Source organism: Danaus plexippus (genome assembly GCF_018135715.1).
Source record: "Danaus plexippus chromosome 22 unlocalized genomic scaffold, MEX_DaPlex mxdp_33, whole genome shotgun sequence".
NCBI classification, from domain to species: domain Eukaryota; kingdom Metazoa; phylum Arthropoda; class Insecta; order Lepidoptera; family Nymphalidae; genus Danaus; species Danaus plexippus.
Genome location: NW_026869856.1, coordinates 25,001 through 91,651, shown reverse-complemented (window position 1 = coordinate 91,651; position 66,651 = coordinate 25,001). Strand labels below are relative to the sequence as shown.

Genomic DNA, 66,651 nt, shown 5'->3' with positions numbered 1-66,651 from the left:
GCCTTCGAAGTACGTTCCAAGAACGAATTGATGTGAGTTCTGGACAGACCCAAGTCTTTTAGTAGGTTATAGAGAGATTTAGCCGTTATACCTCTCGCTCCCACTTCTACCGCGTATGAATCCACGACGAACCTATTTCGAGTGAGTTCGTTTGTGAGCTCGTAATATTTGTTGACCTTTATGGTATGGTCTTTGGGGATGTTGGTTTCCCAAGGAACCGTAAGCTCTATCATCACAACGAGCTTTAAAATTCGCGAATACTTAAATATGTCTGGTCTGGAGGCCGACGCCCAAATATCCTCGGGGATTTTGTATTGTTAATTTATTTTTCCTATATTTACGTAAGTTGTTCAAGTCTTTAAATTTATTTCACATAAATAGGAATTTATATTAAAGTCACCTGCGTGAGTTTTATCTACAACAAATCTAACAAATGTTCCCTCTTTTAAAGTCACAACATTTATAAGTTGTATTGTTATAAAGAGTTTTGTCTCAATTCTTAAATATGCCATAAATCTTGTTTCGTAGCTTTAAAGTTACGACACTTTTAACATGTACATCAATATCAAAGAGTAATTTTTTCAAGTGTCTCTCTTAATGTTACGTCCGCCATAAATATAGTAAATTTTGTTTTCATTGAATCAGGAACGTTTAGAATTATAGAAGTACTTAGATATCATAAAATATTAATATAACAGCCTCACACCTCATGAGACACTGATTATCAACATGTTAAAATGTCAGTTTACTGGATGAATGAATAAAAGTTGGCGACGGAAAAATAATATGGACAAGGATTTATAAATTATATGAAGTAATGTTTCTATGTTTTAAGATTAGTACCGTCGAGGAGGCTTTACTCAAGAATAACCTTCCCATACACACCTACTCTGTGACGCTAATTAACACTGTAACTACTAATATAAATAAAATAAAAAAATCCTTAATAAATATTTTTAATCAAAGCAAATGTTAATGTTAACGTGATACCGAGAACAATAAAAAAATGTGTGTAATTATAGTCTGAATGTTTTAGAACTGATTTCCATACAAACGACACAAACGACTCGCTGCAAACTGTGAGCCGCGCCACGACCTGCGGCCGCCGTACTAATGTTGTAGGACGGGACTTGAACCGATTAATATTACTGTTGGACGTATATAATGTGTTGTATTAAAGAAAAGAGACCAAAACCTTCATTACATTAAGTGTTTTCGTTCAATTAAATTGTCGAATCTTAACAAAAACGGCTCCTATAACTTCTTAATGAGACGATCTGTTGTCATATAAACATTAAGTGTCAAAACAAATAATACATTCCTGCATATTTCTCAGTGTAATATTTTATATTTATATAATATATTCGTGTCCCAGTCCGGGGCGGGTCGCACGAGGCAGGCGGGCGCGACTCTAACGGAGCTCCTCACGGAACGCGCGCATTAGCAGATATTAAGATTGTGTTATTAATGAACTAATTTGTTTGTTTGTTATCACTCTATCAGCCTGAGCTTTATGACTCGACTATTTAAAATAACAAAGTTTCTATGGAGCGGACTCATTACAACACCGGTAACAGTTTGTTATGTAATTTTTACATAATTATAATGAATTCACAGAAGACTAGTACAAGTTAGTTTTGTTTAATAATTGCTATTAAATTAGAAAATGTTGTAACACAAAGACTACTTAAGAATATTTATCATCTCATATTACCTCTCATTGCAAGGTCCTCTTGAGACCAGAATAATTCGTCTTCGAAGGTTCGAGCTGAACTTTTTACTGAAGTTTTGTGTCCTTTTAAGATTACACTAGACAAGTTACATACGATTGTTTTTCTCATTTAAATAGTGCTTTTTAAGTAGCTTTTTAAACAGAGTAGATACAATCATTTAATTTTTGCGATGGCTTAAAAATTTATTTAGGTTTTTACGACCATGTAAATTTAATTCAATTCAAAAAATGTTTGTGCACCGCTGGGTTAATTTAAAATAAACTTTATAATTTTAACAGTTCAAAGATAACGGAAATTATATAAAAACTATATACTACATTCATGTTTTAAGTACGGAAACAGCGACATCTGTTGTTGAGTAGAAAGAAAAAGTACAAAGATTTAGTTTGTATAATGTTTACATTACATTTCTACCATGTTGTTGTGTAATTTAAACTTATTTGTTTTCATAAAAAAATAAAAATATTTATAAAGTTTAGGTTAGATTTAATAAAGCTGTAATGCCTATTAAACAGAGGCCTTTCATTAATTTTTGCTTTTGCCACGGTGGCGCTAGAGTCTCCGCGATTTTTTAATTAGTATGAGGACTGAGGTCTGGCCGGAGGTGCGAGTGCGGGAGGACGCGATGTCCAAAATTTGCAATTCAAAGCCGCTGAAAAAACCCTAAAACAAACGACACACAGCCCTTTGGTATTCGATCTTGGACAGCGCTGTACATGGAATCGCCAGTTTAGAAGTGATACCAAAAATAATTAAATGTTGTTATAAGCTTCTTATAGTGGACAACAAACAAGAGCTTGATGAATAGAATTCAATGTACTTTAAAATAGAAATGAAAAAAATGTTAAGTTAAACGGTTGTTTAAAAAATCATAAAAAAATTGCGTAAATAATGTACTAAAAGCTCCAAATTATTCAGTTCGTCTTAAGGACCAATTTCTAGTATCTCTCAAAATTCTACAACTCTCAAAATTATAAATAGTATTCAAAATTATGTGAGTGGTTGACTGTTGAAATGTCACATGGGCCCTGGCCGACTATGCACTTTTATTATTGTCTGATCAATGCCTTAATATATTATATATTGAATAGGAAAGTGGTGTCAGGACACACAGCTGGTACTTAGGACCAAATGAACTATTTTTGAGTTTATTATCAACATCAGTGTAACTCTTTCCCATTCCAACCGATTCACAAAATATGTCTTTACTTATTTTTTATGTGATGGTTATGAGAATATGGAAGTTAAAACCACAATCAGAACTAAGAAATCTAAATAAATTTAATGATATCTTAAACCAATTATTCGAAGTTTTGAATGCATCCAAAAAATTCTTAAACTAACTCGTTTAATATATCTTTATAATATAACATCAACTCTATAGTTTTCCTGTCCGTTTGGACTCGCTCGGGGGCGAATTTCGTTAGCGTTCATTTGTTTTGTCGTAATTGCAGGATATATAAGTTCTGATCCGCCCGCCGCCTTATTGGATCGCCTTATTGCCTCGTCAAGTCGCTAACCATCTTATTTAAACTGAAGTCTTTTGGAACAACTCTTCATTACATCGTAATAATGACTCAGTTAGCATTCCGAGCTTGATTTAATGAAGCTTCAGTCGCTCTTAGAGATAGAGATAATACACTATACGAAGTAACGGTGTATACAGTGAGAGGATTCATACGGTATTGCTTTTTTTAATGTATACATAAGTTTATATATTATTATTTTTATTCGTATTAAAGACAATCTTCGAAACCACTATATAAATAAAATTTGCTAAACCGATATATTTAAATGTGAATTTCATTTTCATTTCAATTCAAAATTTCACTAAACATAAATCATAAAATAAAAGGTTACTCTGTAAGCATCAGTTAAGTGGAATTTTTAGCGTTAAAAATATTATTGCCATCTATCGTCAGGTAGCAGAACTATTACAAATATAGTACATCACAGAAAAGTGCGCCTTAATAGTGGGAGAATACTACCATCTAGCGGCAGATTTACGTACTGTATAAAACACAACTTGGTGTACAGATGGCATATCTCTAACCAAATCAGTAAAAATAGTGACCGTTTAAAAATGATTATAATTTGTGACTTCAAAAACAATCATCAAACCATTACTTACAATTGTTATTCTCATTACTAAAACTAATATTTGGTACTTAATACAATAAATGAAATTAAATTAACATATTAACTCTTTGAATTAAAATTCAACCCTTAAATTTGCATTTTTTTTAAATTATTTATTGATTATCACTTTTTCATTGCAATTAATCGAATCTAATTCCGGTGTCTTTTCTAAACACAGACTTTTTTAGTAAACACGAGAATACCGACGAGGACTAAAATAACTCACCGCTGGGTTCTGCCACGAATCAATACAATACATTATAATAAAAAAAAAACAATAACTATGATTTGATTGTGTTATTATTTCATATTTTACTGTTCGTTACATAATATAATGACCACATAGCGTTAGACATGTTCCCGGTGAGACTGGTCACAAATAAATAACGGCGAGTGTTTGTATTAAAAGGAAAATTATTTAAAGAAGTCGATACATTACAGTTACTCAATACGTTACTAAGTAATTACTTAGTAATTGTAATGTATGTGGCCGATTAAAGACTTTCTTAAAAGATTTTTGGGGACATTTGCTTAATTTAACAACTCTCACAAATTGTTAAACAGCCACAACACTTAACTTAGGCAAACAATATAAACTTCAAGAAAAGTTTCATAACAAAAATACTGCAAATAAAAATTTGTGAAAATATGGTTGTATGACTCAAAAAAACCCTTTTTTGTTTTATAATATTTAAAAATATACCTTTCAATTTGTATCTGGGAGAACTGAATTATAAAAAAAACAGTCGTTCAGATCATATGATAAAAGCTTGGCGCGATATTTGTTTAAATTATTATTGAAACCCAAGTAGCAATGACAATCATTACCCTAAAGTGATAATAATATGTATAAAGACCTTACACTATACGGTCATCTGATGCAAGCCTTCATACTGCTAAACTGAGGTTTTCTGCCGACGACTTATAATGTACCCCTCCATAACATTCGACTGTAAGGTGTAATGCGACATGCGACAAATGTGAGTGGATGTCATAAAATTTTTGTTTAAACAATGAAATGACAACAAATCTATTTTTGCATGGTTCTACGTAAAAAAACTAGTTAAAAGATTGTTATATCTAAGAATTTCGTGAGTATTCATTTAAATAAAACTAATATTTTCGGATTTAGTACAAAAAAAAATTAATCAACTTTTTAACTCGTCTGCCCGTGACCACAGTTACTGCTAAGTAACTGAAAGTTTGAGAGTGTGAACTTTAAAACTATACAAAAAGTGTAGTTAATTCGAATATATTAGTTTTATTTAGTTAAGAGATTAGTTTATGTAAAATGTATAATTAATAATATTTAGAGCGGCAAGAGGTCCCTATTATAAACAAATGAACGTAAGAGTCTCGAGTTGACGACCGACGAGTCTCAAATTAAACTTCCATCTTTAATTCAAGAACAATTTCAAACTGTGTTATATGTGACGTTCATGGAAATTAAGTAAATCCTTGAAGCGGCGGGTGCAGTCAGTAGACGGAGTTGCGTCATATCAGTGACGTAATGAAATTTCAGCGAATGAGGCTTCACGGGAAGCACTCGCTCAGCACCGAGGCTCTTAAGGCTCGCTCACAATACACGGACACGACACGCTGGCGACAAGTTGTATGACAGAGAGTTGGTAAGTACTGAGAGATTGTTACATACACCTCGGTAGACCCAGAAGATGCTCGATACATGCATGTCCATTTGTTTGTTCCTTATGACTTAACATCCAATGAGTAGGATCGATTCGTGGTGAAGGTTTAAACACGATCGTGTCGGGGCTTCAGGACGGTCTCACTCCTGGACAGCGACGTCAGGTCATGAGACAATTTAATAAAGACAGCTCAGGAATAATAACGTTTGTGAATGTATGTTGACGAGAAGAGCAAAGATATACATAAAGTCGGTGCGTCCCAGAGAACGAGCGGATTGTTCGAACATTACCACATTATAACGACAATATTATTCAAGGTTTATGTCAGGAGTGTCTTTATTATATATTAATGACTTTTGATTTAGTTCATTCTAATAAGTATAATTAATAATAAGAGAAGATACAGTAACTTGTATGTTACATAGAAAACAGATCCAGAGTAAAAATGATTGTTAACCTCTGACGTCGTTAAAGTTACAACGTTCTGTTCTCAAGCTTTACACACGCGAAGTCAACAATAAACAAGAACACAGTCTGCAGGACCCACGAGGAGAGGACTCTCCCTGAACATCATTGTTAAATCATCTGGTCTTAACTATAACTAACTAACTAAATGCGAAAAAATATAAAATAATAATAATACTGTATTTTAGTTGTTCAAATAAAACAAGTCTTTTATAAAATAAAATACTCTAATATAATTATAATTTGATATAATTTATAATTTCTTTTCTTCTTCTGAATATAAACTTCTGGATGTTAGAAGAAGAAATGAAAAAACAAAGTTTAAATTTAAAATTAAATACTTCCTCAGAAATAAACGAGATAAATAGTGATAACTTTTGTTCGCCCGATTTTTACACGCTTTTAATAATGATATTTCTTTACGATCTTATTCATTGCTTGTTTTTTTAAAAGTATTTTGAGAATTTTTGGTTGTAATTAAACACCTTTCGTGTTGTAAAACATTTTAATATCATATCTTTAAAGGACATCTGGGATGGATTATTTTGAAGACATTGATTTTAAGCGAAAAATAAAATTAGAAGCTCACAGTTTCTTAAGAATATATTGATTTAAAAATTGTCGAAAATAAAAAACGGGTTTCCAGTAAACTTAACATATTGAAAGGATGTTGATTGTTAGAATGAATTAAAAAGTAATTAAATTGGATTTGACGGGAGAAGACACAACTAGTTGAATAACCAGCATCTGGACCGTGAGAGGCTTAGGAAAGACTTTTATAAAGCTAGACTTTAGAGCTGATCAAAGTTTCTTCTGTCTAACAGTGATGCTTAACCCTCAACGCTTCATCTGATAGAGGTCTTCGGTAGAAGCTTCAGAAACTGAACCTGTAACTGAAATGACATCGAACTGAGACCATCAGCTCGGAGACCAGCTCACCATACACTGTTTTCACAGACAGACCTTCGAATTCTCTGACACGATAAAGAAGCCGGAGCAGCTCCATATAGATCGTTGCATCTGTATCTTTGTAATAATTATTCAAAAGAGCAATTTTGATAATTTCATAAAACAACAGAACTGTATTCTGAAAGAAAAATTCCGACTGGACTACATAATGAACCTAGATGGAGAGGTAGATCGGTGTCTGAAAAATGGTTTGTAAAAGATTATTTTGAATTGACATGATTTAAATGAGGACAGTATGTTAGGAGCTGGTCCCCTCCTCACTCTTGGTGTGATGTGTAGGACCTCCTTTTTAAACCTTGGTGTTGTTGCTCCATAGCGGAGGCTGGAACAGACGACCTTCACAGAGTAGAACTTTTATTAAAATAACTCTAACAGTAATCTGTTTTGTATAATACAAATCACATATAATGCTGTAGATTAACCCTACCCCCCCCCTAACCCCCTACCCACTGCTTCCCGCACCCCTGTCCCTCACCCTCCTTTGACCTCCACCACTCGATGACCTTTTATAAAACATTATGAAACATAGTTAAATATATTTATTTAACACACAAGTAAGTCTAACTAATGTATTATATTTTACAGGGAAGAGAATTTGTTTTACAATAGATTTTTTTATTTAAATTTTAAAGTTCAATGATATCATAGCGATATAAAATAAAGATTTTGGTCTCAAATAACAGTAATACAGGTGTCTGGAAAAATATTTATGAATTCCCAGATGTATGGGCGTTTGAGACGTTGCCAAACGTTTGTTGAATACCTCGAGTTGTAACCGAGTCGCGAGAAGACAGCGTCATACATTTTCACACAAACAGCTCTCAGTGCGCCGCGCCGTTTGTTCCAAATTAATGAAATCGTCTGAAACAAATCTTATTTTCACTAAATAAGAGCGTCCGAAGTGACAGACGTGTAATATTTATATATTTTCTAGAGCTGAAGCAAAACACATAGCATAGCATAGCAAAACACACGATGAAGACAATGAACATGATTATTTTGGACTCGTGTGTCAAGCTCTGTATTAAAGAATTATGTATATAAATATTTCTGCTTCTTACTTATTGAGTATCTCTTTCATTAACTCAAACCTTTAAGTAAAGATAAAAAAAAACTAAATTAAAAAAAAAAGACACGGATCCTGTCGACGAAAGAATACAAGGCGACTCCATTACACAATGTTATTGTTTCCACACAAAACAAAGCTTTGCTAAACATGACGACCGAAAATAGACTCTAACCGCCTTCACATAGAGGTCATAATTGTGGATCCGGGAACGTTCATCTAAATAGGGAGCGATTACAAGTAATAATTGTAGGGCGAGCACAATGATGTCGACATTTTCAATAGTTTCTTTATTTGAACACGTAATGAGCTTTTAAAATACTTTTATTTGTTACACGTTAAATCGTTTAATATATCACGAACTCTTTCCGCATCAGTAGTCTTCTCTCACGCTACATCCACTCAGTCTGTCATCTATGTGAGATGGTTCAGCCCACCTCCAGATCCTACGACGTGACCTGACTCTCCTCCAGGGAGACTTGAAGTTAGACTAACCATATTTCACTAATTACTTTATAATTTCTCGTTTTTTCTCGTTACTAAGTTGTCTTCTATGCCCTCACACATCTCAGATCATGAGTTTACTTTAGTATAATGAAATAAAGATGTTTTTATATAAAATAAACATACTCTTGTATTATATTATTATTTCAAACTGAATCTACACCTAACAATAACATAAACTAATTATACATCATTTCTTTAAGATTAATATTTTCCTTCTCATCCGTGTTCCAAATACTATTTAAGTCACTTCATTTCATTTAATTTTGTGAAAAACTCATTCTTTTCAACTAATCACTAGTTTCAATGCTTCTTAGAAATATTTCTTTTTATTATTATATAAAAATAAGTCTTCTCAATATACGGAAGTATGTTTTGAACATCATTACTCCGTAACCGATAATACTCTTATTGTTAAAGTGCACGTCACTTGTAAAGCTCACTTTATTTAACAATTGTTATGTAATACGGGGAGCTGGTTGGGTTTTTTAAAAGCAAATGTCTTAAATACTTTACTAACTCACAATAACAAAGAATATTAAGGTTTAGTTACATTTAAGAATAAAAAATTTAAAATGGTTACAAACATACGGTAACAATGTTCATATGAAGATAGCTAGAGGATTATATACAGTGGAATGTTGTGGGAGTTTTAATTAAGTAAATATGTACAAAATCTGTTCGATCCGTGTTACAAGAGACTTACTAGAGTACGAGACACGGTCTAGACACAGTATGGAGTTTAATATCCAATAATATAACTCACTAAGCAACATTTTCATAAACTGTTTATATTCAATATAAGTGAGCAATCCGAGGACACGTGCTGACTTCAGAACTCTCTATTCATTCATTCATTGGTTCGCTCATTCTCTCATTCATTCACTCGCTCACTCACTATTATAAGTGAAGTAATTAAACCCGATTGTGAGATCACCGAATGTATCACCGTTCAGGGCGGCCGATGTTCCTCACCCGTCTACTGTCGATATCAAAGAGCGCCACCGGAGCGGAAAAAATGACAATCCGTATTCAAATCGGAAATCTGCGAAGGTTATTAAGGGCGAAATTAATAAAAAGCTCAAAGCCTGCTACGGTTCGACGGCTTCGAAAGAGCAACACAGCCGGCAGGGGATAAACGCCTTTATTGATTGCGCGACAATTAAATTCATCTGTGCTTTGACGGGACATTCCTACAATCTACACACCACCCGCCGCCTCCACTCCTCTCCCCCGTCACCCCCCGACTCCCCCTCTCACCCCTAAATCCCCGTCACCCCCGGCCACCCCCCGCTCTATATCAGCAGGTTAATAATGATGATTAATATAGTTGATAGTCGTTAGACATAAATGAAGCGACGAGTGAGAACTTGTTTAATATCTGATGTTAGCGGTCGAGAGTGCGGCAGTGAAGAGAAGACACGAAACAAAGCTCACGATAATATTATTATACATTTATAATGATTTAATTTAGTATAAAGTATGTTCTGAATAATAAGAAACACTGATCTCACACACAGTCTCCACACGAGTGTCGACAGGCAAAATGAGTAGGCACCTCTCCGGGTTATATGTTAACGATTGCTTTCAATTTGTATCGAGTCGATGTTCGTGTAGCAGTGTAGTGTGTCCCATCACTAGTGATATAATTCCTATCTCATTATCAAGTACGGTGTCATCTCTTTGCACTCTTCATGTTAGCTGATAACAAACATCTCATATCTAATATGTTCCCGGACTCATCTCTCTCAGCCGCGAGTTCACCAACTAATATCGTTTATCGTGATGTTTCCACATGACGCCCCTACTCCTCGGCCCCTACTGCTCGGTTTCCGCAGAGCGTCTTCATGGTTGACTTCCACTCTTATGAATTAATGAACTTCTAATAATGAACTAAACATTCCCTGAGCGTGCTCGCTGTCAGACACTCCCCTGTTAAGCGATGTTGGAAGCTGTCTGTCGGTCACTGAAGTTATTTTATTAACTAAGTACAAGTTCTGCACCTCGGTCTACTCACACACGTTGCTCTACAGTGACGAGCGAGGAAGTTGAAGGGAAGGAAAGGAATCAATAAAACATTATAATAATGAAGAGTTTGTTTCTTAGTGTATTTATAGATACTAAAGCGATTACATACATTCTTGGGAATAAATGTAGAAGGATTTAATTAGATATGGTTTTATCAATAAATCGCTTTAGTTAATGCTTAATGAGTCAACCAACTAAATTTCTACAAAATACGAAATAACGAACAAAAGTTAAATGTTTAGAAGCGACAAGTTTCGGTAGTAGTCACTAGATAGTTACCGAAGTAGTTCTCTTAGTGACTAATGTATATAAAAACTACAATGATATGATTATATATTGATTAACTAATTTAATAACTCTCATTGAATACTGTAGTTCATACAGCTACTCTTGCTTAACCAGTTGCTTCGAAACTTTCTTTATATAACTTTGCAACCATCTAATGAAATAATTAAAATCATGAAAATTATCTAAATTTTTCAGCTTCCATTTAACTGATTTTTTTTTACTTAACTGTAGAAAATAATAAGCCAATTCTTTTACCCATTTTTATACAAACAAGTATCCGCGTCTTTTATTATTATTATTTGTTACGCGTTCGAATAACAAAGGTTAATGAAACTTTAAAGGAGTTAAGCGAAACATTTTTCTTAAATGTTAAATCTATAAACTATTTAGCTATCAAATAATTAGTTAAATATCTTAAATAAATAATAATTAATTTATTTGGAAACACTAGTAAGAAATATAATTCGTGCTATCTGAATTTGTCAGTTAATACTTGGACCCTGGGAACTGTCCAGAACGTTCCCGGGTGTATTGACCACACATAGTGGAATGCTATAATATGTGTTTCAATATTTCAATATCTAGGAGCGAGCCCGAGCTGACGCCAGACAGATACGACGCGATGTCACTCGTAAACAAACGTCCAAAGACGAACTGAACGACGCATTATATACATGATACAGATGTGGCAGACTGTGGAGGTATATATTAACCTTATAAATATGTCCTCGTCTTTGTATTTCAGTTTTTTTGTTAGTTTACTATTTAGGAAGTTATACTTTTATAACAATCATCAAATAATAGTCTTTAGTGAGTGGTAATAAGGTCCACGGAGCGGCCGTCGTGTGTCGAATATCAAAGAGTCGTCCCAAACGTTGTCTTCAACGTAATTACTTTTCTACTTTCGTTTCTTGAATCAACTCCCATTGATTTGAATGCACGCCCTCAGACACCGATACATACGCACACACACACATACACACACAGACAGTAGGAGACGGGGGACAAACCAGTAGTAGATAAATACAGGTAATAAATAAAACTTCCTTAAATTATACTTAACTACATATATATCAACAGCTTGCAGTTGATAATTTTTTATATTCCCTTTAAATTTAAATTAGATAATATAAATTGGAAAATGGTAAGTTTGTCGACCCACGCAGGCTCTGAACTCTGACCCTGCAAACTTGGTAGGTGGTAGAGCCTAGATGTGGTCAAATAACTAGAGCCCGGACATGGGCTGGCTAGATCGGGGAAGTACCACCCTCTCACAGAAGATGGGCGTGGAGTAGTCTTTAATGGCTCCTTTCGTCCGATGATTGAGAGAGCCGGTTGCCCTTTCCCTGTTCCCTTCTTTTCCTGCCATCTCCTTATTTCCACCCCTCCCTCTCCCTCAACAACCAAGGTTGTCCACGCATCCTCAACAGAGATGTTGCGCTTGTCCATGGACGGCGGTGATTATTTGAAAAGTATAAAATATTATTTCACTTTAATAAATATCTTATATGGTTTGATCATTATATTTCAAATAGATAAACATTACAATATATACATTAGTAATGTATATATATTTTTTTAAGAAAAGTCATGTATGTATATGTTATTGATGAAATATAAACAGAACAACTTAGTTTCACTCTTGAAAATTGAGTCTTGAGCCTACCGGAACGACAACCGTTCTCTTACCCCATGTTAGTGACGTCACACTCCACTCGTCGATACATCATGGAAGAAGATCTATTAATCTCACTCCGCGGACCTTCACTCAGAGTATACACAAATACTGTTATTTACTGAATACTCTTATTTACTGAATTTATGTTATAGGAGTATATTTAAAATTTTCATTTTATTATTTTATTTCTACAACATTTTTATTACCATTAACGTCTCCTACTTTTTTCAATAAACTAAAACTCCTTTAATTTGTGATACGTACCTTCGTAAATGAAACAAACACATGTCATTTCAAAATCAGTCTTCCTAAGTTTGGTAAAGTTAATGATGTTATTTAATTTACTATAATATTAAGGAGAGGGTCATTTTCAATTTTCTGTGAAAAAATATATTTAAACTGTTGTAAAGTGTGCTCCAGTTTCCGAGGTCGATCCGCGGACAGTAATAGAAATAATTCTACTTCTATTAATAGTCGGATGGTTTTTTAGTGAGCGCCATACGAGCGGTCCACGTCACTGCCAGCTGATTCAAAAAACTGGTTATCTGTTATCATTAATTTATTGTTATGAAACGGTTCTGAGCCTTGGACTCCGCGACGTCAGAGCCGCCTTAGCAGATGAGCTGTCGTGCACTCATATAAGACTCACTGAATCAAACATTCAAAATTTCTATTCTTTCATCTACTAACGAAAATGTTATCTTGAAAGCTTTCTTACAACTGGTGACAATCCATAATAGCAGCCTTAACGTTCCTCACTAAATATACAAATTTAATCTCCACATTGACCTCGTGTTATAAACATATTAACAATAAAAATATTTTATTGTTAACACATATTTGAAACAAAGACAGTTACTTTCATACGATATTGATATGTTTTTATAAATTTAATATCTTTATATCATACAGCTCCCACTCGTATAATGTCTCTAGTCCCGTCACTGTTATGACTTATGATATACATCATTCAATATTTTAATGTTAATATTTTTTTAATTTTAACTCTTTATGGGTGATGAATTCTTCCTAATTATAACATAAATTAAAAAAATCTAATTGTTCCAATTTAACTTCCTCATCCAAGCCTCAACTTTATACGCAGACACTGTTCACCACAAACTGTGCCTATCGTGAGATAAGTTTGATACGGCAACGCTAGCACGATGTTCCTATTTTTAATTCAGGAAAAGTATTATTTTCATGTGTCAATGAATATAAATTATAGTTTATCAGAACTTTGGAATCTTGTGGTTGAGAATGTTATATCACCGGTTAATAAATATGTGACGTATCAGTGGATGATCCGCCCGCACATCTACCGCGACCATGTCGCCGTGTAATACAAGATTCCCGAAAATTGTGTCAACGTCTGAAAATAAACTTGAGAAGTCAGTCGATATCAGTGGAGACTATCTTCGGTTCGCGGAACTTTAAAATAGAACTCGCACGTTATAAAAGTAAACAAATGACTTCCTCTTAACCTGAAGCAATTACATCCTTACAGCTTCCTCGGATGTCAGGCGACCACTGACCACTGACATCACCTCAGAAACTGTAACAATACTCTGTTCGTATGAACCGTAGCCACGTCACATTGTTGTCACACACTACACAGCACAGTCCGGGAGACGGACTATTAATAGACGCCGCATGGTGCCTCATGAGCTCACTAAGCTGTATTTAAGGAAACGCGCTGTGTGATCCATATTAACCTTTATAACGACTGCACTAGGATCCTATTCCTATAGCAACTGGCGCCTCCTGATTTTGATAAAAATAGAAAATGGTTTATACGCGGGAGCTGTGTTGACTATTTATGGTGGTGAACGCGGCGACTGACTCCGGCCGCGTGGGGTTGGAAACGGCTATTTTGGACCACCACAGCTACACTACGATGTACCGATAACACACAGTTGAAATATTGTAAAGATTATTACATTTATGTTGCTTGTATTATATGTGATTGGCCTAGTTTCGATCAGTCAAATAATAATTTTGGCAATCGACACCGCTGTAAGATCGTCTAAAAGTAGTCTAAGTGGATCTGTGACGACACTGGGCGTCACATTCGTCATTCTATGATACGGTAAAGTTGCTGGGGAAGGATGAGGGTGTTGGAGTTTATAATTAGAAACAAAAGTCAATGAATGTATAAAAGAAATCATGTTATTTAATTAAATAAATTAACCGTTTATTTATTAATAACATTTCGGCGTGAGATCCACAACGATCCCATGTATAATAAAAATAAAAAAGAAAAATTAAATTTATATAAATTTTACAATAAATTAATTACATAACGATAGATGGCGTATATTAGATGTTCAGTTCTGTCAGGTATCACTACGTTCAACGTACAAAATGCTTGCGTTCCGAACTCAATACAAGAGAAACACAACACACAGCACTCGCTCACGCAGCAGCAGCACAGGCAACGGCAGCGTGAGGGTTAACGAGATGCTTAGAAGCACTTGCGGTGGACGATACCGGGACCGGACTCGTCGTACTCCTCCTTGGAGATCCACATCTGCTGGAAGGTGGACAGGGAAGCGAGGATGGATCCTCCGATCCATACGGAGTACTTCCTCTCGGGGGGAGCGATGATCTTGATCTTGATGGTGGAGGGCGCCAGGGCGGTGATCTCCTTCTGCATCCTGTCGGCGATACCGGGGTACATGGTGGTACCACCAGACATGACGGTGTTGGCGTACAGGTCCTTACGGATGTCCACGTCACACTTCATGATGGAGTTGTACACGGTCTCGTGGATGCCGCAGGATTCCATACCCAAGAAGGAAGGCTGGAACAGGGCTTCGGGGCAACGGAATCTCTCGTTACCGATGGTGATGACCTGACCGTCGGGAAGCTCGTAGGACTTCTCGAGGGAGGTGGAGGCGGCAGCGGTGGCCATCTCCTGCTCGAAGTCGAGAGCGACATAGCACAGCTTCTCCTTGATGTCACGGACGATTTCCCTCTCAGCGGTGGTGGTGAAAGAGTAACCCCTCTCGGTGAGGATCTTCATGAGGTAGTCGGTCAAGTCACGGCCGGCCAAGTCCAGACGGAGGATGGCGTGGGGGAGGGCGTAACCTTCATAGATGGGCACGGTGTGGGAGACACCATCTCCGGAGTCCAGGACGATACCGGTGGTACGACCTGAGGCGTACAGAGAGAGCACGGCCTGAATGGCGACGTACATGGCGGGGGAGTTGAAGGTCTCAAACATGATCTGGGTCATCTTCTCTCTGTTGGCCTTGGGGTTGAGGGGAGCCTCAGTCAAGAGCACGGGGTGCTCCTCGGGGGCGACGCGCAGCTCGTTGTAGAAGGTGTGGTGCCAGATCTTCTCCATGTCATCCCAGTTGGTGATAATGCCGTGCTCGATGGGGTACTTCAGGGTGAGGATACCTCTCTTGCTCTGGGCCTCGTCACCGACGTAGGAGTCCTTTTGGCCCATACCGACCATCACACCCTGGTGACGGGGGCGACCCACGATGGATGGGAAGACGGCGCGGGGAGCGTCGTCACCGGCGAAACCGGCCTTGCACATGCCGGAGCCATTGTCTACTACGAGCGCAGCAACATCGTCGTCGCACATTTTGAAGTTTGTGTGTTTGTTTCGGGACGCGCTGGAAGTTGACTCTACGGCAGCGAGACTGCGAGTGCGGCGGACAGCGGTGCGGGATGCTTATATACTGGTCCCGGGAGTGCTCGCCGCGCTCCATACAAGGCGCGCGCGAGTCGCCCGCCCGCCGACTCGCGTCTCCTCAGCCTACTACTACTACTACTACTACAACCCTGCTTCGGACGATACTGGGTTTATGATACACACCCTTCATAATGATGCTCTGTGCTCGGAGTACGGAGGCTCCTCTCAGACCTTTTCTTGAAGCAGCGTATGCCGCTCTTGTCCATTTCGGGAGTTAGCCCTCGCACGGCGCCTCTGTGATTTATATATATAATTATAGCTTAATAAATCTACGTTAAAGTTCCTTACCTTATTAGAGAAAATTTTAAAAATAACAGAAGTATTAAAACATTATGAATAAAATTATATGAATAAATAAATTTACAGGAAGAAGATGAAACCTAAGTCGTAATATACATACGTTATTAAACTATTACAAACTAAACAATTTTACTATAAAATATTTCGCATAAGTAAATAAATTTTGTTAAATTTAACATTTATTTAACATAATCCGTATTTAAAGCGAATCAAACAGTCTGATTCTTTCGTAGTTGAAAATTAGTTTTGTTAATAAAGATATGTTTCAGAAGCAAATATATTTAGTTTCGGTAACAGTTTATAAAAATTAATTTATATTACATTGTTAATTTAAACGAAAATATTTGACTTAAAAATTTGTTTAAATTAACGATTCCTATTAAATCGACACACAGACGATAGTGATAGTAGTTATTAAATGAATTCCTTCGATAAAACATCAATTAATACATGGACGGTTTATTTTAATGTACTCGTAAAGTTGCTGAAAGTCTTCTTTATCCTGTATACTTATTTCAATACTTTTTTTTCATTAACAATATTGAAACAAAAAATTCCACTTGAGATTCGCGCCTTGCATTATTAACTTGTAGCTATACTAATATTATTATTTTATGTTCCTTCGACAGTTTTTCTTTCGTCTTGTGTATCATATGTGTGTAACGAGATCAATACAAATCAAGTAGTTACTTTACAGAAAACAGAAAATTCAATAGACGAGAGATATTGGGATCGTAAGAGTCCCGAGGCATGAACTAGAATACATAAATCATAAAAATATGCCAAAGTTCATAATTATAATATTATTGGTCAATACTTAATATGCAATTTATTTTATAAGATTTTCTTGAAACTATTTCCTCTATATTGTGAAATGATTCCTCTAAAGCTTCAGTGATTCTGAAAGAGGATGGTGGAAGAGACGGTTATAAAATCAGCGATGTATTTGGTAATTATATTAATAGACTTGAGTGTGTTTGAATGCATCAAAGTGCAACGGCCGGGATATTCCTGGAGACAGGTGGGACAGACTTCAGACCAGAGACTGCTGTTCACTACATTACAGACTTACTACTGCAAACGAGACACGAACACATACAACTATAACTTAGATTTTAATAATATTTATATAACGTATAACTTACATGACCTATTTAACGGACGCAAACTGTTGGATTGAAAATTAAGAGAGAGTTCCGTTATGAATGGCGTACCCTCGATAAGAATGAGTAAAACATTGCTTTGAACGCAGGTTCATCTTTTGTCTACTTCATGTTAACATAATCATTCGCTGCCTTAAAGTCGGATATTATATTGAAATACTGTTTGACGAATGAATCGTGTTCAGCAGCTCGTGACTACAAACTGAACGTGTTACGTTATAACTATTATAACATGACTAAACTCTCACTGGCGATCTGAGTTTTGATGTCAGACGTGCAATAACGATATGATAGTTGGTGTAGGTACGTATACACAGAGCAACTATCTGCTGTTCAAGATGTCGATGCTGATCTGTCTTCAAGGAGTTTATGACTTATATAAAGGAACTCTCTGTTGTCAAATGTTTTTACTGACTCAAGGAAGATATAATATACTATAAAAGTCCACATAACATTATTATATGTTTCACGCTCCTGAGTGTTTTGTACAATCCTGTTCTCTTGTAAACGTTCATAAAATGGAATCCGACCAGTGCCATTCACTTTTTACTTCATGTGTTCCGAGATCGTTACCTTTCTTTATGTATTATTACATTTGTGTTAACAGAAATATATAAAGTATATTTGTATAATATCGGTTTTCCATAATCCAAGTCCTCGTAAGAACAGTGAGCTGCTAATTATTAAATACAATTTTAATGTATCGTTCAGTTTTGTTTAATTATTTTAATGATATCTGAATGAGTTATGTGTTGAGCTCGAATGTGAAGAACAACGTGCCAATACACCTGTCCCGCACGTTACTGGGAGACTTGGGAGGTGGTCACTGGTGGTAACAAAACACAATTGAAATAATGAATATAAAATTAAAATCTATTTAATTTGTGAAACAAATTTATATAATGAAGTTAGTAAGACCAACACTGAACCGAACATACATTCATATATAATCATAATACAGCGATCAGTTTGTCTGTTTATGTGCTCTTGTATAAGATATGTTCCTGAACACGAGCGAGCGGTGCAACGCGGTATAAATAGATAACAAGTTCAGTGCCGGGTGAGACACGCCGACTACAGACACATATACATACACATGTACATACAGTTACCGAACATGTAGTTAAGTAAGATATACATGAGAAATAAATATATATAATATTGTGCCTCGGTCATATAATATGTAATGACATTCCTTATAATAGCCTCCAGCCTCCGGAGACATCTCTAACAAAGAGAGAACCTTGAGAACGACAGGACTGAAATCGCGATAGGATTACATCCAGTATTACCGTAGTTATGTATATATGTACATGTATATGTACATATATACATAACATATACAAAAAATATAAAAACAAAGGAGTGTCTTCATAACAAGCTAACATTAAATAGGACAATTATTTTCAGGACAACGTGTTTGATATGTTGATATTTCATAATTGATCGCCGACACGGAGACGAGCTGGTGAAGTGAACCGGCGCCGAGGGTTTAGGACATATAATGAATGAGTTAACGAGTCGTCATGTTAGTATCATTAAAGCGTGCGTCTGTAATCTCATTGAACCGATAAATTGATACAGCTCCGACATTATACCGTGTAATTGGTGCAAATCGACTTGAAAAGAATAATCCCCATACACACTTTTTAATGGACACGGACAGCCGAGGGCGCACGAATGTGAACTCTTTTTGCTTACGAGAAGGCAGGGTTTGGTTTGTGTGTCTGTAGCGCGGTGGTGTAGTGGTGGAGGGTTCTCTGTGCTATCAGTTCCATGCGATATGAAACATCCCGATCAGGCGCTTGTGGTCATTGTGTTGTCCCACAGGTATCAGATGTTATAGGAGATTACAGAAACAAAAGAGATCTATTATATTTAAATGAAACTAGGCTTTTCTGATACTACGAGAAGTATAATTTAATTCGTAAGTTTCTGTTTATGTGTGTGTTTCTCTATGTTTGTTTGTGTGTGTGTGTTTTAAATGATAATAATAAATCAATCAGTATGTATTCCGACTCGTCGACTCGTACTGACTCAGTGACTCTCTCCATACTACTATATCTTCGAAGGTGCGGAGATTTAGACAGAGAATAACAAGTGTACAGAAGTCACAAACGAAGAGTTTGTGGTCGGTCAACTCACTAAAATAATTTGATTATTTCATGTAACCTCAGATTGACACTCGCGAGACGAGGTACGAGCCGAAGCACGAGGTGACAGTTTAAATATTCGCTCGAGAGTGCAAATTACAAACGATTCCAGTCTCAATACACTCGCAATAATAAGGCTTTAAATTGTATGCATATTAATTTTATTAGAACTTGTCTTTTTTAATGTGAATATCTTTTTAAAAATAAAATCACTATGACCGAGAAAATAACCATCAAAATATTGAAATAATGTCCTCACTCCCTCCCTACTTGTTGTTAGCTTAAAGATTTAATTTAGTTTATTATCGAAGATCTTCATTTTATTCTTCTAAATTAAATCTGTTTCGAAAACAACAAATTCATATAAAATCCTTAATTTTTGATTTAAAGTTTAATACTTACGAACACAACGACTTTTATATTATTTGAGGAGCAGACTGTTGTCTGGTATAGTGATGTACATAATATATATAAACAAGTCATATTAAATATATTTTCGTATGTATATTTCAATACGTATGTATAAAACTCGCCGTGTCGTGAGGTCCCTCTACGCGGAGATGATCTGTGTCGTGTGAGCCGGGCGGTGGACGCGTGCCTCCTCTAATTTGACAATCGTTTACAAAACGAGACATTCAATAAATCAATTAAAACCAAGCGAGTTTCTAATCACATCATATATCATCATCAAACTTCGTACAAACTATGATATTACCCTAGAGTGTGAAATCAAATTGAGTTGATTATATTAACAGCTTGTTCTCAGTATATACTTAGTCTCAAACTACAAATTAGACAATACAGAGTAACATAATACACATAGGTAGACCTGAACCAGCAGTAACAAGAACAGGACTTCTCATGTGCTGAATGTTGGAGTCACAGGTAGTAGATGTGCAATGTATTGAGGAAGTCACCCGATATAATATAACCTGAATACTCTGTGTATTATCATGACTACATCCTACCACATATAACAACCAGCGGTATATAGTTTCTTGGTCCTCGCGTGTAGTCACCCCTACGATAATATCTATCGCGGCTCGTTTGCTCTATTAATTGTCCATTGTTGTGTTCGGTGCCGCTCGTTGCTGCTCGCCGCCGCCCGTTGCCGCTCGTTGCCGCTGGTTGCCAATTGTTGCTCTTTTGGGACCCGCCACGTGCCTCTACGTCCTTATTAAGTTGACAGATTTTATTAGCTTTACCCTATTTGGATTCGAAATTTCTGTCAATTAAGCAATTGTCCGCAAATCGGGTGGAAGATTTCATTTGGACGGCTTTATTAAGTCAATGTGACAAAATTTATTGTGTGATGTTGTATGTGTGTGTGCCGATGTATTAAACATTTATAATAGCATTGAACAAATTATGATGAGACCAAGTAACAGCTTACAATCAGTCGAAGATCACTCTACGATGACATCCGCTCAGAATATATATTGGTGTCTGTCTATAATGAGTGTTAATTTTGTTTAACAATGATTGGCTCCACATACAGCTCCGGATCCAGGGTTCCCAATTCCCACGCCCGTGACTCTCCTTTCATCTTTATTTATGTTTACTGACTAAATAAATATAGTAAACAGAACGGGGTCCAGTGATTCTATCGTAGCATTGTAACTTATTATACGACTGTTCTATACATACGTCATATTAGGTATGTACCCACATACATAATATAAAAGTTATCTCTGTACCCGTGAGCGCGGACACACACACTCCTGACCTGTCGGCGAGTGACGCCCCTTGTACTGTTTTAATAACTTTTAAGTGCGACGTCACATGATAGATGTCAGGCCGAGGCGAGAGAGGTCTTTTTAAATCGATTCTTAACTAATGTTACATTTACAATACTGACAATTCGTCTCCCTCGTTCCATCATCGCTAGCAGAGTCGCGGTATAGTACATGTTATATTTCTCGTACAATATAATAATACAACGCGTGTCGTTTTTGTGTTTATTTCTTAAAGAGTTTATTTTTAAACGTGAGAGTGTTCATTAATATAACCAGCCGGGTGTATTAAGTATCATGAGTCTCATATAAACTATGAATATTCCTGCATGTATGGTTCATTAGCAACCTTCTTTATTATAACGTCTGTGCGTGTGTGTGTGTGTATCGCCTCACTGACACACTGACACTCTTTATAGATCACTAAATATAAGACGTTACCGACCGACACATACACGCGCTTATGTGTGGATGCAACAACACGAATGAAACGAAACTTCTCAGCATTCCATGGATTCATTGTGCGGGTGCCGGGTCCATCGCGTTGCAGGGAGGGGACCTCCAACAGTACCTGGGACTTGTGGCCCAGGTGTTAAACGCTCACTTCCACCGTCCAAGCTGCTCTCTTTACCTAACCAAATTTGGAACCAACCTACTAGGGCCGCCTTCGAAGTACGTTCTAAGAATGAGTTGATGTTAGTTCTGGACAGCCCAAGCTTTTAGTGGGTTGTAGAGAGGTTTAGCTGTTATGCCTCTCGCTCCCACCTTTACCGCGTACAAATTAACGCCGAACCTATTCTTAGTGAAATCGTTTAGTGAGCTCGTAATACATGTTGACCTTGATGGCATGGTCTTTGTGGATGTTGGTTTCCCAAGAAACTGTAAGCTCTGTTAACACAACGCAATTATTATTTAAAATTCGCCAATACTGAAATGCGTCTCGTCTGCACACTGACGTATAAATATCCTCTGAGAGTTTAAATTGTTTCTCAAACGTTTAATAAAAAATATAAAATTGACCACTATCCAAGTGTGCCTTACATCCCAACACCAATTGCTTAGAAGTTCCAACTGTCTCCCTTCAGATATAGCAAGTTCGTTTGGTACTCTTATCTGGGAGATTCATCATTGATTTCCCCAGGATATGTGTCTTGAAAACTCTCAGGTGTTTATAGAGTTCCGATGGCCTTTTTAGATTCATCCAATAACTATTGCGATCCCTGAATAAAGTTGATGAATCAGCCGATAGCGCGAGCTCGAACCACAACTTCGACATCATTATGACGTTTGCACCTAACTTTGACAAAAGGGTTTTATTAAAATCATAAAGGAGGAAAGGTGAATTGGAAAAGGGGATGTGTTTAGTATGTAATAGTGAAGTCATATGATATTCTGTTGATTCGCTTGTTGTGTATAAGTTGGGTTAACATTCAAAGATCAGGATGATGATGGCGTTGATAAACTTAACCACACTGGTCATCAGGTCTGGTCGCGGGGGGTGTTCGACAAAGTATTATTTTCAACGTTAAAAAAAGGATGATGGTATCTGTATTAACAGTGTATACAAAATATTTAAGAGTATGATGTTTACTACAAAAAATACGGGAATGCGTCACCTGGAACTTACCGTCACTTCCGTATTAGAAGTTAAAAAATATTGAATACATGAATAAAAATCACTCAAACAGACGTACAGCATGAGTCAATTGATTGATTGACATTAGATGTTTTATACAAGATACTACATAGGAATTCTAATAAATCTCGGGTCATCTTCTATGGAAGTCCACTAACAGTCAATGTTACTGCAAATCAATAGTTAGTACAATAGTTTAATATAAACGTCATATCGGACATTGAGGTAAACACACACATTGAGGGATCATCACACACACACGTATTATATGTTATGTGTGTGTGTATTTGTATAAATGTGTGAGGTTTATTTTCCATAATTTAATATATTTCTAATACTCTCTGTATAATATTTATCTCAGTGCATTTCCTCTCCATATAAACTATGTTCCTGTTAAATGCCACATTTATTGTTTCTCGCAACTCTCATAACAAGTGATTCAAAGGTTTCGCTTCATGTATTATATATTATTGTCAATATATATTAATTCTACTTATTTAAAATACGAAAACTTTTCAATTACATTATAGTTATGCTATAGGGTTTTCCATTAAGGGCGCTTGATCTTTCTTTCTTCCATCGTAGCGTGTGCTGTGTGGCACGTAGCGCCGTCCTGTTGAAACCACATGTTGTCCAGATCCATATTCTCGATTTCAGGCCAAAAGAAGTTGGTTATCATCGACCGGTATCGCTCACCATTGACGGTGACGGCCACACCATTATCGTTTTCGAAAAAATACGGACCAATCACGCCTCCGGCCCAAAATCCGCACCAAACAGTCACTTTCTGCGGGTGCATTGCCACTTGGTGAACCTCGTGTGGATTGGTCTCGTCCCAAATACGGCAATTTTGCTTGTTGACATAGCCATTCATTCAAAAATGCGCCTCGTCGCTGAAGATGATTTTTTTGCCAAAATCGGCGTCAACTTCCAACTGCTCTAATGCCCAGTCAGCGAACACACGGCGCTGTCTATGGTCATTAACCTTGAGCTCTTGGATCAGCTGGATCTTGTACGGGTGCAGGCTCAAGTCACAACGCAAAATTCGCCAAGTTGTCGTCTGCGAAAGGCCGAGTTCCTGTGCGCGACGCGGAATTGACTGCCGCGGGTTTTCGAGGACACTGTCGCGCACAGCGGCGATATTCTCGGCAGATCTCGCGTTACGTTGACGCACGGGAACCGGCTGATTGTTAACTGACCCGGTTGACTCGAATTTGTCCACCAATCGACGGATAGTCGACTCGGCAGGACGATCATCGCGACCGTAAAACGGGCGAAGTGCGTGGAACGTTGCTCGAACTGAAGACCCATTTTCATAAAACAATTTTATGATTTGCACGTGCTGCTCGACACTGTAACCTGCCATGGTGGTTTGGGAGGACGGAATGAATATAACACACTGCATTTGACAGCTGTCACTCAAACAACATGGCCGCAATCAGCTGTCAAAGTTCAAGCGTCCCTATTGGAAAACCCCATATATTGCTTGTTTAATGTCATACAATTTTTTGATTAAATATTAACCTTACGAGTATATGAACCAGGTATAAAGGAAACACTGCTGAGTACATTAAAAATACGAGTACATGGACGTTCTTCTGAAGCTGGCAGTAGGAGGAGGATTGCCATGTCTTCATTAAAACAGCTCCTGCTGTAACCGCTATCTCATGAATGTTTTATTGAACATTGTAAATTTAACCAACTTACAACGTTATTTCTAAGTACCCATTACAATCACTAATAAATAGTTTTCAGAACAATTATAACAACGTAAAGTGTTAAGTGTCGTTGGTTTAGCATCGAGATAATTATCATCGAGCTAAACAAAATGAAACTCAAGTAAAGAGATGTCCGTAGAAATATAGGAGAGAGTTGACGACGCCTTGGTTTAGACTAAAGCTGGTAGTACGAGCTTTATTACTAATACTATAGTTTACACTCAAACACTTGAAAACAGCTCTGTTATATTGCTGTTACAGTTTTTAATAGATGTAATAATACTTTTTATATTCATAAATCACTTTCTTAATATTTTTTAATTATTTTTTCTATTTTAAGCTCGTGTTCGTCATTGCGCCATTTAAGGCAATGCATGTCGTGTTGAGATCGCGCGATGTAAACACGCCCGTCACTATGCGCGTCGACACGTGCCTCTGTCGTAATGAGTGACAGAGACAGAAGAACAATTCCCCGGCCGGGCCACGAGAGTGACGAAGACGGGAGACCTGCATCACGACACCATTTCAGGAGAAACTCGCAGTGATGCAATTGGTAGGAGGTCTTATGTCATTAAATCTGGTCATTCGGATTTGTATTCTGTATCGTGCTGTTATGGTTTGTTTCTGTCTGCATTGAAGTGATTAGTTATTTCTGGATTTACACAGCACGGAACAAATTTCATTTCAACCGCTAAAAGTTTAAAGTGCAATTTAAATATTGTGGGCGCAGCGGGGGCCTGTATTCACAATTTAGCTCCCAACTTTAGGCATGACCGGGAGACTGACACGGAGCGACACAGAGCGACACGGTGCGACACAGAGGCGAACTCGCGCTATAAACGGTAACGGAACGATACACTGTGTCACGTTTTGTATTTGTTGGAAAGCTCCCAACGACCTACGAGATACAACTTATAATAACAGGGCAGGTGGAGCACGATTTTGGGCAATACGTTTAACTGAATTTAGACCCTTCCGTCCGACGATAGAGTACAATATAGTATGGCATGGACATTGACAAGATATTAATAGAACGTTGCAGAATGTGCAGGCTTTATTTGGTGAGAGCGCTTAAAAGGCTCGCAGTGAAGTTGGTTAAAAGGAAAATGAAAAACAAATAGAAGAACAGTATTGTTGTGGAGAGACTTAGTCTCTTACCTTTATATAAGGAGAGAGGGAGACAGACATACTGTATATATATAACCGGTTAGTGGTTAATAATGTTTGTATATAACGTTACAAGGTTCAGTTCATTCATTCGTTAATCGCGAGGCGGGAGTCCGTCAGTTGCAGCCTGGAGGGAGTCATCATTCACATCACGAGTGTTTAATGACGTCTACACTTATTTCTAAAAAAATATATAATAATAAAAAGTTCATAGTTCACAATATCGTATGCGATTCATCGCATTCTGCCGGCATCCAGAGCGGTACGCCAGAAAATTAAGAAATCGATGGCGGTAGGTGATAAATAACAGGACCAACTGACAGACACTCACATCTCGTCTGCCCGTGATCACGGTTGCTGAAACGTAACCGAAACGTAACCGAAACTGTATGTTTTAATATATACCGAATATGATATTGGTACGTTTATTGATACATTATATTTTTGTCGTTCAACTCGACTAACTTTCTAGATGTTCATTCATACAGACTTGTTCTTGATACAGACAGACACCCTCTCACAGCAGACAGGACCTGGACATCTGGACATCTTATGAAATTCACAATGACTATAGAAAGATAGTCCATAAAATATGTATACATTATCCACAACAGTACAGGATGCAGTCGTATGGTTTGTTACATCTCGAAATCGGTTTTCTGAAAATGCTTTGAGACGATCTTTTCCCACGATTTTAACATTTATCTTCAAAGATCAAATAATTTAAACAAAAACTCTACACACAGCACACCTAAACTATCCTCTTCAGGCCTTCTCCGACTAGCAAAAAATTAAAACAGCATCGCAAGTTGTTTAATAGTCGTTGAGAGATAATGATTGAGCCTGGAATCGGCTTTGTTCTGTAAAATATACAAAGAGAAGAAATACTCCCCGCCGGAGACACGATGAGCCGAGGTGGGGCCCTTTATAGGAATGTACTTCAAAAGAACAACATAATACAAACTAATAAAATGATGTATTTTACAAAAAAAAACTAATATGTATTCTATAATAGAACAGCCTCATTGAAGGTTCTATTGTACATTTCCGCTAAATAAGAGATCACGGCGGGTGTTACAGTCGCTCTACATTTGTACGTTCCTGTGAGAATGCGGTTTTTGGGACACTTTTTTCTAACAAACTGTTTCATATAAAAGACTCGGCGACGCGTGAATCAATAAATACTATTTAATTTTGTTCAAAAGACATCATCCACCATTTGTCCGGCCGCAGGATGTGCCTTTGATATAATTTACATTATTTTTTGTAAATTCTCTCGTATTACCAAAAGCATTTTATTAAAATTAATGCCACAGAAAAAATATATCTGGGTATTCAAGTAGAATAGTATAACTCTTTGCATGCTGTAGGTGTGCGAGGGAAATTAAAATTACAAATGTCTAGCAGCGGTTACAACAGGGAAAGATTAAAAAAACACCTTTCACATAAAACGAGTTATATTCTACTGTGAGGATGTAATGAGCGTCTGTTATTACTAACAATGTTGGAAAAATTAATCTTACAGAACAAAATGTTGTAACAAAACATTATGGGAGGGGACTGTTGATATTTATTTTGCGGTTATTACGACGATAGGGATGGGCCTCGCGTGTTATATCGATAAATATTGAATAAAAAAATTAAAATGGCATCCAGACGACCGCATCGATTGGTATCACAGTTTGTTATCAAAAAAATGACTTATACAGAACCAGCCGTCACAGACTTCCAAATTGAAAATCAATGGAGTAATAATAGATATTTTCAAATTGTTACTTTACAAAACATATTCATGTGTAATCCCTACGACAGCAGTTTAACGAAACCGAATAGTACTTTTTTTTTGCAAAAGACATAAATTTATAAAAAAATGGTCTTTGAGTCTATTAAATTTAAATAATCTATAAAAATATGAACATGAAATGAAATTCGCTTCCCTATAATGAGTGTGAGTACAAAGTCACAGTGGGGCGTCCTGCGCGCGCGCAATTCTATTCACAAGGAGTTATAATGAGCCGCAAAAAATATATAAATATTGGTTCATATTAAAATAGAATACGCTCCGGCTCACTCGGATAATTAACTCACAGGAGAGTTTACTGTAAAGAAACATGTCGCCTTATGAATATGCTCACTGAGTTGCTATCATCATTACGACGTTACATTTGTTTAATACGGTAATGTTCCAAAATCAACCTCAATTACAATACACATGTTATCATTCCACGGTAGGAACGTCTTTGACCCGGTGTATCTCAATCTATCCCGATGTGTATCTTTGCCTCTCTCTGTGTGTCCTAGTTTGGCCCGGTGTATCCCGGTGTATCCTACGCGGGTCGCCCTACTTCCATACAAGTATCTCGCTCCATGAGCCGGTACTGTGAACGTTTCCGTCACATCCATCGCCTTCCATTGTCCACGACCACATTTGTGACACTTTATGAAACTATTAACTTCTTTGAAAAGAAAATATATCTTATTGTAATGTACTAAAGTACAAATTATGCGAAATGTGGTAAGTTGTAGTTATTTATTTTTTGCCAAAAAAATTAAGATGAACTCCGAGAGATCTTCAGCTGTATCGCTTTGTAATAAGGTTTAAAATCCAGTCAGTGAATAATTGTCAGGAGGTGTGTTTGAGCGGTTATGAGGATTTGGTTACTAGTGTGTAATCGATACCTTGCATTTCTTTATATTTCTTTATATATTTAAGTTCGTCATTACAACAACTATAACAACAACGCTCGGTTTCATTTCCGTTCCGCGGCTCCTTTTGACTTTTCAAGTAGAAATATTATCGTGTACATAAACATTTGGATTGAAAATTATTATTTATTTTAATATTTTTTATAAAATTTTCTTTATTTTAGATTCACCAAATTATTTTAATGTTTAAAAGAAGATATCTTATTGACTGAAATTATTATTTTTTATTTTATTTGTGAATATTATGATGAGTTTAGTATTAGGCTAACAAACACTGTTTAAGCCGGAACACAAACGTTCTGAAACGATACTCACATAATAATGAATTTAACAAGAAAATTAAAATCTCTTAAGTTGTTCTGTCGGTGTGAGTAATCGGAGATTAACGTTTCGCTGATAGTAGTGTGAACGAATTGAGCTGACACTGAGGACGGGACGGTGGCCAGTGACCAGTGAGCAGTCGCCACCCACAGAGACTGTAACGCACACTTTTTTAGACGATTCTCGACCTTATTGATATGACGGTAGCAGTCCTGTAAGTCCGGATATAAGATTAAACGCTCGGTTAACTCGGTTTGTGTAAATATTTGTGTCAATTAGTCAAAATGTGGTGGCACATTGTAATTCTCAAATGCAATTTTATTGCCCATCTTTATAAATCCATAGGTTTTGGAACCTTATTATACAGTAATAGTCATAGTTATCGATTGCATGTTCTGCATACCAACCCGAGTGGTCGGTTGTACATCCTATTACACGTACTTCCTCTATCCTTAATCCTGATTCTCAAAGATACCATTGAAATATTAAAACGAAGAAAAACACAACAGAAAGTAACTTCCGACGTTACAACATAATGTAATGATCGTTAGTTAGTCCACAAAGGAGTTACTTTTCGTGACTGTTGTACTCCTTACGTTAATACAAAGTACATTTCTTGTGTGCGACTCAACTGTTATATGAGGAACAATTCATTCTGCTCATTTTTGTTGAATGAAAATTTAATAAGAAAACATTTTTTGCGATTATTATTATTTATTTTTTGGAATTCAAGAATTTAAGACATTAAAAATGTTTCCAAGCAACTCTTTGTACGATGATGTAAAGCACCGACGTATAAAAAGAGAAAGAGCAGTAATTAATTACTACTTAAAGTAGTCATAGCCTCAGGATCTCTAACGTAGTCTTTGTGAAGTAACAAATTGTATCAATGAATAATTTAAATTTGTATAAATACCATGAGTAAAAGTAAATAGTTCATGAAGAAAATATATCGGTAAAGACCGAAAACTATTGAAACAAAGACAAAAGGAACAGATGATAAGGAAGAAGTTATAGTATAGAAGAAGAGAGAATCAGTAGAACTCTCCGTCTGAGAGTTTCAAAGCGTAGATGTGTAACGATCTGAACTCGCAGAACTGGTTGGTGCACCATCCGCCGTGACCATCTGTGCACCGGCAGGAGTCACACTCGTCCATGTACTTCTCTCCAGGAACACACTTGAAGAACGGATTCTTTATCACTGGAACAACAACAGTCATAAGACTCCCCCCGCGGTTCGGTGACGTGTCTCTCAGCCTCTCGAACTCTCAGATGTGATGATGTGATCGTGTGTTCTAAGTAACTCTTCCACTAACCGGTACATCGCAAGCATGGTGTGCTCCGTTCACAAAGGGCAGTGACAGTGGGCTCGCAGTATACACACGAGGGCATCGCACGACAGGCTCCGGAGTCCTGAGACTCACACAGGAGACAGTTCCTGTTTTCGGGGACTAGAGACTGTGAGGTCTCCTCCTCCCAGTACTGGTGAGGGGGCTTAGGCTTCACGAACTGAGATACCACGTACCTTAGGATATAAATAAGTTTGCAGCTTAACATGCAGTCGTTTTGTGTCTATGTTGTCTCTTCTGAGCTTTATTTATTTAATGAAATACATTTAATACAAATGAATTCACTACATCAGATCCGTCCGTGATCCTCAAGACTAAATTAATAAAAACTGTCCCTATATTCCCTTAACAAGAAACATCTTCAAACACAATCGAGACCGCCGCTTTCATAGTATTATAAATATTTGATGAAAATAAATAAATTACCGTCAACAATTATTATCCTTTATATTGTTTACAAAATATTTCTCCATACGAGATTTGTCGGTCTATAAAATTAAGTGATTTTAAAACAATACGAATCATGAAACAAGAAGAGAAATCATTGGATTTGAAACTAATTTAAAACGTTTAACTCAATATTAAAAGCATTAAGTAGGTAATATAATGTGAGATCTCGGAGGGTAGCCTACATTGTACATGAAGGGTGTACTCACGCCTGACTCCCTGGTCTGTACACGGGAGGAGCTTGTTCTCCGCCGGCTCCCACCGAGCTGAGCGTCCCCGCCAGTGGACCGCCGCGGCGACCTTCTGACCGCCACATGTTTAATGTATATATATATATATATACACACACACACACATAAACATACACACACATAAACATACACACACATACAACCTCAGCCACTTAACTCCTACTTGGTGATGAAGGAGCTGATAGTTTACCTGATCCAATCTACCCAGCCCCGTCCACGTCCTCTCGCTGGTGACAGTTAAAGACAAAAAAGATTGGAAAAGCTTGAGTGATAAATAAGAAAAGGAGGAGAGGATTGGAGTATCAGACTCCCTTAGTCTTATTCTTAGCGAGAATATTATTCCGCGAATTGTAGTGGCGTAGTGTGGTTTATTCAAAATACCCCCAGGAGATTAGGTCAGAGAAGTTCTTCATCATGCACCAGGAGGAGCATATGATACAGTCATGTATCAGTCAGTGAGCTGTGTCCTGAGGTAATCCGATTATTTCATATTCATGTTATTATTATTTTAACAAACGTTAAATTTGTTTGTTTTTAAAACATCATCTGCATTGAAAAGAATAATTAAATCATTTTATATTTTTTGAATTTCTAGGAAAGGAACTAAAGAGGCGGAATATTTTCAAAATAGATGTACATATTTAAGTAAAATCAATCCATTACTGCAGTCCCTTTTAAAATATTATTATAAATGTTTATAAAAAATCTGTTTACTAGTCTTATAATTAGGTTTTTAACATTAAAACAATATTATCGTCGCGTCCCTAATCCCCGGAGGCTGAAGGTTCGTTCGTGTACTGATCGCGTCATTTCAAATATTTATAAAACACACCGTATACTCTTTCTACAGTCTAATTGAATCTCTTTAAAGTACGTCTGTTACCTCCCTCTCCGTAAGCGGCCGCCGTCACCAGGAAACCTCCGACAAGAAACAATTCAATCATATTTTGATTGTGTGTTTGTCCGTTCGTTGAGTTTAGAACCGAGTGTTGGCTTCAGTAATAAGGACTTCGACCAATTACTCACTATACCTTTAACTGTTTTATACAGATGTTTATAAAACTTTAACTTATTTTAACCTTTCGTCAGAGGTTCGGTTCGATATGAATTTATCATCCTTTCTTTAACTCATACTACTATCAATTTAAAAATATTTCCAAAGTTCTATTTATGGCATTGAATGTTCCGGTTACTACGTCATATTATGTGGCGTTGTTTCTCTGTGAGCCCGCAGCAGCCTGTATCACGGCCATCAATTAGTGGCCGCTCGTTAGCTGGCGATATTTTCGCGATACGCCACTGATTACAAGTTACATACAAAAAGAAAAATATAGTGCTGATATCCTCTAAAGAGCAACACTCGCCGCTGGCCGGTGCCACATCACACACTTCGTTGAGATAATAATGGAGCAATTAATCAAAGGATTATTGACTTGCCAAAATATCAAATTACATCAAATCTATCGGATGTATCATTATAATGTATAGAGTGTGATAACAATGATAAAGGTTGTAATTAGGTTCGTTATCACAATATAATAAAGCCGGCCCCGGGGAGAGCACTTCATGTATTTCACTCGTTCTGTTCAACATTACATATCTAATTCAATAAAGCCGGTCTCTATCATTGATCATTTCGTCACAATGATCAAGCGTCCATGTTATATTCAGCTTTTTGTTTTCATTTCATACAACTATTTAGTTATTTCTTTGTATCTTAAAATATGTTAATTTTTTTTATTTATTTCATAATAATGTATATAATGTAGGGTGAGCGTGTCGTGTCGCGGGGCCGTATGAGATGACAGCTGACAGGTTATCATAGACGAGACGTCACAGGACGACCAAGTCGACCAGGGCGGGCTACCAGGAGAACAGATGTTACTGACAATGATAACGACTATATATTAAGGAAAACCAAAACGATCTGATCCAAACACACACACACACACACACACACACATACACACTTCCCTAGTGACCGATACAGACAGTTTAGCTTCTAGTTGGAAAATAAATATTAAGTTTGTAAAATTTGTAAAGTAATATTTTGAGAACGAGGCGTGAGAAATTAAAAAGTACCTTAGTACCAAAGCATCCATATTAACAACAAATCATTATATACAGAGAGTAGGTATACATGTGTGTATATAATGTATTGTAACTCAACAGTCGTCGGAGCAGTTTCAGTATGTGGGTGTGGAACACGTGCGTGTTGTTTACTGAACAGTCGGTTCATGATGCCGCCACCTTCCGACCCTCCGTCCATCGAAGGCAGGTGCTGCTGAGAGCGCTAAGGGGCCGCGGTGTCATGTGCACGTTCTCATGATAACGGAGACCTGATAGCGCTGATACGACGCTCGCACCGCACCAGTAATAACAATAACAATAATAATAATATCGATTCCCACCGACACCGACTCGCCTTCGTTGAGAGTTAATCGAATTAATACATGACTCTATTGAAGTCCTCTTACTAACATTTCTCACGCATATTCCTGCTCGTTCCCTGCTCGCTGAGGTCGTCTCATTTACAAAAGACGAAAACGTTTGTTTGTTTTGACCTCTGTGAAGGGGTGGCTTTATTTTTTCCTCTCCGTCGACCGCGACGCGTCCGAACGACTCGCGCCTTTCAAAAAACGAATCGACGTCTGTTGTGACTTTGCGTAATTACCGAAGCTTTTGTCGAATAAAAACAGAAAGAAATACAAATGGTCCGATGTTGTAAAGATAATGACAAAACAAAACGTCTCGGTGGATGTGAGCGAGAGGTATTGTTAAGATTTAATTGAGTGTTTTAATAAAGTTTCACTTGTTTACTGATGATTGTTTATTTCAATAATAAAACCACTGAGCACAGAAGGCTCCGTGTGAAGTGATCGACGCGAGACGAAACGACCGCCACCAACACCGCGACGTACACAGAGACGAGTATAATATACGTAACACTGTGTTATATGAGAATGTTGACATATAGGAAGAACATACTGACGACATGAAGGGAGGGGGAGGGGCCGATCAGGTTTTGACTCGGTATTTTATAACACTCCATACTATTCTAATGCTCACTACCACCACCACTCGCTACTCTATGTTTGTATCTCTTTAAAACCGAAATATTCGTTTATTATAATATATTAATGTCATATGTCGATATGTTCCGGTGTGTCATCGTATCAATGTAAGTTGTTCCTCTCGCCCGGTGTAAAGAAGGGAACAAATCGCTGTATAAACTTAATATCGGGCAAATTGTCGACGCCGGGGGGCGAGGGCGGGGGTGAGGGACGGTCGGGGCTCGGGGGTGGTGAGGGAGGAGGGGGTGGTCGACAAACATCTACAGCTTTTATTGCGATGATCGCGTATTGATTCCACTCATAAGCGGCTGTCGCAAGATAATTTCATCTGCGGGCGACCGGCGACCGGCTTCGACATTTATTAGTTTATTCAGAGCGATTTGTGAGTTTATTGTAGGAGGAGAGTGTGGACTTTAAAGTCTTAGACATAGAGGTCACATTCAGAACACGACCCAACCGAAGGTACCGAGATGGAGTTTATTAAAAGGGTAGAAAAACTCCGTGTGTTTGTTGGCGGGCTCCGGAAACAAATTAGTTTTATGAGGGTGTGATTATCCGCATTAGATCGCTACATCGTATATATTATTAATTCTATATATTCTTACTTATGACGATTCTTCGTTGATATTTAGTAGAGCTTCAATGTTTGTACTGTGATGTCAGCGGTGACTGTTCACTCGTATTATATGTAAGGTTATAATTAACGTCACCTCTAGTTGACTGTCGCTACTATTATAATATATGTATATTCAACTCAATACAATCGCCTTTATTATATTTAGTATGAAAATAAATACAAATCAAACTAACTATTATAATTTTCAGTCGTAGTTCATTAGCGGGTTGCGGAGTCTGTAATTAAGATCTACAACAATGATCGTGTCAGAGTCAGTTCATGATGCCTCCACCTCCCACCATCACCCTCTCTCCCCACCCCCTCACCCTCTCCCAGACCCGAACAGATCCAACGCAGATAAATAGATTGATAGGACGAATACACACTTGGTTAGAGCGGAATGATATCTACAGACGATTATAAAATATGTAATAATAATAAATGTCGGAAATTTAGACGTTGAGAGAGTTTTATAATAATATATGTAGCTTGTCTCCAAAACACTTCACTGGATGGACGAGAGATGATAATTCAGTACATAGGAATAAAATACGTAAGAGTAGTGTATCAGTTACAGACGTACGTCTTCACCTGTCATCATGAGAAAATGCTTTGATAGAAATATAATACAATGTAATGTGATGTAACGACAGCAGAAAGGAAAAATAAAATCATCATGTCACTTGCGTTTCACGTGTGAATTTCAAATGTAACCTACTCCTTGGTCTCCATATAATAATGTGTGTGTGTGTGAGTGTGTGTGGGTGTGCATGTAAGAATCCTTATAAGTATGTAGTTGGTGAAGTAATTAATTTTTTTGTTCACAACGAGTCCTGTTACTGACGGACTGACATACGACACAAAGAAATGTGATGGTAGTGGGAAAGGGAAGAGGGGGAGGAGGGAGAAGTGACACCATCACACTACCAAGACGATAGGAAAGATTAGATTATCAGCTTAAAATGAATATAATTAGTGAAGGTAATATCGACAGTTAACCAATTGTAGTTTTTTAATTTATATATTTTAAAACTAAAGTATCACTAAATGTCCCAAAATTTTTTCGTATATCTGTCTCTGTCGCAATACAGCCGGCCATGGAGTAGGGGCCAGGAGAGTCGACTTACATCAGCTGACTGGCACTAACTCATATTATCATTTATTCATGCCAGAGCTCCGCGGTATAACATGAACACTGTCCTCAGTTGCAATGAACATAGAATGAAAATCCCACTAAGATTTCCGTTTGATCAATACTAGATAATGATATACATTTAATATCGTTAATTGAGTAACAGTTTTGATAACAGTTTTGATTCTTATTTCTGTTAGGTATATGTTGTGTACTCGCTGACTGACCTCTCGCAGTGTGTTTTAAAAATAATCAATGTTAGTATGAGTGTGAGACAGCGAGCTCCTACCTGCGACTATCATACTCCGGCTGTCATCATGATGTCACTGTTCTTTGTTGTTGTTAATTTGTTGCAAATATTTCGAATTTAAAGGAATTACATATATTTTATTTAACCAATACTAACTGACAAATTAGGTATCCAAAGGTTAGCTCAGTGATTAGTCGTCTTTGATCATATCTTAGCAAACTTTTCTCTGTGTAAGATTTAATTCATCTTCGGCTCGTATCAATCGCTTGAAAATGGAGATATTTTTATGAAGCTGATAAATGCTAATACATAAACACGAACCGGACTCACTCCGCCTTGTATCGAATCCTTGTAAATGGTTTAATAAAGAATGTAATCCTTCTGGAAGTAACTTTCATAAATCCTTTTTATTATAATAATACCCTCGATAAGTAAAAAGGTACATCGAAAGTTGAGTACGTATTGGAACTTGTACTTTTATAAAGTCCGATAGTTAAAAATGACGAGCTCGTTCTTTGTATGCATCGAGTACTTACGGAGCGGGAACAGTCAACCCCGCGTGTAATCCGTTAACTATGATCCCGGCTCTTATTGACATAGGAATTAGGGTGTTTATTGTATATCGTACGTTAAACACTGCGGTCGGGTGTTCGCGAGTAAGTGGGCTTAGCCCCGTCCAATTTTTCCCAAATTAATCTTTCTTCAAACACTTAGTCTTTGTTGCGAGACGCAAATTTAATCTTTTGCTGATCGGAACGGAGGAGGGGGGACGGGGGTTTGAAGGAGAACAGAACAATAGATCCCACAGAGGAGAGTAATGAACTGTATGATGTATTATAATAGAGCTGTTGGTGGTATATACAGTTAGCAATTTGACGATGTTAGGATCGGTGCGACACAGACTGTTGTTCTTTCGTTAAGGACAAGTATCAGATGAGTCGAAGGTAGTTTTTAAACATGTTCAGCTGAAAGTAAATGAAACAAGTCAGTAAGTCTCATCTAGTTTATTGGCAGACAATATTGCAAAACTCACTACATTTCAATAAATAACTTCTACATGTTACACACGAGCGGCGTTCGTCCCCAGGAACATCTCCCCCAGAGATCAGGTTCGGATGTTGACAGACCGACGCGCTACAACTTAATTCACTATTAATTCCGAGGAGTTCATTATTTTACACTATTTACATTTACAAGACTTACATATTTTTACAGAAAATATATTTTACAACAGCTACCGACGGCCTATTTACAGAGTCATATTACTATTGTAGCGACACTACAGGTCATGAGAAAGTTCAAATGAAAAAGTTTAACGGTAAGGCACGCGAACGACTATACTTCACAGTTAACAATTATTTTAACTACCAATACAAAGTCATGAAATAATTACAAGTCGTTTTGGAAAAACATTCGGTTTCAGAGAACATTACGACATATCTTACAATCAATTCTGTAGCTCGAGCTTCACTAACACTAAAATGATACATTCACATAACATCTGACGCACGGCCCTCAGTCCCTGATAGAGTTCGTTTGTGATGTCGGTGACCACTTCACATCTAGTGCTCCGTCTTATAGACGGCAACGTAGACCATCCCGTAGACCGTCTCGTAGCAACATTTACATGTAGAAGGGCTACGTGTGTACGCGGCTGTAGCGGTCGTGTAGTAGGCGTAGTGGCTCCGAGAGCGGCGCGGGCGCCATTGGGGCTACCGGCCGGGGAGGAGAGCTACGAGCTGGGGATGGCGGGGGAGACCGAGCAGGGGGGGAGATCGCGGCCGGCGGAGGCAGCGCCAGCACGTACCTGGGGGAGATCATTAACATATGACAGATAAGACTATTTGGACAAATATTGGTTGAAACTTAACTATATCTCATCTTAAGATGTAATATTTGTATAGCTTCCTTAAGTCAACGATCAGTGTTCATCGTTACATTAACGCTACAATAACATAAATGGAAACAAGTGAGCATTTGTATACAATATTTATCTTGTTTCGTTGTCGTCACTATACCTGTGAAGTAAAGCTCTGAAGGCTGCGGCGGGAGGCGCGTCGTGCCACAGTGGAGCGCCCAGACCGAGCCACCATTCCCCGCCGCCTACACCGACACCCACGCCCACACCACCCACGCCCATACCGCCGCCCCACTCCCCCACACCTGTACACGAAATATAAATATGATTCTCCTTCATTTATTTAATAACAGTTAAGAGCCTGGCTTGGTCTCCATCCAGCTAGAAACATGAAACACTTAGAGAAGATGAGACGAGCGTGATGATGACACCGTGGAGATGGAGACTGCACAATGAGTGAGAGATAAAATATGGACTGGATACTTTACACTTGTGAGGGATATAAAACATGTTGATCCTGTATACTATCATCAAATGTATACACACAGACACACACACACGCACGGGCATACACACACACGGCCACCGCTCTATCGTGGACGTGTTATTATAGTCATCAATTATGGAAATCACTGTTGAAATAATAACAACGTCCGGTGAGACGTGTGTCTGACACCCGACACCCGACACCGGACACCTGACACCTTCCCTTACATCGGCGATACATTTAGATGATAGAGTAAACTGACGAATAATACGATTATAATAATAGGTTACTTTGATAAAAACCATTAACGGGACTTCCCCTCCGGCTGTTAATGACTTGTGACAAACTAAACGAACCTCAAATATACACATTAAAGTTCAATTAAAACTGTTAAAACTGTTGCAAGATATTTATCGGCGACACTTACTAATAGTGTCAGCGTCGCTCTCAGAGTTCACTGAACCTTCACATTACACTTGTATTGTTTGTTCATATCAATTTTTTGTAAAATTAATTTTTATCTTTTACTAATTTTAAAAAAGACACTCCTCTAAGTTTCGAATGATCTTTATATTAACATACGCACGTCGTAGAGACATCCAAGAATGTTTTGTCTATAAAGTATATATTTTTTTTAGCTGTAGATCGTGTGAGTCTGACTGTACATGTGTATTTCCTCACCATGTTCGTGATGCAGGAAAGGCGCGTGTTCTCTCCCCAGTGCCTTCTCTCTTTTACGCCACTTGGCGCGTCTGTTCTGGAACCACACCTGTTGAACAGACATACATACAGTGTAACGACCACATGACCTTACGACACATCGACTGCCATGAGGCCGTGAGCCAAGAGTCGTCTACAAGTAATTAGGAATATTAACGGAGGAGAGGAGGAGAAGTCTCCACTCCAGATTTAATTTTTTTCATGTCGTAATTGTCGCCAATTTGTCGCCGGCTCTCCGCTACAATGGGGCCGTAATGAAAAGCAATTACGCATACGTGGTTTTCGCGCGCCGTCCGCGACAATCAGCTTTAGACCTTAAAACCTCCACTGAAATAATAAATTCCAGCGACGCTAGTCGGAGAATAGAAACAAATTGAGCTAGTCGAGCATCGCGCTAATAAAAAGACATTGTAACGAGCGAAAGGCAAAAATGTGTCATTTCATAATTTTCGAATGAGCGCATGTCGTGCGATTCGGAACCCGGCAATTACTGGCCCGAGCGATTATATAGAAGTAATTAAATTAAATATATTTCAAAGAAGGGTGTCAGAGTAGAGAGGCAATGCTGTTACGCTTTACGTTATGTTGTGTATATGTATATATTATGCAAGTGTTGTAATTTTTATTAAAATTAAAAAAAAAACATTAAGATCCTAAAGTGTGCAAAATATGATGACATCCACAAAAAATAAATATCCTAAAAAGGTGGTAGACTTGTGATAAAATTCAACAGGTAATAGTATCCGAACATATACCTACGACTATACTAATATTTCTTCTGGAAACTCATTTTTACCGTCGTCTATAAATACATTAACTAGTTATTGAGTGACAAAATAACTATAAGAAATAAAATATGGTAAAAGTAGAAGAGAAAATAATAAAAAAAATGATCCTTAATAACATTGCAATTACTTTAAAGATCCTTAACGCAGTTCAATTAATTCGAGCTCAAATTTTAAAACAGTCGATTGAAAATGCTCTCAATTCCCGTCGAGTCCTCGACGCGTGATTGTTCATGGTATGAGAGTCGCTCCTCGCTCAGTAACGCGTCGATTCTTTGCTCAATTGCATCCTAAACCTGAATCGTGACGTCATCATGCCAATGGTTTATAACGTGGCGTCGTTTGTTTGTTACAGCGCCCTCTGTGGAGATTAAAAGCAATTTACACTCGTTGGAGTGCGATTCAAGAACGGCTCCCTGCTCGATCGACAACAGGGCTGTTACCGAACTCATATTATATACTATATAGTTCAATGAAATAACATTCTACAGCGATATTAATATTATCGGTTAAAATATACATATGTTACAATTATTACTTGTCTGTGATAACACGATCAAAATTTAAAGACCCTTTATTGTTGGTCTATAGAAGAGCAAATTTCACTGTGGACAATTTGAAACTTAAGAAAAACCTAAAGAAATCTTGGGAACGCTCTAATGCCACGTTAAAACATAGCAATTAGGAATTCGTCTTAAAGTTTTCAGGCTCACGACTCACAAGGGCCAATCTTAAAACTGCAACTAAACTGCAATTAAAGAAATACGACGGTAAGAGCATCTAATGACCGAAATGAATTCCTCATTAGCAGTATACAGCCCTGCGAAATATTAAAGTGTTTTATTGTCTGTGCATTGCCGACTGCCTCTCGAGGCCGCGAGATTACCCTCTCCCCCCTCCGACCATCCCTCGCCACAGCCACGGAGTCGGTAATTACCAAATTGCAGCGGCGCTCACTTTAACTGCAGTTTGAGAGCTCTCTCGCTCAAACCGTGCTTAATTAAACCATTGTTAGACGACCGGCCGACGACCGCCGGGAGCCGCCGCCAGCCTCCAGCCCCAACTCTTCAGGGATAAGATCTATCGCGTGATTGTTCACCCGAGCTTTGAAAATTTAATAATCTCTAGAAAAGTTACAAACTATGAGCGAGACAACACAGTCCAACGAGTAAAGGAACGTTTATCCGTTCCAAGGAAAAAAATGAGAATCATAATTGTAAAAACTATGAAGAACGTTGACTAACTTGAGGTGACCTGAACATTTGTAGTCGCATTCGGTTTAAACATTCTTAGAGTCGGTAGTAAGCACAGCTCTCGAAGTCGAGCGATAGTTCGAGGTCGTTGGCTCCAATAGTTGTAATCCAAATGTGACAAGTGACTTGCCGTCACTTCTTCTTTTGCCAAATCTTTTTTTTTAATACATTCGAAACAATTTGACATATAAGTAAATATAAATTACTTATTTTTTTATTTGAAGTAATAACCTAGCTTCTGCTGAAACGATCTCTGATTTAGAGCAATGATGACAAACATGTCATCGAACTGCGGTTTGCTCTAAGCGTTTCAATCTGTGCGATTGTGTGAGGACAATGAAGCTAATGTTAATTACAGAGGGCGCCTGTGACGCCATCGACGAGGCCTGGACCTCCGACCAGAGACAGGTGCTGTGTGATCAGACACAATATTACTACTATTATCACAACTGATTATCGCACATGTGTGTACACGTGTACAGAGTAGCAGTAAGTTTAACACAAGTTCACACCTAGCACATTGTAGTAGGATTACATTATACACTGAACAGTTTTAATAAACAAGATAACAAGGAGACGATCGATTCAGGAAGTAACATGTGACACGTCGCGCGTACCCAAGAGCACACCACAGAGTTCACAGCGATCAAATTAATATCACTATTAGAAATACCCTCGTGGTTTGAGAAGTAATGGAACGTTCGTGTTTTATAAATTGGCGTACTTTGATATTATGTTATTAGCTTATAATTGAAATTGTTGAGTTTACTTTCTTTCATTTTGACAAATTTGAGACTAAAATGTCACGACCTGAGTGTAGGTTGTGGACCGATTTCCGCCAAAGACGTACGATATATTCGAGAAGGTCCTCTAAATATGACCCTGAACACGCCTCATATATCATGATCAATTAATTTATAACTAATTTTATAACAATTATTTTTAAATTGGTTACTGACCAGGGAATTGACCTAATCTGACCGAAATTATTTCAGATACACTATTACACAATATAATATTGTAAAATGTGGCCTCACAGGCATCACAATTTTTCTTAATATTTTCACATTCCTAGATAATCCTCCATTGTAAAGCAAAATTAAACGTTTTGTTTCTTTCATATTTACGATTTTTGATGTATATCAAAAGGATCACGAAACACTCAACACGAGACTTGTGATTGTCAGTTAGTTTAATTTAAGGCCAAGTCACTTGTAAGTTAATTAATGGTATCCCTACAGAGATCCACGTAACAGAAGTTCTAAATTACTCTAATATTTTTATATATTCCAAACATAAACAGTGCAGCGGCTAATCTTCGCTTATGTGACTTTTAAAATAATAGTAATAGTTTTTTGTACTGTATCCACCTTCGTATTAAATACGCAACGTTATGTACAAAACATGAAAATAAAAAGGTAACCGATAATAATAGTTTATAACACTTAATATTAAAAATAAAAATTCCGTATCCTTTGACAGATATAAGTGAATCATAATGTTATAAATACACGTCGATTATTATCGGCTTTACCGGGAAGTTAAAATTAAAATTTTAACAAATTATAAAACAGATTGAGCCTTCGAGTAGATTTGAATCAGCTCCGCCAACAATAAATGTATTTACTATATTTCTTGTGTTGGACGATGTCATTACTGTAGCTTTACTTTAATTTTATCCTTACCTTCAGATATTTCTTTTAACGATTACTAAAATTTTAGAAAGAGATCTTTATTATCAACATCGGGGAAGGCTAGAGTGGAGGAAGTTAGTTATTTATGATGTGGGACAACAAGCGACAGAAGGTGGTGAGAGTCACTGAGCATCGCGTCGGTCAGCTATAGAACTTCAAAGACTTTCAACGTTCTGATGAATATCGTTTAAGAAGGAGAGTCTCCTCCGACTCGCTCACTCAACATCAACTCAAGATGGTTTACATTTTTTGACTGCTTAGTATCATCGTCTTCGTTTCCAATCGTCCTACTAACCTGAACCCTCGCCTCGCTGAGGTCCAGACGTAGTGCGAGCTCCTCTCTAGTGAACACGTCCGGGTACTGCGTCTTGTCGAAGGCTCTCTCCAGCTCGTGAAGCTGGTAGGTGGTGAAGGTGGTCCGACTGCGGCGCACCTGCTTTCACATACACATGGTACGATACAGAACGATGAAAGACACACGGCTAATAAACATAGTCCTAGGAGTTGCCTAGAGGAATGGCTGGTTATCCTTTATTTTACTAAGACCCATTAAATATATTAATAGTGTGTTTTTAATTTACTAATTTATGGAATCTCTAGAACACAAGAAACGCTTAAAGTACATGTTGTGGTCGACAAAAGTAGCAAATTACCTTGCGTGGTCTCCCGGCGTCAAGTGCTTCTAGCGGCTCGTGGTCTGCTCGCCCCGGCTCGACGTTCGGCTCGTGTTCGTGCTCGTGTTCGTGCTCGTGCTCGTGTTCGTGTTCATGTTCGTGTTCCTGTTCGTGTTCGTGATCCGAGTCAGAGTGCACGCCTTCGCTTTTCAACTCGACGCCTTCTAAGAAAACATATTCTTTATAAAAATATGATCCAAACAGAAACGTGTTCAGTGATCAAAGTCGATACTGACTCTGTTGACGCTAAAGTAGTTATGAAAATATAACAGACTATTTAAATATTTGAGTGGCTCTAATATTATAGTGCTATTATCTGATTGCATATTGAACGTGCAGCTGTAAACGACAACTGCATCTTCTCCAAGGAGATGTATTTGACGCCTTGGGTACCTTCCCACAGCACCACTTACTTCTATGCTTGTATAAATATCAATACAATTAATTAAAAGATTCAAAATCGCATATAATATTAGATGTCATGTGTGTTACTAGAGCAGCATCATAAACATTCCTCCGTCATAGCTTGGCCGACTCATTCCGAAGCCATTACTAGCTCGTTCCCAGCTCGTTCCCAGCTCGTTCCATGTCATGACATCGATCTCTTAATCCGCATACACGCAGCCCTCGATAATACCGAATTACCACCCTTCTGCTCTTTAAACTCGCTAATTACGTACCGACGTCCCTTAACTTGAACCCTACTGCGATGCAAATAGAGACGAATTTCGTGCGAGCGAGTCGTCGCCGATTTATGAACCGGGGGATATCGGAGGTCGAGTCCTACCGACGACTGCAAACAAAATACGCTTTTTGTTAAGCACTTAACGTCACTCGACGTTACTCGCACTATTTATTTATAGTAATACTATTTTGTTACAATTGTTACGAGGAATTACCGGTACCTCGCAGATTACAACAACATTTAGTTTGAACATTATTATAATGTGAGTCGGTTCGTAACAATTAGGGTCCCTGTCAAAGGGAGCGCGACGTCTCAATGAAAAAACTCACAAACACGGATTAAAATATATTAATAACATTATAAGGAGATGTAAACTGCTCAATGTGCGTTCGGTTCGAGGTAGCTTTAACTTCAAACTGGTTTATTTTATTGTTTTTCTTATATTTGAGCAGTGATATGAAGTCCTGCGACCACTGGCCTTACTCCATGGCTATCATTTAAATTCATATCCATATTTTTTAAAGACCTGTGACGTCATCAACCTCCTATATATACAGTACAGTAGGAAGACCGTCTGCGAGTCTCCGTGAGTGTCCTCGTGTGTGTCACGTCTCTGTATATTCAGTCAGTTGTCTGTTAACAAGCTCGCTCGCCTGGAACTCTACTAATGCTGTCAAATTGCCACTTCAAATATCTTTCGTAACGAAAGCGCTCTTGCTCTTGGCTCGATGTTTCTTCAGCGGACTTTATTTAGAAGAGGACAAGTCTATTTTTCTTTGACAGTTGAACATTTTAAATATTTAAAAAGCTCATATGTTGTTCGAATGCTGGAAGCTCGGTGAGCGTTTCTCATATAGATATACAGACATACACATTCAATAGATGTTTAGCGTTACGTCTCCCTGCGATCCGTCGCGAATATAAATTCTTTACAAACGAACCTTTCTGTTTTGAACTCAAACTGTTTCAAACTGTGAAAAGTAACAGTTTTTTGTTTTCTGTTCCTGTATCAAGAAAAACATGAGAAAGATCATCAGCAATGTAATAAGATATATTTTAAAATTATAACCAATGACTTAATATGATTCAAAATATAACTTCATTACGACGACGACACGTAAAGGCCTTTATGTATATCGGGCTCCGACTCCTTCATACCGTTTATATATTACTAATAGCGTCAAAACTTCTCATAACTTTACATTCTACGGTGTCACATGTGGTATTTTTATAATTGCTCATTTTCCTTAACATCGTATTGTTGTCGTTTTTTTATCTATCAAGATGCGTGTCATTGGTCACTGACCGACCATCGGCGACCGCCCACTACCAACCTCCGACCATAAACTTCCCACCACCAGGTAAATCGTCCTCCTACATAATCACATATCGACATGATTAAAATTACCTAACAATTAACATTTTCCCCGCACCTTCCCCTGAGATGACGTCAAACCCATCTCGGTCTCTTCGTGTATTACTCTAGTGTCATTTATAATTTTAATTTACCAATCCAATGATAAAACCATGTCTAGTGCATGCTTCAGGAGCAGACCGTTACACAGAGGAACTAATGAAAACGCCTTTGTTAAAGATTCAATAGATCTCTCTATGAGTCGTTCTTCTAAATATTCTATTGTCAATAAACATTCTTCTAGCTGACGGCACGCTGTATTGAAACGTTAAAATATCCGTGTAGCGAGTGTCTGTGAGAGGCTTATTAAAAATATTATAACAATATGTAACAAGTCCACTAGAGAAGGACGCCTCGTGTCTTCTAACAACAGCGGCATCCATTCAGAGTCGGTGAGGCGTCATGATGAACGGATCCTCTGACGACCCAGAGCACACCAGATCGCTCCGGAGCCAGGCCGATCTGACCCTTGTCCCGCGGTGTGAGGGACCGTTCTAGTGTGGGGTGTCGCTCCTCGTTGTGTGTTATTGTTTGCTCGCTGTACCGGCGGGGGTCGCCTCGCCTCGTCTCATATTAGTTCTGCGGCTCGTTTGTTTAATATTTAATATTAATATCTGTTTGACTTGAATCTAATAACTGCAGACCTTGTGGCGGCTACTATACAGAGTGTTACTATACGGAACGTGTTCAACCTACACAACATTATAAGAGAACGAGCGCGTCCTGTTCATTACAGCCGGAGAGCGCATTGAAGTCTTTTACAGGATGTCTCGCAGCGTCTGGTGTGCGAGAGATGTTTGTCTCAGATGATGTACTTCTATTATCGTTCCGGTGTTTTTAAATCTATTGTGACATTATTAACGATATGAATACTTCATAAATTAAATATATATTATATTATAATTTTTAATTACGTCAAGTGGTAATTCAAGTGTTTTAAGATTGCTAATTAAGGCAATTAAATTCAAATTATTCATTACAATAACAATTTAGGAAATATCTGAAATATATGTAATTTATACAATTAATTAATTATAAAGCGTTAAACTATTCATTATTTACATATTTTTTTATTATATTATTACTATACGTAACAGAACCGTGTTCCGTGTAACAGAATCATTTTTCCTAATATTTAATTCATCGCAGCTGTGGGTCTGGAGGTCTTGTTCAGTATACTTAATCTATCTTCTGTACATTAACGATTTTTATATTCACTTCACAGATTTAAACAGATCAGGTATATTTTTATGATCTGGTTATGACGACGATGATCACATCGGTATGTGTTTATGTGTGTGTGTGTGTATGAGAGTCTGTATCACATAAAAATATGTTTTGACTCATTTTTCAGATTTAAGTGGCAACTTTTGTGTTTTAAGTATAAACGGATTATTATTTTTTTATTTAACTATGAGACTAACTAATAAGAGAAATCTATGTAATGCTAAATAATGTGTATGTGTGTACATAGCGTCGTGTTGTGTCGTATGTGTCGTGTCGTGTGTGTGTGTCGTATCGTGTGCGTCGTACCGGTCGTCTGTCGTCCGAGGATGCTGTCTATGGTGTAGGCTGTGCGGCGCGAGCTGGACATGGTGCAGCTTCTCCGGAGCTCACTGTCACTCACTCCGCGTATAACACTCTTACAACACAATCTATTATAATATTACAATCACTTGAATGTTAACGTTCCACATCGATGATATAAGTCAGTATGTTTTCTGTGACCGTGACTGTGCTGTGTGTCCGTCTGTCCCTGTGCCGGGCGGTCGACCTCACAAACCTATAACCGATTTACGACTGAGGTCCCCGGCTCGGCTCGACCGGTCGACCCGCCCTCCTCTAGAGCCTTCCCGCCGAGGCTCGGTCTCTCACAGGCTCGCAGGCCGCTCATATCTCCGTCTCTACATCAAACCACGCCTCTCTAACATCATTGGTTGACGTAGAGCTGTAGAGCTCCTACGACACCCCACTGTCAAAGAGGCGAGCGACACCACAGAGAGCGCACGTGCCTTGTAGAGCTGATGATACAATACGAGGTGGAAATTAAAATATATCGAAATGATCACAACATAACAACAATGACATCCCATAGACAATCATACCTCTCGTAATCTAGAAACCGAGCAGCGAGATGTCGGGATTTAAATACACTCATCTTTTTATAAAACGAAAGAAACCCATTAGGAGATTTAATTCCAGTCTTAAGTCTGTGTCATTGTTCTGGGAAGTCCGAGTTGTAGTACCTACGGGAGCGTCATTCCCTACATTGAACACTGTTTTAATATTCATTAACAATAATCTCACAAGTCACCAGTTAGTAGTAATCCCTCGCCATCCGATTAAAATAAAACAATACTTTTTTTTAACTTCATATGTAAGTTCATTGTGAGTATTATCACGATTAAAGCTAAGAGTCTACTTGAAATTATATTTGTAAAGTACAAATAAACTACTTAGACGTCATCATTAAACTATTATCTTTTGTTAAACACATTAATATACTCGTACAGTTTCGAGTTTCTTAAAAAAAAAAACTTTAAAGAAGTACATTTCACAAGGCTGATTGATGCATCGTAGTGATAGTAACGTACCTAGAAACCAATAGTGAAATGATCTTATAATATATTTGTATGAACCAGATTCCACCGCGACCTTCCCGTAGCTAAAGGTCACCAGTTGTCATCAGAGTGGATTCGACATCATGGAACAGTAATATTTACAGTAACAGTAATACACGGACGGTATTACACTTATGAGCCTATCGTGACTCGATATTAGGCTAAGTATACAGCAGACATCGAGCAGAGGAGAAACTCCGAGAAAAAGCGAGAGCGGGAGCGGGAGCGCAGGTTGAACTAAGAACTTGTAAATGACGACTGAGCGTATCCTAAAAGTTGTACCAGAACTATGAAACAAAACGAACATTATTACAATAATAATTAAATTTATCAGAAAAACACCTAAAGGAGTAACTCATAGTACGAAACACTCTTAAAAATGTTATCTATGTTGGAAAATAAAGACTTAAAGAATTAATTGAGTACGTTACAGGGGCTTAGATGAGACGGTTATACTGGTAGTACAGAAAGGACTAGTACCGGGGACCCGGTGAGGAGTCCGGGGTGATTAAATTATAAAAAAACAGTGCATTTTAAATATTACGTGCTTTAAACGCTACACGCAACAACAAATGCATCGCTAAGTGTATTGGTAGAAGTGCATTGGTGGCTCTCACGGTGAACACTACATGCTGTATGAAACAGGCCTTAAAAATTACAATAACATACATACGTATTCCAATTTGCTCGTTATATGTATAATGGTACAATGTAAGTGAAATACTTCTCTGACATATCTAACAAGCGGATCTTATACAATCCTCTTCCTATAATTTCGATGAAAAGCTAATAAGTTTGAACGTGCCAAGACCCAAAATGTATTTACAAAAATATATTCAAGTTTATCAATCCTTCTCTTGAGAGATATAAAAGGGTATCTTAACAAGTCCTACTCACAACACGTTAGTCTAACTATGAAGTGACCAGCAGTCTGTGGAGCACTTCCTGGAGACCGGACTACAGAACCACTCACACTATGAGAGTTTAAATTTTGTAACAACATCGAGACAGCAGCTAAAAATAATATCTACAAAACGTTGCATGTTTTACAGAGTTAGGTTTTAATGAATACATCGACAAAGTAAACCTCAAATAGTGCAGCTCCGAATTTAATCAAATATTATACACTATGGAAGTCAAACAGATTGAACAAAAGCTTTAAGGGACGCGAAAGACCTCGAGAGAAACAGAGAATATAGAAAGAGAACAACATAGTTAAATACCAAATATTATTTACAACAGAATGACCGGCGTGACTCCACATACATAGTTATTAAATGTTTCATAATATCACTGAAATGTATGCAATGTCTATGTGTGTGTGCGTGTGTGTGTATGCGTGTGTGTGTTTGTATGTGTGTGTGCGTGTGTGTATGTATGTGTGTCTGTGTGTGTGTGTGTGTGTGTGTGTGTGTGTGTGTGTGTGGCATCATAGCTCACAAAGGGATGGACCGATTTCGAAGCGTTTTAATCATCTGAAAGCCGTTTCCGTGCCGTGGTTCTCATCACGTTTGTTTAGTATTGGTCCAGGTATGTAATAGTATGTAAGGCATTTTTCTATGATTACTCTATTAAGTGCTTCACGAGCATTATTCATTCAAAACTCAATATAAGAGGGGGTGGGGTTATTCAAGTTTAATAAAATGTATTTGTTCTCTCACACTTACAATAGGAAGTCCAACAAGTGTTGATAACATCCCAGTAGAAAAAAAGAATGAGTAAGTCTTTACGTGTGAAGATTTATGTCAGCGTTCCATTAGATGAATTACAAATTTGAACATTTTTTATCGACCATCATAACACAGCTTAATTGAATAAATTTTTGTACAATTGTGTAAATTGTAGTTCAGTAAAATCGGATGATTATATTGAAAACCGCTCCGTGTGCCGTGTGATTATGCAAACTTGAAGTGACTGTCTGTCTGTTTGTCTGTGTGAGACTGACTCCCTGACTCGTCAACGGATAATTGTAGACTAGTGGGGACCATTGTCACCCCACACTCGACACTCGACACACATTAGACACAACTGCGACCGCTATTAGTTCGCCTTATTTAACGTAACGCCGACATTCACTGAACCTCCTGGCTCCTGTCAAACGTCATGACTAAGGTGCCCTACATGATACGGCCGAGACATAACATATCTCTTAAATGATTTCGCCACTACAGAAAGATAGGTATTGTTGAAGGAGGCAAGAAGTGTTGACCAATTAGGTTTTAATATGATTCAACGTCAGAATTTTATTAATGTTTTCTTCTTAAGCAATAAAAGTTTCTATCGATAGCTAAAGTGATTCATGTTATGACGTCAGGGATCCACATTATTTACAGCTACATATCGTCAGCTGTGTGTGGTCTCAAGTCCCCTGTGTGTATGTCGTCTGTATGCGGCTCGATGCGTGCGCGACGTTAAATGACGCGGAACGACTCTCGCTCCAGTCAAAGCGCGCGGAGAAACGTCAAATTCATTTCCGACGATTAGCGAGCGCCGCCGACTCACTGCGGGGGAGCGGGAGGTAGCGTGAGGGGGAGGGGCCGCTAATGGGAAGGCTATTATTTTATTTTCCGGCGTTCAGAAAATTGCCTTAATTCGCGACAAAGAGACTGAGTAGCGGAACTGCGTCTTTTATGACTGTTATATAGATATAGCTATTGTCTTGCCACCTACGTCAAGAACTAAATAGCATTAGCCTGTTTTTAATTTTATATTATTACTTTTAAGTGTCATTTTGTTATTAAAAAATATTCGAACACGTCGAAAACACTTCTTTTACATTTTAGATATTTTAAATTTTATTAATTACAAATTTGTACATTATTTATGCACTAAAACATCCAAAGTTATCATGAGTAGGTACTTACATCATGTCAGTTTACTTTATTTTTGTAGGTTTATTTTTTATGACAAAGCTTTTCACCAAAAGAATTAAATAAAAATTATAAATTCAACTAATATAATAAAATACATTCTGATTTATGTAACACTTCACAAAATAAAAGAAAATAAAATAACAACTCCTACAAAATATTAAGAGCAATGTACGCCGAATAAAGATTATGCTATTTTTTCCCAAAAAGAAATAATTATAAACCCAAATATTTTGTGATAAATAAGTATATTCTATAATTAAATAAAATTTACTTTTTGGTGTTAATGTTAGATTGTTAGTTATTATTAGGTTAATTTGTTAATTCCGAGTTGTCTAAGTTTTGTACAGAGATAAACTCTAATACAAAGAATTAAAGGGATAAACTCTTCAATACTAAAGAGATTAGTAAATTAAAGTCCAATGTTTACTCATAATATATGGTCCAACGCCATGGACCCGGCACCCGCACGGTGAATCCATTGAATGCTAAGAGGTTTCGTCTCCCAGATAACTTTTTAGTTTTTTTTTAACAGTCGCGAAAATACCGTCGCAGAAAGATAATCATTATAACAATTGCAATTGTAATAAATCACACATACATTACAGGAGATCTTCGTGGAGCGGCACATGCATGTACATTGAACATAATATATATAAGTATACAAAATAAAATACTGAAAAACATTTCTTCCTTTAAAACAAGCCTCAAAAGTAACATTAAAGATCTAATTGAAGAAAGTGTCGGAAACTCACGATTAGATCGAGCAGCAGGAAGGAAGGAACCGCCAAATTAGATCCTCTCTCTCCCCTCCCCTCCCCCTCTCCTCCTTCCCTCCCCGCTCCTCGTCTCCGCACCCCGCATTACTGACGACGATTGTTTGCACCCATTACTGATCACTTGGTCTGAAAGCCTATTTAATGTATAAGTCGATTGGTTGATAGATCGTAACGAGGATTGAATCGTTGAAAAAAACGAGAGCGTGTTATAAAATAACTTGACACGATTATTAATATTACAATATTATTGTCATTTAGAATAAAAATGTGGGATTCTAACAGAATTCTTCAATTCATAAAGACTTTTCATAACTTATGTAGTATGTACTTTAAATCGAAGGTTCAATATTCTGTTTCTAACGAGCGAGTCGTGTCGTAGGTATCTCGTATCGCGAGGTGTGAGAGGACACCAGTTAATGCATGTTTTATGGCATTTCTTGACGTCTTTGTTTAAAGATCGAAGCTTAAAGATCGCTCGCGCCTCGAGAGTCTCCGGGGAGCTGTGTTCACGTTCGATGGCTTACGACGGGACACGGCTCTACAACAAAGCATACTTACTATACTATACTTTACAACAATACTCTACTCGACGGAAAGTCAGTGCGTGTTGTGAAGTTTGTGTAACATTCATATCAAAACATCGGATGAAATTATGTTAACTATAGACATAATATTCAACAGTATGCCCACAGTTTATTGTTACTATTTTAACATAGGTAATGTTTTCCACTGTGCTGCAACGCGTTCTTCTAAAACGCTCGTCTAAACCGCTCGTGTAAAACGCCACGTCTCGGACGCTGGGAGCGGTAATGGAGCGACCATTAACCACTCATCGCTAAATGCTCATGTTATCCGCTTATCGACGCATTGTTCGACTCCGATACCTGTACTTGTGTACTTGTGCACTTGTGTTCTTGTGTACTGGCTCTGTTTTAAACACTTTTACGGTAAAGAAGTAGGCACATCAGTCAGAACTCAAAATCAATGATTAATGAGTGAGGTTATTGAGAACAGTTTTTACGTACACCCATATTTCATGAAACAATTACATTTTTTTTTAATTATATTAAAATTAAATTGCTACATCTTTAAAACAATTTTCATTTATCTGTCGCATGTCATGTTACAAAGTACAAGGATCGTGAGGGCCTGTCTTCAAAACAGCCAAATCCAATCGTAAAATTGATTCTTACTAAGATATTTATTTGAGAATTTGTAATAATATAGCATGTATAAGAAAATATTATATCACACATTCATATAAATAAATCATTAACAGAAATATTAGACCTTTATAGTTGCAAACATTAGATATCAAGGGTATAATTTATGATCATTAAAAAGAACTTTAATATATTAATATACGTAATATATAAACATGTGGTATGTGTAGTGTGTACACGGCCTTATCAAGAGGTACATTTGGGAGTGAATTTAAAGCATGTACTCGTTGATAGCATTAATCGATTGATTTCCGTTGCCTTTTTGGTTCTTAAGTTAAAAATTCTTTTAGCGGTTCACAATAGAAGATTATTGTAATGACGCAATTTAAACGACGCGATTCGTACAACGACTGTCGAGACTGGTTGTAGGTTACTTCAGACCTTTAAACGTTGTATTTGATACACATTATTTACAAGGAAGTTGTTAATCGACGCTGTTACGTAAGCTTTAAGAAGTATATAATATGTGAACTACGTGAAGTGTATTGTCTTATTACTTTTACATATATAGAAACAACCGGACGATTGAAAGTATCAAATATGTAAGGGGACAAGGCTATTTAGCTTAATATATATATTAAACGAAACACACTTCCATAAGATCAATACCCACAAATCTTTAAACCCGATATAACTCAGTGTGTATTTAAAGACTTTATCCCATCATCAATAATTATTTCAAGGAACTATTGCCCCTTCGTTGATAGTAATTCTGTTATCGAACATACACACCTACACGTCAAGAAAATAAATAGAAACTAATGAAAGGATGACCCGACTCCTGCAGACTTCTTCCATCCAGTATCCAACATGAAAAATACCGCTCTAAGGCAATGGATTCACACTTCACATTAAACTGACACCGATATAAACGTGAGGGAGGTTACGATTCGTGTTGTTGTTTATTGTTAAATTTTGCAAGCATCTTCTTCTTCATTTTTTATATTCACTAACTATGGAATAAGAATAGAAAAAACTAGCAACATCAAAAGTTTAATTATATTCCGTAAACAATGCATCGCTCCTTGATGGCAGAAAAAATAAGACTCCGCTGAAACGAGCCAGCATTGTTCAACCCGAATATGCTTTATTGTTGTGTGTGAGTCCATTTTATTTGTATTCTGGTAACTATATTAATGTTTATTTTCGATTTGTTCAATTTCAGCTGTCAACGTAGATTTAAAAATGTAGTAGATACCTAGGTTCTTAGAAGTTATTTATTACATTCTTTGTGTGATGTTTAGTGTCGTGTAGAATATGCGGCCAAATTGAGATTTTCTTAAACTAATTTTTTTCTTATTCTTTCTTAAAATTACGAAATTTATATATATTTTTTCGTATTTTTCTCAATTATGTTTCTGCAAATAATTACTGTGTAATATGCGTGCGTAATAATTAATTTAAATTTCAGCTATGTTGTCGATACGTTTAACCAAACTATAACTGTCGGATGAGCGGCTTGGCTTTAAGTAGGTTCATATGAAATAAAACATTACTGTAATGAGATATACTTCATATTGCGTGGCCAAGGCTTAAATTATTAGATTCGTTATCGTAAGACAATTCCTCGTAACAGTTTACTTAGCCGTATGGTGCTAAAGGAGGGCGAACTCTTTGTCTCTACAAATGTTTGCATTAAGAGCGGGTATTGTCATATTTTCACAATAAAACTGTTGATGCATATTTTTCTACGTTCTGTTCCTCTTTTACTCAAAAAAATATTTTTAATATAATTTCCATATTACTTAAACGATTATCGTAGCAGACATAGCGCGTACAAATATTTAAAGTTGATGTTTTTTTATGACTTTTATGAAAACTTTGAAACGTTCCATGAATGATGAACAAGAGATTCACGCTTAAAGTAATTAAAAAAAAAAACTGAAATACGAAGATTATTCTCTTTTTTTGACAGTATTATACAAATTCGTTGTTCTTACATCCACGATAGTGTTTTAGTGATTGTGGTTTTTTTTAATTAGCTTCACATGTATGTTTGTATGTTTGTTTGTATAATGTTGTAGTGTTTAATAAATTTAAATTAAGAAAATAGTGTTAAAAATATCAATAAATATAATTTAATAATAGTGTGACTAAAAAAAATGTATTTTATTAAAAAAAAAAGCGTGGGGTGCTTTTTAAGATATTATCGAAATGATAATCACTCTACTCATATCTGTCAATAAGATATTTATAACTTTTGACACGATGCACCCCACGGTTTTCTATAAAAAGCGTGTTTTTTAGTTTTTTAAATTAATATTTATTATACAATAAATTTTAGTATTACCAGTCTTGCGTGTTCTCGTCAGTGTTTGTTTCACACGCCTGTGTTGTAACCTACCATCTACTTCCACTCCTTCCAATATTCCATTTATCTACACACATTATTGTCTATCTTTTTTTCGTATCTCATGGCACATGGATTCGAGTTCTCTACATTCTTTTGCAAATCATTACTGCTGGTCTCAATCGGGTAACTCTGTCAGTTGTCTCCCTGTACACCATTAGCAATGTAAGTAGTTTCTCATATAATAATTATCCATCTCAACATATCATTTTGATCTTGTTTCTTACCGTTTGAGTGCATCTGTCGGATTATCTATTCATGATTTTCTTTTTCAAAAAATCCACTTCTTTTCATCTGAATTGTATTCCATGGACTAAACTTCTGTTGAATAAATAAACGAGGACTTCCTCCTTACTATATCTGTAATTGGAGTAGTTGGTGTGACTTTTACCTCATAAAATATGATCATGAAAGGTCCGCCATAACCGATATCTTTTTGTGTATTCTTTGTTCTTAGGCGGTTTTTTTTACTATTATTTTGCTCAAAAAACATGCATTGCATTAATTGACTATACTTTCTATGTTCCCATATTTTCCATCACACATATTCTGTCTCTGCCTTCATCTTCACTATACCGATATTAGCAGTACGTAACTCTTTTTAAAATGTTGGATTGTAATATCTTGGGTAGAGTTGAACGAACTCTTGAACTTCTGTCGGATTATCCAGTTCTAATGGTATATCTAAATAAAAATGTTGTACGATCTGTTTGTTCCACACAATACTTCATACGCTATTACAATTTGTGTAATAAGGAGTCTATTGTGATATTACAAGAGTTCTCTCCTAACAGTTTAGCTGTCTAAACAAAATTTAAACAGAAATAGCCAAATTAGAAAAACATAGAATTAGGAACTGATTTAGAATCAAAACATGATATCAAATCAAAAAATATATTTTGATTTATATTTAGATAATAATATATTTTAATGGTTGGAAAGGAATCTTAGGACTAGGAGATGGCATAGGCAATTAAAGTTTTTTTTTAAATATGAAATAACCACAAACCGACGGTCCCTACGTATATAAAGACAGGTCGAAAATGGACTTTATTTTATTTCATCATTGGTTTTAAATTATCTATGTGCACATACTGATATACACATTTTTATTTTATCTTAATTAGTAACCTCGTTTTACAAATCGTATAAAAGGACAAGTATTGGGAATATAAGGAATAAGTGCCGTATTTGCGGACATCTATACGTATCAGACTTGTCAGACTTAGCTCTATTTACGGGGGTTTCCCGAACAATAAAAGTCGACGCTTGTTTTTCTAATGAAACAATAGGTATATTGTGGTGCAGCTTAGATTAAGTGATATAAGTACAGTTTAGTTATAAGTACTCATATTACTTCCAACAATAGTATAAAATATGAAGAACAGTACATCAAATTTATAAGTGGATATTGTCAATTGGAGAAATATTGTTTTATGCGTTTCTGAGGCACAAGATTTAGTTAATGACATCGATAAAGACAGTTATTAATCCAAATATCGCTACTTTAGACGATTAATAATACCTAAAATCATTATAATAAATCTTGGTAGTTTTATAAACTAGAATCGTTGATTATCAGCTTAGAAACGGTCATATCACACATGCCCTTATCAGCATCAAATTATGGAAGCAATACAAAGATCGAAAACGCCTGCAGATTATTTGCCGCAAACAACACAGCTATCAAGACGTATGGCGAAAAAACGTTAAGATTGGATTTTGGTTTGCGACGAAACTTTCTATGGACATTCATCATCGCTGACGTCAAAACATCGATCTTGGGAGCTGACTTTCTACGACACTTCAAACTATTAGTAGACCTGTATAAGAAGAAACTAATAGATAAAGTCACCGAACTTTCCGTCGATGCTATTGAAATTTCTACAGGCGCTGAAACAGAAACAGAAACGGTACACGTAATCGGCACAAACCAAGCCTATTACCACGTACTGAAGCAATATCCAGATGTACTTCGACCCATGTCACTCAAACAACCTTCGAAGCATAACGTCGTCCACCATATCGAGACAACTGGCCCGCCACTCTACGCCCGTCCACGTCCGCTTCCACCGGACAAGTATAAAGCTGCAAAGACTGAGTTCGAGAATATGCTGGAAATGGGCATCTGCAAACCGTCAAACAGTCCCTGGGCGAGCCCGCTACACGTTGTGAAGAAGAAGGACGGCGGTTTACGAGTTTACGGCATGCGAGCTGTCTACCGCGACGCCGCGACCGTACCTACCGAGCATTTATCGCTACGCAGCATTCAAAGCGCAACACGATCTATGCCACCCGAGCGTGCGGACATCAAGAAAACAAATAAGTTCGAAATACTTTTGGCCGAACATGAACACAGACATCGGTACATGGACTAAGGCGTGTATTAATTGTCAACGAGCAAAAATACATCGACACAGCGCTTCGAACATATACACATCGACATAGTCGGACCGCTAAGACCGTCGAAGGATTGTCGATATCTAGTGACTATGATCGATCGCTGTACGAAGTGGCCCGAAGCAGTACCGATACAAGATATAACAGCTGAAAACGTCGCAAAAGCCTTATACGAACAATGGATCGCACGTTTCGGTTGCCCGCTGCGTATATCAACGGATCAAGGACGTCAGTTCGAATCCGAGCTATTCAATTCTCTCATGAAAAGATTCGGAATTACGAGAATTCGAACTACTGCATACCACCCGCAATCGAATGGCCAAATTGAGCGATGGCACCGAACCCTGAAAGCTGCACTGATAGCGCGCGAAGCTACAATTCAATGGACGGACGAGTTACCCACCGTGCTACTCGGTTTACGCACGGCGTTACGCAGCGATAACAACTTTAGTCCGGCAATTATGACCTACGGTACTACTCTGCGCATACCTGCGGATTTCTTCGTACCCACACAGTCGAAGATTGACGACGCCGAGTATGTACGCCGCCTCACCGAGACCATGGCAACGCTACAACCAACGCCGCGCTCGCACACGTCGCAAAACAAACCATTTGTTAATAAAGACCTAGCGACGTGTACGCATGTATTCGTTACAGTTCGAGCTCCACTAACTCCGTCGTACGATGGGCCTTACGAAGTTTTGAAACGCTACGACAAGTACTTCCAGATACAACTGCCAACACGCACGACAGTTGTCACATTGGACCGACTCAAGCCAGCATATACATACAACGAGTCGCCATCGTCTGAGGACCCACCGGTCAGCAGCAGATGCCAGGACAACTCTCCGACCTACACGACGAGATCTGGAAGAAAAGTCAAGCCAACCGTACGATTTTCTCGAGGGGGAGTGATGTGGGACCTACATTACCTACCACACGCAGCGTCCATACAAAACATCAAGCATATGACCGTCGCGAGCCGAAGGCGCGCGGTTACTAAAACGTAGGAGCGCATACGCCGAGTTTTGTATGGACCCAGATAGGCGCGTATTTGTATGGTGCCCGCCGCGGCGACGGTGCGCCCCTCACCTCTCGTACAATTCGTAAGAACTCACATTATAATCCAATTTCATTGGTTGTAATGTGAGGCTTTTTATTGGAGACGAATTTCTGCGAATATTGTCTATTGTCATTTTTGTATATATATCGGCTTAAATTTCCAATAATTCCATTCCACCTGAAGCATCAACAAGTTCATCACTATACTCAAGAAACCTTCGAAATAGTTAGGGAAGCAAGCCCCTACACCCTCTTATACTATGACTTCGTAAATTCGACAATTCCTTTTTACAAATTAAAATTGAAATTGCATTCTTCTTTTAAATATGATATCGTAACTAATTGTAACAAAGAAAAGAGCTTCTTATTATTGTCAAAGTAACTGAAGTTATGTCCTATATATTCGTTTTTACGTAACTCTGAACATTTTTTATGGATTTATTATTATTTACGCTTACTTACTACTTTTTTTTCGAGAAAATATGAATGATCGATGGTGTAAATGATTACACCTTGAAATTTGTTGCTAAGGCGCCCGGCGTATTTATAACGAAAACAGTGTTTTGATTGATCTTAAGCAGTTTCTAACAATGAATATCAAGTTGTTCAAGCAGGTAGTGACAGAGAGTAAAGTCATATAGCAGTTAATATACTATCGCAAAGTGATTTCGATTATATAAATGATATGGTAGGGGATATCTCAAATGACAGAATTGAAAATTGCTTTCCGGGCATCCCAGTTTGTGAAAATAAAACTCCACAACAGACACCTGAGACTGATGATGACATATCTATTATTTAAAATAAAACATTACAATAAGTACATAAAAATTATTACAATTCTTTGGTTCTTTGTTAACAACACCAATGCCAAGTCCATGCATGATCTTTGGGGACACCGTAAGTGAGTTTAACTATTTGAAGGTGTTTGAGTAGTGCTATTCTTTCCAAAGCCACCTTATAATCAAGCCCGTTAGGATTCAGCGAAATTTTTAGTCCATCAACGTCGCACCATTGAAAAAAAACGTTAGTATTTGGAGAAAGCAATAACAAGAAAAAGAATTACTAACAAATTAAACTGGCTACATGATAATAGGAAGGTGCTCGTTAATCTAGGTAAAGCCCGTACACCTCATTCTGGCAAACGACAAAAAAAACCAGATTATACAAAATAGATTAATATGTTTTGAAAAGTTTGATAGTCTATCTCTAAATTTTATATATCTCGAATCTAGGTGATAAAATGGTCTTGATTGCAAATGCATAGTGTGCCTTACTATGAAAGAAAATTATCACTGTATATGTAATTTCAACGTTTTTGATGCCGGATTAAAGGCAGCTACGTGTTACATGTGGGATGAAACAGTTGCTCAACGTAGCGCTAATGAAGTGGCTTCCTATTTGTTTTCTTTCATCCTACTACTATTATAAAGGCGAAAGTTTGTAAGTATGGATGTATGGATGTTTGTTACTCTTTCACGTAAAAACTACTGAATGCATTTGAATGAAACTTTACCACAATATAGCTTATACATCAGAATAACACATAGGCTAAAATTTTTGAGGTTTTTAATGTGAGGTCGTAAAAAAAACACATTTTTTGCGCTTACATTGCAAACGCTGACTGAATCCTACAAGATAGATCAAAACAATTTACTACAGTATTGTACAACTTAAAAAGGTCTACAAAAATGTCCGTGATGGTATATGTTTATCTCTTAGGAATAACCCACAATAACCATTTTTTATCCTTTACTTTGTACGAGAAATAATGGCTTATTTACGAAGCGATTTTAAGCAATACAGTATTAATCCTTATCCAATTAAGTATCTTAAATACATTGTGCATTTAATAAAGATCAATATGGCTTTTTACAGCATGTAAATTAAATAAATATTTTCGAAGATATCACAGATTTAAAATGCAGAGTCATAGCAATTTCGGCGATAAATACCGTTTCGGTGATAAATACCGGCAGCGGCGCCAGGCGAACGGGGCGTGGGGGGAGCGGGGTAGGTGCGGTGGGGAAGAAGTGGCTCATCGCTGAGTGCGCGACCCGAACGCGGGCAGACGCGTGAGGGCAGACGTCGTTGACGGTTGTGTCCGTTTTGCGAATTTTCAAGGCACTAGCGATTTGATAAAAACGTATGGTCGCCTACTTTAAGTAATATAGGCCTAAGGTTAGTTATTGCCAGGTTTCTTTTTGGTTAGGAGTTACACGTAGAAAAAGATACTTCATTTTTACGAATTACTTCATTGATAATTCAATTACTATATAGATAGGTTATTTACCGTTAATTATAACAAATTATATAAATAGGTTAATTATAACGAATTACTTCATTGATAATTGAATTACTATATAGATAGGTTAATTAAATAGGCAAGGATTGCATTAAAGTACAATCATAACAATAACTACCGTACTGTATTTTTTGGAAGTATAGAAACAACACGTACTTAAGAATTATGCCGCGAAAGCGTAAGTCTAATCTTTCCCAAAGCTCCAATAAAGCTCGAACTATGAAAGTAGCTAGACTTAACGAGACGTTTCCATAAGCCGAACTGCGAAGGCTTAAACAAGCAGAGCGTGAGGCAGCTCAAAGAGCTGCTGAGACACCAGAGCAGTCCCAAGATAGACGTCGACAGCATGCTGAGTATCTAGCATCTCAACGGGCTGCAGAGACACCCGAACAGTCTCAAGCTCGACGTCAACAGAACGCTGAATATCTGGCATCTCAACGGGCTTCTGAGACACCCGAACAGTCCCAGGATCGACGTCGACAGCATGCTGAGTATCTAGCATCTCAACGGGCTGCGGAGACACCCGAAGTCCACGCGAACGAAGTCGCGGGCAAAAGCTAGTTGACAATAAAGTTAAAGTCAGAGTCAAATATTTCAGATTCTGCTCAGACAACTGTGCTGGTCGGAACCGCACTCACATTATATTTTTTATATAACTGTATGCGAGCGATAGATTTAAGGTAAATGTTTCCCATCGTTTCCTAAAAAAAAGGCTATCCAAAATGAGGTTGATAGCGTTCACTCATTAAAAAAGAGAACATCAAAAATCAATAAATTTACACGGGAGGAGAATGGTATACATTGGTTGATTGAGCTAAACAGAATAGTCCTCCATAATCGGTTGTAGAAGTAGATCAAGTAGATCTTAGATTTTAAATTTGACTGCATACTAAAAGCTAGAAAAAATTAGCTAGCTAAAATTCATTAGAATAAGGTAAGAGAAGTAAAAATGCAAGGAAATAATCAAGACACAATAGAATAGTACGTCTTTTTTTTTGAAAAAAAAAAATAGAAAACTTAACTGTAGCAATTATTTTAAATTGACTGGAGGGAGGAAAAAGAAGGAACAAGAATTAGTTCTAGAGAAAGGTGTACAATAATTATATTCCTATTGCTGAAGATAAAATATAAGGACTTGATTTGTCTGTGCGATACGTTGATTATTAAAATTAAGTCTCATGACTTCTATAAAAACCTTAAGCATAGTGAAGCAAAACAGGGCAACTACGAAGAAGATTGCTAAATTTATCTTAAGTGTTTTTATATATTTTGTTTTGTTATTTGACTACTAAGTGAACTTTATTAGTAATAAGTCAATAGTCTGTATAAATTTGTGGGGTTGATTATACAATTTTTTTTAACTAAGTAGATAAGTAGTTTATTAAGCTGAATTACCTTCTTAATAAAACTGTGATGATTGTTAAATACTAAGTTCATTGTCAGACAGATGTTTAGGCTGAAGCACATGCTTTAATTAAAGCTAATATAGCACAGCAGAGATTGTTTATTTTTAGTTCCTACTTCTGTGAGACAATATTTTAGACCTATTATTTATTGCTAAGAAGTAATCTTCTTTAAAAAAAAAGATTTATTAACCTCGTTTAATTAATAAAACACAAACCGGATCTTTTGTTTAAAGACATGACTTTTTTCACCTTATAGTAACAAAAGTCCTACTCCATAAGACTAAAAACTAAAAAGACTAAAAAGTGTTATGTCTTTAATGATGTGTCTTTTTTTATGTCCATGGTTGAAGATTTCAGGATGTTGAACTTATTGTTTTAATTAATTTAATGTAATATAAGCCTACATTTTCATAAAACATTTTATTTAAATTCTATATCTCACACAGATTTTTTGTTTCCTCCGTATATGAAGGTATCATAGACATAAATTACAAGCTTCTATTTTAGTATCAGAGTAGAAACGGTTATCTATCAGTTTTTCCAAGAAAATTCAAAAAAATTAAGTGTGTTTAAATTGAATAATAAAGTTCTCAAAAAAGTAAAAATATTTTAAAAAGAAAATATTTATTATTAGTAGGTTTTGTGAAAGAAGGCACTAGGGCTATAAAATCAAACGTCAAACCTTACTCAATCCTTAAAGCGGCTTCGTATTGGACTATAATGATGGATACGTATGAAAAACAATACGAAATCCCCGAGGATATTTGTGTCCAGCGTCCATATTTATGTAGTCGCTAATTTTAAAGCGCGTTGTGATGATAGAGCTTACGGTTCCTTGGGAAACCAATATTCCCAAAGACCATACCATCAAGGTCAACAAATATTACGAGCTCACAAACGAACTCACTCGAAATAGGTTCGCCGTGGATTTATACGCGGTAGAAGTGGGAGCGAGAGGTATAACGGCCAAATCTCTCTACAACCCACTAAAAGACTTGGGCCTGTCCAGAACTCACATCAATTCGTTCTTGGAACGTACTTCGAAGGCAGCCCTAGTAGGTTCTTTTCAAATATGGTTAGGTAGGGAGAAGAGCTTGGACAGTGGAGGTGAACATTTAACGCGCATTAGAAAGGGGCACCTAAAACCAACACCTGGGTAAGTTTACCCGCCCGCTTGGCAGCGGTGTCTGAGACCTCGTTCCCCACTATGCCCACGTGAACTCGATGGACCCGGACGTATGGTGTACTGTAGAGCGTATTTTCGCTACCAAGGGGTGTATGTTGCTGCGGTTCTGGATGGCGAATATGGCAGCGCTACTATCTGAATAAATTACTGTGCGTGTATGTTGGTTGGAAGAGGCCCATTCGCAAGCTTTGAGGATGTTAGAAGTTCCGCCTAGAACACTGTACAACTGCTGTGGAACTTGAACTTCTTGCTGACGGGATTGCGTCCTCCGTTATAACTGACGAAGGCCGCCCAAACCGCACCATCCTCAAGTTTAATCCCATCGGTGAAGGTGTGGGTGGTGTTAGGATGAGCTCTTGACTGGAAGTCCTGGTCCTCGTCTTGGGTCCAGAACGTGTGTAAGTCGTTTGTACGTCGTTGGGCTGGATGAAGGAGAAGATATGGAGGAGTTGGAGACTCCAGTGTTATGTGAGCCGGAAGTAGTGGGGACGAACCGGTAAGGCGCCTCTTTGACCTTAAGGTCCAGGGGGGTGAACAGGGCAAGAGCGAGAGTCGCAGAGGTGGACACTGACCTAATTCCTCTGATGGCCTTGAAGGCGAAGACTCTGTGCATAGACAGGAGCTTCTTATCAGCCACGTGCCCCCACACTCTGGCGGTGTATGTAATGATAGGCTGGATCACCTGCAATTATATGATGCGTATTGGATTTTTTTCCTGGGTTGGCCCCCATGTATGTCTGCAGAAGAAGGAGAGTCTATGGTTTTCTTTTTCTTTTTTTTTATTGTGGTTGTATTGCCCACATTGCACGCCTGCAGATTGTGAATGAGAGAGAGGTCGATGATATCCCTCCCTCTTGCGTTCATGCGTTCACTCCCCCCAGAATGGGTGCCAACCATTGAAGTCGCCATCGATGATGCAGCGGGTGTTGGTGTTGTTGCTGAGAAGGTGTTCTAGTGCGTATAGTGTATCCGCCCCATCGGCATTGGGCTCGTTAGGTTAGTTAGGTAGGAATTTTTTTTTAACTAAATATATTGACTGAGGGTAAAAAAAATTTATACACATGGGGTAAATAAAACAAACACGGTAATAGTAAAATAATAAAGACACATGAACATAAAAATGTTGATTAAAATTAGGAGACACGACTAAAACTAAGCGATGAGCTGATGAGGAGCCCGAGGAGGTGGAGGACTTTTGCGATTTGATACAGCGATCCTCCAGCTCCCAAGTGCAAAGGGTGATAATGAATGTGATAGATGAATGAACTTAGTATCTAAGAGTCTGAGCCGACAAAGATTAATAAAAAGAAGTAAAAGTATAACAAGACAATAAATAATTATAGCTAAGGGTGAGGTGAAGTGTAAACAAAATTTCTTATGCCTAATAAATACAAGTTATATTGATAAAGATAAAAGAGAAGGGAAAGTTAAAACAATTCGATAAACTTCTTAGTACCAATTATAAGACATAACATTTAAAATAATATATGGGTTGTTAAAAGTATACATGTATAACAAAAGGAAATAAAGAAAGATTATTTACAGTAATTGGTTATGGCTGCTGGTGCACGTCCAGTGACAGCCGAAGTGTAAAGATTTGTATTTACATGTTATTTATTAGTTTTATACATAATTTACAGTTGAGATGGAGCAAGAAAGAAACACGATGGACCCGGACGTGTGGTGTACTGTCGAGTGTATTTTCGCAACCAAGGGATGTGTGTCACTGCGGTTCTGGATGGCGAGAATGGCAGCGCTGCTATCTGAATAAATAACCGTGCGTGTATGTTGGTTGGAAGAGGCCCATTCTCGAGCATTGAGGATGGCTAGAAGTTCAGCCTGGAAAACAGTACAACTGTTGTGGAGCTTGAACTTCTTACTCACAGGATTGCGTCCACGATCATAACTGACCAAAGGCCGCCCCGACCGTACCATCCTCAAGTTTGCTCCCATCGGTGAAGGTGTGGGTGGTGTTAGGGTGAGCTCTTGACTGGAATTCCTGGACCTCGTTTTGGGCCCAGAACGTGTGTGAGTCGTATGTATGTCTGTGGGCTGGAAGAAGGAGAAGATGTGGAGGAGTTGGAGATTCCAGTGTGATGTGAGCCGGAAGTAGTGGGGACGAGCCGGTGAGGCGCGTAGCTTCGACCCAGTTCGCCTCTTTGTCCTTAAGATCCAGGGGGGGTGAACAGGGTGAGTGCGAGAGCAGCAGAGGTGGACACTGTCCTGAATCCTCTGATGGCCTTTAGGGCGAAGGCTGGCTGGCTGGCTGGCTGGCTGGCTGGCTGGCTGGCTGGCTGGCTGGCTGGCTGGCTGGCTGGCTGGCTGGCTGGCTGGCTGGCTGGCTGGCTGGCTGGCTGGCTGGCTGGCTGGCTGGCTGGCTGGCTGGCTGGCTGGCTGGCTGGCTGGCTGGCTGGCTGGCTGGCTGGCTGGCTGGCTGGCTGGCTGGCTGGCTGGCTGGCTGCTGGCTGGCTGGCTGGCTGGCTGGCTGGCTGGCTGGCTGGCTGGCTGGCTGGCTGGCTGGCTGGCTGGCTGGCTGGCTGGCTGGCTGGCTGGCTGGCTGGCTGGCTGGCTGGCTGGCTGGCTGGCTGGCTGGCTGGCTGGCTGGCTGGCTGGCTGGCTGGCTGGCTGGCTGGCTGGCTGG

At 37.8% G+C, this 66,651-nt stretch overlaps 4 protein-coding genes and 2 long non-coding RNA genes across 7 annotated transcripts; 2 read left to right on the top strand and 4 right to left on the bottom strand.

Moving 5' to 3' along the window:
• Window positions 1-6,797: 6,797 nt before the first annotated feature.
• LOC133320420 (uncharacterized) lies at window positions 6,798-7,375 on the bottom strand. Its single transcript, XR_009753787.1, has 2 exons — window positions 6,947-7,375; window positions 6,798-6,876 (listed from the first exon to the last, which is right to left on the bottom strand). It is a non-coding gene; the product is annotated as an uncharacterized LOC133320420 (long non-coding RNA).
• Window positions 7,376-14,667: 7,292 nt separating this feature from the next.
• LOC116773461 (actin, muscle) lies at window positions 14,668-16,191 on the bottom strand. The gene has a single exon (XM_032665907.2). It carries the CDS (start codon window positions 16,109-16,111, stop codon window positions 14,981-14,983), a length of 1,131 nt encoding a protein of 376 aa, XP_032521798.1. The 5' UTR covers window positions 16,112-16,191; the 3' UTR covers window positions 14,668-14,980.
• Window positions 16,192-25,233: 9,042 nt separating this feature from the next.
• On the top strand, window positions 25,234-30,088 carry LOC133320422 (uncharacterized). The gene is made up of 2 exons (XR_009753789.1): window positions 25,234-26,511; window positions 26,598-30,088. It is a non-coding gene; the product is annotated as an uncharacterized LOC133320422 (long non-coding RNA).
• On the bottom strand, window positions 29,814-32,173 carry LOC116773713 (uncharacterized). 2 transcript variants are annotated; one of them, XM_032666220.2, is made up of 4 exons: window positions 32,050-32,173; window positions 31,125-31,218; window positions 30,436-30,644; window positions 29,814-30,320 (listed from the first exon to the last, which is right to left on the bottom strand). In XM_032666220.2, exons 1-4 carry the CDS (start codon window positions 32,108-32,110, stop codon window positions 30,154-30,156), a joined length of 531 nt encoding a protein of 176 aa, XP_032522111.1. In that variant the 5' UTR covers window positions 32,111-32,173; the 3' UTR covers window positions 29,814-30,153. The 2 variants fall into 2 exon arrangements, with proteins under 2 accessions (XP_032522111.1, XP_032522112.1); XM_032666221.2 differs by having other exon boundaries at window positions 31,125-31,215.
• A 5,703-nt stretch (window positions 32,174-37,876) lies between these two features.
• On the bottom strand, window positions 37,877-47,558 carry LOC116773646 (retinal homeobox protein Rx1-like). Its single transcript, XM_061528789.1, has 7 exons — window positions 47,342-47,558; window positions 43,689-43,873; window positions 43,331-43,471; window positions 39,265-39,352; window positions 38,384-38,401; window positions 38,257-38,341; window positions 37,877-38,045 (listed from the first exon to the last, which is right to left on the bottom strand). The coding sequence occupies exons 1-7, from the start codon at window positions 47,400-47,402 to the stop codon at window positions 37,877-37,879; spliced, it is 747 nt and encodes a 248-aa protein (XP_061384773.1). The 5' UTR covers window positions 47,403-47,558.
• Window positions 47,559-61,035: 13,477 nt separating this feature from the next.
• On the top strand, window positions 61,036-61,979 carry LOC133320414 (uncharacterized protein C05D11.13-like). Its single transcript, XM_061528788.1, has 2 exons — window positions 61,036-61,126; window positions 61,675-61,979. Exons 1-2 carry the CDS (start codon window positions 61,036-61,038, stop codon window positions 61,977-61,979), a joined length of 396 nt encoding a protein of 131 aa, XP_061384772.1.
• Window positions 61,980-66,651: the final 4,672 nt, after the last annotated feature.

Excerpts from the sequence above, each read along its gene's own strand:
- LOC116773461 (XM_032665907.2), bottom strand. The coding sequence starts at position 16,111 with ATGTGCGACGACGATGTTGCTGCGCTCGTAGTAGACAATGGCTCCGGC.
- LOC116773713 (XM_032666220.2), bottom strand. The coding sequence starts at position 32,110 with ATGATTGAATTGTTTCTTGTCGGAGGTTTCCTGGTGACGGCGGCCGCT. Across the intron at positions 30,645-31,124 it reads TACAGACCAGGGAGTCAGGC|GTACGTGGTATCTCAGTTCG; the intron begins GTGAGTACACCC and ends TTATATCCTAAG. Across the intron at positions 30,321-30,435 it reads ACCATGCTTGCGATGTACCG|TGATAAAGAATCCGTTCTTC; the intron begins GTTAGTGGAAGA and ends TTGTTGTTCCAG.
- LOC116773646 (XM_061528789.1), bottom strand. The coding sequence starts at position 47,402 with ATGTCCAGCTCGCGCCGCACAGCCTACACCATAGACAGCATCCTCGGA. Across the intron at positions 43,874-47,341 it reads CCTCGGACGACAGACGACCG|AAGGCGTCGAGTTGAAAAGC; the intron begins GTACGACGCACA and ends ATGTTTTCTTAG. Across the intron at positions 39,353-43,330 it reads TCAGCGAGGCGAGGGTTCAG|GTGTGGTTCCAGAACAGACG; the intron begins GTTAGTAGGACG and ends TCTGTTCAACAG.
- LOC133320414 (XM_061528788.1), top strand. The coding sequence starts at position 61,036 with ATGCAGAGTCATAGCAATTTCGGCGATAAATACCGTTTCGGTGATAAA. Across the intron at positions 61,127-61,674 it reads CGGGGCGTGGGGGGAGCGGG|CCGAACTGCGAAGGCTTAAA; the intron begins GTAGGTGCGGTG and ends CGTTTCCATAAG.